Below are 69434 nucleotides of genomic sequence, written 5' to 3' on the forward strand. Positions count from 1 at the left end.
CACAGCACTACTGAGAGCAAGCCAAGCTCCAGCACGGTTTCAGCAGTCTGTTTGCAAAAGCAGACGGTCATCATTACTAAATATTGACATGGTGCTGAAACAGAGAAAGCTTAATAAAACCACGGAGATCATTAGCAGAGGGATAGCAATGTAATGCAGCGCATTGCCTTTCTTCCTGAGTAACTCAGTCCAGCTCTGGACCCAGTTTAGGGCCTGAAGCTGTGTCTTGGCAGGGGCAGAGGCAGTCCCTGGCCAGGGGTGCAGGCTGGGGCAAGGCAGGCACGCTCAGCCCAACAGGCCTGCTGGGGGGGATCCTCATTCACAGCTTGACTGCTGTAAACTCTGGGTCTTCCGCAAAGAGGTGTCCGTGCAAATAAACGGGAAGTGTCAGACTTCTCACATCTGCTTTAGCCAAGGACCTTGTTTATTTGCTTTAGGCTGAAGCCAGTGTGCTGACAGAGGGGCTCTTCTGTTGAAAGAAGTAAGTGGTGAATTTAACCATTGCTGAGTTATAGAAGAGGAATATGGACATTTTTACAGCAAGGCGTAACGCTACAATACTTTAATTTCAGGAATGACCGTTTGGGTGTTTCATTGCCATACTCTACTACGTTTAGTTGTGTGTGATAGACTGTCAGGATTGAGAACCATCGTATCTGCAACTTTTTTGTCTCAGTAGAGTGGCTACTCTTGCAGTTCTTCAACATGCACGCAGGCATCTGATAATACTGCAGCACATTTCAAGGGCTGAGTTATGTACGTGCTTTTGCTGGAAATAAGGGCTAGTTCTTTCACCAGTTTCAAAACTACAGATGTAGGCAGCTTATATCAAATGTACGTATAATCACTGTTCATGTTTTGCAGAAAAAGGTTTTCCTCATTTCCTAATTTTAAACCTAACCATTTTTGACAAGGGAAGGTTTGCAGTAGTCAAATAATGGCCCTGGGACTAGATGCTTTAGCATTTCCTGAATTTCCATTCACGTTTTTTAGGAGCATTTGTTTTCAAGCCAGAGACCAAGCTTTTCCTTTTAGAAAAGTTCCCTTTTAGAGAAAGAGGGGAGAAAACCCACCGGGAGCATCTACTGAAATGTACAGTTTTATAATGTAATATACGGAGTTTAAAGTCCTATGCAGTAATTGTTTTATGCGTGTCACTTTAATTGGTATTCCATGTCATAATTGTTTCTTACAGGTTGATGTTTAGAACTTTTCATGCATAGTCTAGGTGAAAAAAATAGCAGCTGTTGCTGTGGTTATTTAGGGCTTACAGTTAAGTACATGATTTTCTGCTTTGTGCCAATGCTGGTGCACTTAAGATTTGTATGGATTGTTTTCCTCATGAAATAATTGCTGGAAAATGCATCTCTGCCTCAGTTGAAAATACATATATTTTGTTATTTGTTTTTAATTTGGAAGCTTCAGCATGCTGCAAAACCAAATGAGTTAAGTAAGAACTTTTGGCATGCTGACAACAATGCGAGAAGGAACTGTCTTTTGATATTGCAGCATATTTTGTATTTGGGTTTCTCATTTTGAAATAGCTGTTCATTGATTGCTTGGTTTATTTTTTTATTTGTTGCCCATGATCCATTTTCTCATCATTATATTCTGCCTATAATTATGTAAAAACAAACCAACAAACATGTACGTTGTTAAAAAACCCACTCTGGACTGTCATCTCTTAGATTACTTAGGAGAGTGCTATAGAGCTATCTTTTCAACTATATGCTTGCAAAATCACAGTGGATTTACTTTCTAGAAACACTGGTTTTCCAGGTGCATATAGGTACTCATTAAAGATCTCCTACTATGGATAATTCTTTTGAGGTGCATTACTGTTGGGTTTTTGGGTTTCTTTATGTTCGTTTGCAGTGCTCTGTTCCTATTACAGAATCCCTAACAACAACGTTCTGTCGCATTTCTTTTGTGCAGGAGGTCGTAACGAAGTTGTCATCACTGAAAATAACAACAGCATAACTGAACAAATCACTGACGTTGTCAAACAGCCTGCCTTTATAGCTGGCATCGGTGGTGCCTGTTGGGTAATTCTGATGGGGTTCAGCATCTGGCTGTACTGGCGCAGAAAGAAGAGGAAGGGGCTCAGCAATTACGCTGGTAAGAACAGTAGCTGTTTATTGCCATCTCATCAGGTTCTATCGTGAACAAGACAGGTGCTGTTAAACCTACTTTAAAAAACATGTTGAACTCACTTAAAGGTGGCCTGGGTGAATTTTGAATGCTTGTTTTAAATGTATGCTGTGAAAATGCTGGTGTATGAGAAGCTTTAAATGCATTGCTCGGTACCACATTTCATCATTATCATAAGACAGTCTTTATTTTTACATCTCCAGCACATCTCCTCTGCAAAGAGGATTAACTGTTCCTCTTGCTTCCTGCTCAGAAGGCACTCTGTTAGCAGTCTGGCTCCATTTATGTGCTCAAATGTGAATTAGACTAGACCCTCGTAAGTAAGGTTAGAAAGCGTATTTGGCCGTCTTCTTCATTCCCATGCATTTCCATGTCTTTGAAGCTATGTGCATGGGAAAATAATGGAGGTACTTAATTAGTGACTCCATACGTATACCTGGAGGAGAAGAGAGTGATGAATTAGACAGAGAAGTGTGGTCAAAATTTACCTATGGCAGAAGCTTTAAAAAGTGTTGTCTTGGAGGTAGAACACCTCGGAATGCCCTCACGGTGTGATCCCTCTTGGACCAAATGTGCTGTTCCAGCTACAAATTAGTTTTTGAAAACCATGTATTTATGGGTTTGATTTATGAATAAATATTTCATATTTATTTATGAAAACTATATATTTTAAAAATAAATACATTTGACAATTGAAAGTATTTTCTTCTTCCCCAGCCTGTTTTTGTGTATTATTCTGTGCTTCGAGAGTCTTACAGATTTTTTAGGAAGTCAGGTGAATTCCTGTAAAATGGGTAACTCTGAACCCTAATTTAACACCACAAAGCTGTTCTTCAAATATCGGGGTTGGTTCTCTTGTAGAGAAATTTCCTTTTTAAGCAAGATTAGCACAGTTGAGGGCACAGTGTATTTAATGTTGACATGTATCACACTCAAGTTACACAAGTACTCTTCTATTTACAAGTTATCACATGCAAAACCAAGGACTCAGGTTCCCTAAGTGGATGAGCACCTGTAACAACTTGCCAAAACCCCAAAGTTCATTCCCTCCTCTCAGCCAAACAGTCCTATGCCTACTTAGCTTTAGCCATCATCAGCCTTATTGATGTCCAGACTAGGCTCACTAAACCAAATAGAAACTCTTCTATGCTCTTTTTCAATCCTTCCCACTGGATTAGTCTTCCCTTGGCTTAGTGAAACAAGGCAGCCCAAGAAGAAATCAGATGAGCAGTGGAAGCAGAGGGAGAAGAGACCCTTTCAGTGGCTCTTGGGCTGACTTTGATTTTGTGGAACCTCACCTTGCATCGCCATGTGGCCTGTGTCATTTGTAGGTTATGCTTTTTGCTGAGGCGTTTTCTGATTTCCTTTAGCAGCGATGACTTTTACTGTCTGAGAGGTGGGGTGCTCTTAATTGAGAAACTAATATATATCACAGCCACCCACCCATGTGTTTCTATGAAGTATCAGTCTAGATCCCGAGGTATTTCATATGGAGAGATAGCTATACTGTTACTGCTCTTAGGGAACAGTCCCATGGATAAACTGTGGACACAAACTAAGACTACTCTGTCTTTTTTTTTAAAGCAGGATTATTAGCCCATTGTGTGGGTTGGCATGGTGGGAGGTGGGAGGGCACAGAGATTGAGAGCAAAGTCTTGTATACTTTAAAATGCAGAGCTGTAAATAATTATAATAGTCATTATAAACAGTGTGTCTCCTGCGACTCATTGCTTCTCGTAGTGTTTGCTGCATCTAAGTGTGATGTGACCATTGCATCATGCCATGGAATTCTCATCGTTACAATTATGAAATAGTGTATGCTTTCAGCAAGGGAAGTTGATAACAGATCATGCTTCAGAATTCATCCTAATGTTTACAATTTGGAGAACAGCATGGCCACACATAAAATCTTCAAATATGACTGTCAAAATTCACCCCTCACTTTTCCAACCATCATTTCTCATTGGCTGTTGGCTGGTTAGTGCTTTAAGCTCAACTGTTATGTCCTGCTTATGATATTCAGTCACATCTGAGTAAATTCCAGAGGAAACTCGTGCCCTGCTATTAGCGCTTATTATCAGGGTGTGTAACTCACAATGTGTTTGCTTTCTTGTTTTGCAGTTCAGTCCTTCACCTTCACCCCTGCAGGTACTGTCCATTAGTCTGTCTCTTACCTCACCAACACGTCATCGCAAACATTAACGATGTGTTCACAAACATGTGAGAGATGCAGAATTAAAACCAGATACAAGGAGAAATACTTGTGCTGCCTATCCACGATAAGAATGTAGCATTCATTCTCCTAGTGATTCCAGGGGAACATAAACTCTATCACCATTAATGTCTCTGTCGTTATAATTCTGCATACTGCTTACTCATCTAACTCCTCAAAATAATGCAGTTTTGAAAGTAATTTGCAGGACAGGATGCGTGAATTAACATAAAAAGCATTAGTTGTATATAACTGAATTTTTATTTTAAAGCTTAAAAAGATTATCTCAAACATTTTTGAAGATCAAACTGGAGAAATGGAACTTTCTCTCCCCTTCAGCTGTTAGTTGTGCATAAGCTGACCTTACTGTGAGGTGTTAAAATCTTCAATCAGTCTAATGATTAACCTATGCACGCCTTGCTTTTACAGTGTTTTTGAAATGGAAGCATTTGCTTTTTTTCTGCCCATCCAATTCAGATTGCTGATATCCTAGTTTTCATATCTTTAATAAATGTGGCATATGGTAGACCATTATCATAAGCATGATTAAAGATATGTGAAGAATAAACGAAATGTGGCTGAAACAGCAGGTTGCAAACATCTTAGTCAACATACGGATAGCCAAGAAAAATAACGTGTACAATTAATAGTAATAATTAATGCAAATAATTAAGCTTCTGCTCTCATACCTAAGCTCAAGATTGAAAACTCAAAAATAATTACATCTCAGTGTAAAAGGCTGATAAATCTCAGCATTGCCCAGCAGAAGTCTGTAAAGTTTTTTGCATATAGCTTGGCCACTTGGTGGCATTTACCAAAGCTGTTTCTTCTGTCCCCTCTGCCACCCATGGGATAGAGGCCAGTCTTCCTACTGCACTCCTGAACCAGCCTTCCTGCTCAGCTGGCTGCATTCTCGCTCTTGCTTGTATCTTCAGCCACAGCCTGAGTGTTTAGCTGAGCAGGAAAGAGCAGATGACTGTCGAGGCAGATAAGTCAAGGTGGTGGTGTCTGCTCCAGGGGCCTGTGACATCGTGAGGGAGAAGTGTCCTCATGGAGAAGCTCTGGGGTCTCAGGAGTTGCTACTCTAGCTTCCAGGCAGGTTTGTTCAAGTTAGTCTAAGCTGTGGTGCAGCACATCCTACCCTAAACAGTTTACTTGCTTTTCTCTGAGACACAACATGGGATTTTTTTCCAAAATGAAGTAATGCATCTTTGCATTTGGTTCCTTTGATCATGCTGAGGTCAGTTGTCAGTAACTGTGGTGAGGTTTTTCTTGGTGACATACCTTGGCATGACATGGGCTTGTGCTGGAGCCACAGTGACTGTGCATGATTCAGTGCACTTGATCCACATGTGCTGGGCAACTAGAATATGTCAGAGACACTGCCAAAAATGTGCTTTATAGAATTGTAAGAGCACATAGGTCTGTTTCCTGGCCTGTAACCATTTCTGGAGGCACCGAGAACCTGAGCCACCCAGGAGGCAAGTCCAGAAAAATATCAGTAATCTAAAAAACCAGTTGGTCTTATGGAAGAACATAGTCTGTAGTTTTTACCTTGACATTCAGAGTTCCCTAAGAAACGTTGCTAGTTCTCTAATATTTGAACTTTCCATTGGTAATATCATTTAGACCAGTATGTCTATGCTTGTGGAGGTTTGACAGTCCTCACGAGTGTATGTTGTTCCCTGTGAAGTTATGATTCATAAACAGTTCGGTTTCAGATCCAAATATTTATAGGCAGTGGTATGTAGCTTTCAGACTCTCATCAGAGACAGCTGTCAGTAAAGTTTTACTAAATATGTATTTATCCTAATATACTCCAATTTTAGAAGGTGCACAGTTTTTGTTCAGACATCTGCTTCCTTCAGAAAGTTGCAGAACGTGCAGATTTGACTCTGTAATAGAGAGAATCAAATGTATTAGTGTAACATTCATATACTTCCTATTTCAGGCACAAAACAAAAACTTGTGTTTTTTTCAGTTATTTCTGATGTAAATGGTTTTTGTTGTTTTTCTTCAGTTATATTTGCATATATGTAGAACTTAAAACACTAAAAATAGTTGTTTTAAAGTCTGGGTTTTGCAGTTGCGTAATTACTTGCAAAACATGTTCTTTTGGGTCATTTTCAGATTACGGGTGATTCACTGGGACTATTTTATTATTTCTGTTCTGTTATTAGGCTCCTAAGAGGTGTGACTGAAGTACTTTAACACACTCTGTAGGAGAAGAGCAAACAGCAAATACCACACAATTGGTAAAGATTTATGCCAGAGAAGAGTGAATTTAAATTCATTAAAGCTTTCTGTCTTTGGGAACATTTTCATAAGCACTGATCAGTTGCTCAGATGGTCACAAATAAAGTGACATTGAAAATCGTAGCTTCTTACTCATTTTCAGTAGTTACTGAGCCACAATTCTGCACAACACTATTTCTCCACTTCCCTTTCCCCCACCATGACTCACCAGGCACTGCTGGCAATTCCAGTACTACAAAACATATCATTTTTGACAATGTCTGTTAGATTACTGCTGGTAAGTAGTAGTGTCATGTGCAGCTCTGCAAGGAGTGTACATTTTCAGGACCATGATGTATTATCATCAAAACCAAATCTGGCACAGACACAATGAATATAACCGTTAGCCCTTTTCAGTTGTCTGAAAAGTGATAGCCGACCAATTCTCATGTAATAGGTTAATTATTTTGTTCCTGTAGTACAGTGATGGAACAGAATTTGTTCATTTTGTACTGGAAGTTGCAATTCTCTTTTCACAATTTGGTGTAAGGACTTGTACAACGAAGGCATGGAATCCATCGGTAGAAACAAGAGCAATTTCATTTATCTGCTTATCTTGCCTGCGCCCTCACACTCATTGTTGTGCCAGTACCCACTCACTTGAATACTCGGGTGTTTCAAGTGTTTAGCCCCTGAGTCATGCAAGGAAAGTAAAGACATATTTTCACTTTGAGTAGGCAAGCTTACATAGTGACTGGTGCTCCTTGGGATTAAAGATTCCATGAGACTGAGTAAACAAAGCCAAATTAAAAATAGAGAATTATGGAATGCTACACATCTTGTGTGCTGCTCCTGGAACTGTTAAAGAAGGATAAATTGTTTGACAGAATCATCCAAAACTAGACAGAAGATTTGATGGAATTTTTATATGCTGATTATCTGTTCTGAGCTAATGCGTATTAAAAGAGGATTAATCTACATTCGTATTTGAGGAACAGCTTATCAGAAAAAGGAACGAGGCTTGGCAGGCACCATTAAAGTTTTCATTTGCAGTAGGAAAATGTGGCCTACTGGAGATAGGCATGCAGAAAGCTTTCTAAAGCTTTCGAAAGCTTTCTTGCCTCAGAATGTCAACTTACTATATATTCGTATTTTTCCAGTTCTACCAGGCATGAGGATTAAGTTCACCCTTGTCAGATAATATTAGTAAATGGTTTGGGTACCTCCTTATATATTTAATAAAAAGCATGTGAAAAGCTCCTTAACGTATGCTGTTCTTCAGACAAACATATACAATATAATTTCCTTAAATATTTATGCATTTAAAATGCACTTTGGATTATATTTCTGCATTTTTACAGTCCTTGAAGTATAAGCTGGTGGGGATTCCTTCAAAATCTCTCTATGCAGAGGCTATTTTTTCATCTTCTTTTGAAAACCAATCTCATCCCTGCAGGTCTTCAGCCTTTCTAAGAACATATATCAGATGCAAAGACTGCTGAAAGAGCTTTTTTGCTTCCTCGGTGATAAAAAGCCAGGGAGATGGGTGGGTCAGGGATAGGGACATCCTTCCCTTCCTTCTCTTGCATTGCCCCTTGAAATTGCTCTTCTTTTTGAAGTGGAGACAGGATGAATAAAGCCAGCTGTCTGTGTGTTTTATTTTTGCAGTGACATCTACAAGCCTGCATTGCATTAAGCATGCTCCTATTCAGGCATTTAGACTTGTTTTGTAATTGCAGAAATCAAACTGCAGGCAAAACTCCTGACAAAACGTACGGCAGGAATGATAAACATAGTGCTTTTGTTGGCAGCCTGACCATATCTTCTGTTGTTAGCTGTCGTTCCTTTCACAATATTGATTCTAAAGGAAAGGCATCTTCTCTATCCTGCCTCAGGTAGCCCATTTATGGATGGCATCAGGAATATGATTTTTTTTTCTTTACCATCCTGCTATGCCCGCATTTCAAGAGGAATTTTGCCTAGTTTAGTTGATATTCTGGAGCCTTTTCCACCATGAATAGTAACTAAAATACTTTCTTGTTTATTTTCTCATGAAGATTATAACCACCCGTGCACTGGTACACAGGGTGGAGTGCAAGCAAAAGAGCCTGTATTCCTTCCCAGTTCCAGGCACATCATATAAGCCAAGCACAGGCTTATGCAGGAAAAACAATGTCACTGCAAGACAAGTTCTTTTTTTAATAAATTAAATTGAATCTTTCTTCTAGAAAGAGTGCTTATGTTGGGAGGGTGTAAGGTTATTTTATGTAGGAAAAAGCCAGGAAACAGTTACTACAACCAGTATACGCAGAAGTAAATGGTGTGATACCTATCTCATCTCAACATACTCATATGCCACAGCCAATCTGCAGCAATTACAGCTCTAGCAAAGAGGTTTCGATGACATGTCTTCCTGATATGTTTCTCTCAGCATACCTTGCAGTTTTTTCCATACCTCACTACACTGCAAATAAAAAGTGCCTGGCAAACACTGCTGCAATCTCATACTAGCTCCCCCATTTCAGCTTTATTTATAAAGGTACACAAGGGATATAAATATTTTGAAGGCCCACAAGTATTGATTTTTTTTCCCCCCATGGCATTAAATTCTCACACACCTGTATGTGCTATACAAGTAGTGACAATATTACTTTACTGTTATTTCTGGTAGATGATAGTTTAAACAACAGCATTAATCCCAAGAAGTTTTCAGGAAATACATTTTACTAGAACTCCCTTAAATCTGTAAACTTCATTTGTAAGGGTTGTTAGCAAATATACCTTTGTTTCTCACTTTCCCTATTTCTTGTCACTTTGACAAATGCAGAAAGCTGGAGAAATGGAGTGCTAAATTTGAAGGGGAGGAGGAGAAAGGAAGCAGCATCTAATGTGCTTTGACCAACACACTTTTAAACATAGCCAGACAGTACCCACCTCTTTGCATATTCACACGTGATATCCACAGCACCTCAGATTATTCATTTTTAAGCAACGAGAGGTACAGTCATTTGACAGCCTATTAGAAACAATGTGAGTGAAAGTAGCATCAGCTCTAAGATTAATTAGCTGCAATGTTTTACCATGTCTTGTTTTTCAAAGCAGACTTTTATTTAATACTTCCCATACTTTGCATTTTGATTTTCTTTTCATTAATTGGTTTGATTACATCCTTTCAAAATTCAGCTATTAACCATTTTGATGTGACATATGACTGCAGTGATTTTCTGATATTGATATTAGTCTGTTCTGCAGTGAAGGGTAATTAATCACCCTACCCAAGCAGTCTTCCAGCAGTGCTTCCACTGGGGCCAGTTTTGTCCCCTTTGCTTAATGTGAAATTATCCTAGGAGTTAATCAAGTGACAGGGATTCTATAGGGTATCAGAAGGATTATCCCAGTGGATTTATGTCGTTGCTAATTTTTTTAATGATCACAGCATTTCTATTGGCTGTAGTAATTTTGTCTGATTAGGATGGCGTATAATGCAAAACCTGATCTCGAATCAGTGTAGTTTGTTTGGTCTAATATTTGGAAAACCTTGCAAATACTCTGGGAGCTATAATTTAATGATTGGAATGTCTGTATGTTACAAAGGCAAATAGTATTTCCTAACCGAAGCCAATTTGAAATTAAACTGGCCATGGACACTTCCATTCCTCTCTGAAATTCAAACCCTCATCTTGTCAGTGGCCTGTAAGGCTGCAGGTATCCAGAACACTGATATAATTTAATAGTCTGCCTTATCTATGCCTGACAATAAATAATGGGATATTGCCACTGAGAATGAGAGTAGTCTGTTGGCCTTGATTCAAAATATTTGCCAGTGCTTCAAAAAGGAGCATCCAGTGTTGTCAATTAGCATCTCGCCAGTAATGTGGGTTTACCTATATTGCCCCGAAATGTAATCCTGTTAATATGAAAGATAAGGGATAGGCTGGTTTTTGTCAAACACCGTGAATGGGGCCATAAAAACAATTGTCTCCCTCTGAATATGTCCTTGGCAAGACTGGAACCACATTTTGTTCCCAGTGATACTGGCGTGTATGCATTTATGTGTGGATGCTGGTTCTTATACTGTACTTCTAATGGAAACAGTGCAGCTCTGTGCTTTTTCTCACCCCTTCAGCTCCAATAGAGCTGCCACCTCTTTGTATTTGTCCTGGGAAATGGCATATTTGTGTGGTGACATTATATTACTGCATTACGACACGATATTAACTCGGTGGTGCAATGTCATTATGTACTGAAGAAAAGCATGCCAAGAAAACAATTTCATCACATGGCTCAGTCTTGCAAAGCAAAGTCATATGAAGGGGCCTGTGGTAAATTCAGGCCTTTTGCCCAGGCGACAGGTTTGCCTTGCAGGCTACAGAGCAAATTGATGTTAATCAATAACGTGCAGTGAAATCCAAAACAAATTGTAACCCTCATGTGTTTGATGCTTTTCTCACCATTTCTGTACTGTATTATGTGAGGATGCCAAGAGGCCTCTGATCTTGGACGCTGAGCAGTTTGAATTGTTACTTTTAATTATTACTAATTAATTTTTCCCTGTCTTATATGTGTGTGCGTGTGTGTGTGTACGTTTGTTTGTTTTGTGTTTCCAACCAAAACACAGTCACTTTCCAAAGAGGAGATGGAGGACTAATGAGCAATGGAAGGTATGTTGCTTTGTATAAGGGTTTTTCCATCGTGTTAATTGTTAAAATTAGGCATCTGAAAAATGCTATAGGTGATGCACTTGGGTCATAACCCATTGGGAAGACTGACAACGCTAGGAGGAGTTCAGTAGCTTACCACAGGGTTTAATGACCTGTCTGCTGTGCACTTTGGAGGAATCAAGCCCAGATGTTTCATATCTCCCTGATGCCCTGGAAGCAATGAGTAGTAAATATCAGAAGGAATGTGTTCATTTGTTACTGGGATGTTTATTGCATTAATTAGACATTAGCAGATGAAGTTGCTGTTGTTTAAGACTCCTTATTGGCTCCCCTTAAATTGCTGTGAGTGAACAATTACACTTAATCGATCACAAAATAAATGATTCATGGATGATGAATAGGCTGTAGATTGATAGGACTGGATTCCACAACTTTGGCTACTCAATTGAAATTGATAAAAGCTGATAACAGGCCCATATATCCTCATCTATTTTCCCTTTGCCAATATGGAGATTGTAATTAGGCCCTGGTAATAACTTCCAATCTCCCATTTAATCAATATTTTAGCAAAAAGAGATTAGGCCTAATGAGAGCGAGTAGATGTGGCAAGAAGGCGGATGGGTCGTCTTATTGCCGTTGCCATAGAAACCGATGTTTCTCTTAGGGATCATACCAGGCAGGGGTCTATAACGTACAATGATCAGAGATGTTGCTCCGACTTCATGAGTGCATTAATAACCTGGAAAAGCTGCAGAAGTGTGGACGGGGTTTGTTTTCATTTAGGGGAAGGGGATATCTGCAGGAAACGATTTGTTTTCCGTGTTAAATACAAATACAAACACTCCACCTGCCCTGCTAAATTTCTGGCTGTTTATCCTGGAGTGAGCAGGACATGGTGCCTTATGGCCCAAGTCTCTTTCAACATACTCGCTGTTTAATACTGCTCTCAAAGCTGGGAATTACAGGGATATAAATGCCGTGCAGTAGTGGCACTTAAAGAGAGCTGTGGATTTTCCATTTATCCTACTCAAACCTGCTTGCCTCTAAACTACCCAAGAGTGCTCAAAGAAACAGTTGCCAGCCTGTAGATGACAGGCATGCATTTGGGATGCAAGGGAAGGAAGAAATAGTAGCCCAAAGTCCTGGAAATGGCTGATATGGAGCAATCAGTTTGAGTGATGGCTCCCTTGAGGTGATAATTTATCATGCAGCCCTGGTGTAGGATCCCATGATGGTGCTGCCTAACCCCTGTTTCACATAGACAACTGAGTTCATTTGGATTCTGGCAGAATCACAACGGATGCCTAGTCCCACTTCTGCTGACAAAGTTGATTTGTATATAACCTTAATTAACTGCTCAAGGTCTTTAAATCATCAAAGGCTGCACAATTTTAATTTGAAAGAAATGAAAGTCTCCTAAACTGTTTGTTACCCACAGTGTTAGGAGAACAGTGATACAGCCTCTTCTATCACTAGTTGTCTCATAGATATTTTAATTTTGTAAGTGTATCTGTATATATCTGTATGTATATCTTTTTTTCTGTTCTGCTTCAGTCGACCAGGTCTGTTGAATGCAAGTGACCCCAGTTATCCTTGGCTTGCAGACTCTTGGCCTGCCACAAGTCTGCCAGTAAACAACAGCACTAGTGGACCCAATGATCTTGGCAATTTCGGTCGTGGAGGTAGGTTTCCTTTTATTAATTCACTGTATACTACACAATAGAATCATAGGATGGTTTGGGTTGAAGGGACCCTAAAGACCATCTAGTGCCAACCCCCCTGCCATGAGCAGGGACACCACACACTAAACTTTTTCCACTAGACCAGGTTGCTCCAAGCCCCTGTCCAACCCTTGAACACTTCTAGGGATGAGGCAGCCACAACTTCTCAGGACAGCCTGTTCCAATGTCTCACTACCCTCACAGTGAAGAATTCCTTCTTAATATCTAATAAAAATCTATCCTCTTTCAGCTTAAAGCCATTCCCCCTTGTCCTGTCACTACACGCCCTTGTAAAAAGTCCCTCTCCAGGTTTCTTGCACGCCTCCTTAAGGTATCAGAAGGCTCCTGGAGCCTTCTCTTCTCCTTCTGTTAGTTAACACCTATGGTAAACACTGTGTATTATTTTCATTGTTATAGTTATTTCTATGTTTGACTCATGATTTGATGTAAAATTGAGTTTAGAATGCTCATTTTGCTTTGCCTCTTTCTACTTCTTTAAAATGTAGGTCTAGTTTGTAACTTACCCCACAGTGGTGAGGCAGGGTCTCAAGAGAAATATATCTGTTGCTCAAACTCATTACCTCTTACGTGGAGAAGAGCAATCTGCTGTGCAGGGCCATGTAGCCAGGGATAGAGGATGGCCATAACAGCAGAGAACTCAGGGGACGCAGGAAGGATGTTCCTTCAGCAGAAGGACAGAAGAACATTGCTGCTATCAGCTTACCTATCCTCATCCTGAGGGACTACTCTCAATCTCAATCATAGTCCAAGAAGAAGACTTCAAAAGTCTTCAGAATCTTTCCTTCTTGTTGGAGGAAAAATATATAAAGGGGGGAAAACATTTAGATTTTTTAGGGGTTTATTTCCATTTTGAATTGAGAGAGACCCGTCGGGGAGATTGAGGTAGTGATTTATAATTAAGGTGATGAATCTTTAGAGGGGTTATTTTCTTTCCGACATTCTACTTAGATGGGAATTTCAAGATGTGTGATTGGGATTTCTAAAAGTGATAGTAATCTCCACATCTCTCTTACTTCCTTGGTTTCTGTGAGGTTATAGCACAGTTCTCCATAGTGGTATTCACAAGACTTCCTAATGTAAATGAGTGTAGAAGTATTTTTAAGCCATAAATAAGAAAACAAAAATCAAGACAACTTTATATATCAAAAATACATTAAAATGCAAAAAATCTATAAAACCGTCAAGTTGATAAATGTGAAAAGAATTCATGTCTGAAGTGTACCAGAATCTGCTTCTGAAAACCATCCCTCACATTGGTTATATGTTCCCATACAGAACTTCTTGCCTGTGGTTTGACTACCGTGGCTTCAAATTGCAGCAAAACACTCTAGATTTATTTTCCATATAAAAATGTTGTAAAGCTTGTCTTACAAAAGTATTTTAAAGTAAGCAAAACTTTCTAAACTATTGAGAAGGCAACTGAATATCTGCCAGCTTCTTTGTTGTGAATATCTTGAAAAGAAAACCCTTCAGTACTTTTCCATCTTCTCTTAAGCTCACATAATACAGAAATATTACCATTTTTACCATTTTCTTTTAGCATTTGGCTTTATGCATCTGAATTGGAAGCATGTCTTAAAGCTTTTGGCTTCAATGTGGATGAGGCATAGATCCAAATTTGTCCAAGTGATGCAACAGTTATATTTTGAAGTTCAGCAGCTTAATTCCACCCATGATCTTTACAGTTGAGCTCATACTTTTATTCTGGCTGGTTTGGGACCACTTATCCCTCTCTGTTTCAGCAGCTGAGTTTGGACACTTCTTTAAAGATGGATTACAAGTCAGATGTCATGTTAAACATGAATTAACTGCATAGGTAGAACTTGGGCCTTTTACTGATTAAAAGGTCTGTGAGAATATAAAAGGTCTCTAAGAATTTTGAAAACAGTAAGGTGGCAACCAGTCACTCTGGAGACTCAGAAACTGAGGCAGGCACTTCTAACATCGCCTTTAAGAGTGAAATATGTTGTGTCCTAGATAGGCGTTTGAGAGCAACACTGTGAGTAGGACGCATAGTTTAGGTTTGGAGATGCACATGGCCACAAAATGGTACTACATCTCCTGAGGGGGGAGGAAAGACCTTCCCCAAGGAGTCCTTCAGCATTATTTCATTTATTTCAAGAGTTACAAAACAAGGTGGATTTTGGAGAGTTTTTGGGAAAGCATCCAGTGGGAAATGTGCCTTCATCTTTGGTCTGAAATGTTCCGTGTGGGGTTTTTTGCTATGATGACATGGTGGGCAAATCACACTTGATTTTTACTAAGTGATTATGGCACTCTGTAAAATGGCACTTTAATAGTTCTTTGAGTGCTTAGTGTACACATCTCCTTGTGGTCAAAAAGGTAATCTGTGGTTGCACTGGAAATTCCCAGAAGGTCTGGAGGACCTCATCTTATTAGTAAGAATGACTGAAAATTCTTGCCTGGTGGGAAGCTATGCAACTTCCCTTTCAAGTGTTTGTACATGTATAGTTCTCCATTTTAAAATGACTCTGTAGAGATGGTACTTCTTCAGTTGCCTGGAATGTGCTCTAAAGATAGACCTATGTCTGAGTACTTGAGAGATGGGACATTTTGCTAATTTTCTCTTCTGTGAGTCTGCAAAGCCAACACAGACAGCTTGAGCTGGACTTTCTTCATTTTATACATCAAACAGAATTTATTTACTAAACTTCAATCCACTTTACTTTGACAAAACCAGTTGTGGAAAGTAAAACATTCCTTGTTTTGAATGAAATGCAGGGAAGATAGGACTGCACTTGTTTCTCACATCTCATGCTGTATTTGCACGTAGATGTTTCTCTGATTGTGTACTGCCCCTAGAAAGCACATTGGATGTGTGCAGATAGATAGTAATAACCCGATGAAATATGGCCTGTAGTTTGCATTCACTGTAATTATTATTTTATTTTTCACTTACATTTTATCTGCAGATAGAAGTTAATACTATTAAGGCATTTTAAATACTTGATTGTGTCCATTTCCCTGTTGTTGTTGTTGTCTGCAAAAACAGATCATAATGATAGACCCAAATTTAATATCTGTTTCTGTAGCCTCTCTACTGAGCACTTGTTATTGCCATATTTATTGTTAATATTATGTTGTTGCCCTGGGACTGCAGATGTTACTAGGATCCGTATTAAAATGTTTGTTATTGCACACATGAATGCAGTAGAAAATAGTACCAAGTTCTAAATGGTCATCCCAGGGAAAAACAAAACAACCCAAATCCCCTAAAAAACAGTGTGAGGGAGGCATGGTATCATATCTCATTGCTGGACAAGTCTTGAAACTGAGAGAAAAACTGTATTCTGTAACGTATAAAACTCATATCTGAGTCTGGAACTGAACCTAAACTCTTGTCTAGGTGCAAAAATCATCTTTTTCTCTCTGGAGCTTAAGGTATGTAAAATGCCTGTGATGCCTGGAATGGTATCTGAGCATCCTTGCTATAGGAGTACACATTTTCTCAAGTGTGATCTAAGAGCTGGAATCTGTATCTGCCATTCAGCAAGCAAATGGCATATAAATGATGTGTTTTTCTAATAAGTGAATTCCAAAATGGATTTAACTTTTCGGAGTTTAGATAAGTTGTAAGAATTGATCCATTTGATGTATTGACCTCAGAGACAGCAAGAAAAGGGTTATCTGCTGAGCTGTGGTTCTCCTTGGGACATCACGCCAGTCATCATTAGATTCTTCACACTTCACTAATCTCAGCTTCTAAATCTAGTATTCCACCAGCAAAGGTCACTACAATGTTTAGTAAGGAGAGAGATTGCCAATCTAACTGATTAAAGGTACAAATTGCAGTGTGTGATAGGATTCAAAAGATGTAGGAAAGTCAACAGATACTTAGTTAAATATGCTGTACTATTTTTCAGGTAAATGTACTGGAGTACTTGAGCAAGCTGTTCTCCATTATCGACACTGCTTTGCCATTTAAAGAGACTAATCACTTAAATCCCTTCAAAATAACAGATTTTCTTACACGTAATGGGAACAACTTGGCTTTGTCAGGTTTTTCTTCTGTGGAAAAGGAGAAACATACTAGCTAATGTCAAAAAGAAAATGAGATAAACTGGTGCATAAAACTTCAAGGAAGTCAAGGTGATGGCCTTAAAAAATCACTTTGAGAGCTTTGGCATCCATTTAACAGTTTTGCTACATATTTACTGGGAGAGTTTTCTCCGTAGTTTGTAGATTCACTCCTTTCATCATTTTCCTGAAGCCCAGACAGTTTCATTGCTTCTGACATAGAGTGAACAATTGAAAACATTCTTCAGTAGAGAAATATTCCAAACTTCCTTTCCACAGTTGAAGGTATGGAAAAAGAAAGAAAAAGATGGTTTTAGGCAGTGAGACGTGAAGGACAAGTGGTAGGCTTGTCACAGATGCTGATAGTTTGGCGATGGTTGTACATCATCTTCCCTTCGTTGGCTCATGGACCTGTCTCAGCTGAAATGCAAACGTGCAAAATGACACATTTATTTTTCATCCTAAACCTTGATACTTTCAGGCTTCCTGTGCCTCAGTGATTTGTTTTGTTCCCCTATGTTCACCACAGATGTGCTGCCACCAGTGCCAGGGCAAGGAGATAAAACCGCTACTATGCTTTCTGATGGAGCCATTTACAGCAGCATTGACTTCACCACGAAAACTAGTTACAACAGTTCCAGCCAAATAACGCAAGCTACGCCATATGCCACCACCCAGATACTGCATTCCAACAGCATTCATGAGCTGGCTGTCGACTTACCTGATCCTCAGTGGAAGAGCTCAATTCAGCAAAAAAATGACCTGATGGGATTCGGTTACTCTCTCCCAGAGCAAGGCAAAGGCAACAATGGTAATTACAGCTCATGTTTTCCAGAGCCCTTATAGATGCATCTATGCATGAATTAGAAAGTTCTTTTTAGTATGTGAGATGCTGTTCATATTTACCATAACTAATGCTTACATGCCTTGCATGCGTGCTGAACCTCACCACCATCACAAAGTATATCGTTCTGTGCTTTTAACTCTCTCTGTCCTGTGCTAATCACCAAGCCATCTGCCTTCCAGTAGGCTAGGACAGGTATACACTTAAAAGAAAATGAATTAAAACTTGCTGCCCCGCCGCATCTGACTTGCTAACTGCATGTGTTGCATGTGCTTGTGCTGTCAACTAATCACACGATGCCACTGTGACCTTTGCTGTTTAACCCTTAGCCTTGCTTTACATCCCTGACTACCGCGTGGCTGAGGGATTGGCTAATAGATTGCCACACAACCAGTCACAGGATTTCAGCACCACCAGCTCCCACAACAGCTCTGAAAGGAGTGGCAGCCTCTCAGGTTGGTTCCACCACCATGGGTGGGTGAGGGACGGAGGGGTCTCGGTCAGCAGCTCGCCAGGGAGGTGGAAAACCTCTCACGTGCGCTTTGCGGATAGGAGCGAGGGCAGCCGCCCACCGGAACATCACCAAGTGGTGTCACGTTGGCCTCTACGGAAAAAGAAAGCCTTTTGCAAAACCTATTTGGAGATAATTGGAGAATCCTCACACCCACTGCTTGTTTGTGCAGCTGCATTCCTTGCCTTGTCACATCCCTTCCCTGACAGTACAGTTCACGGAGCAACTCTATTTCCACATCAATCCTCACTTTATAGATCTCTCCACACTGAACTGCATAAGGAGACGAATATTTTTGTTGAGTTGTTAACAGATTCCCCACTCCCACGAGCTGTTTCTAAAATGCTGGTTTTCAGCGAAGCAGCTCAGAAATAAATGTAGGGCCCTGCAAGATGAGTGGGGTTTCAAAAATTGTGCCAAGTCTGCATAGAAACCAAGTGTAAATTTTATGTGTGTGCCGCGTGTTGCATTGGAAACGTGACACATTCTCATTAGATGAAAATGATTGTGATACACGTGGTTTTGTATTATATTTAGACACACCTTTTTCTTCCTTTCTTTGGTTTTGCTTACTTCTTGCTTATGTATAACTATGTCAAATTTTGTTTTCAAGACAAAACCTGAAAAGCCAGCACTAAAAATGCAAGTCTGCTATTTCATTTAAGTGAAATATGAGATTGCTGAAGTGACTTAAATTTCAAATTCATACTATACCTGTAGCCCTCTGAATTTCCACTCTAAGTTGGAGCAATCCTAACCGTAACAGATCAGCCCTAGAAATGGCTTCTTTATGTCAATTTAAATGACTGTTCAAATTGAACGTTGAGATTAGAGGCCTATAATCATTGACCCATAACTCAAATAGCCAAATGTGTTTGCAGGTCTTGTGTTCTCATAGGGAATATTAGCTGATTTGAGTGAGATCAAAAAATAGGTTTGTGGCATTGACGGAGAGGTATCTGGGAGCTCAGTTCCTATAGTTTTTCAAGGAAGGTTCTTGTTCCTTGTATGTGAGATGTATTGGCAAGTAGCTTAGGAAATTGGCTTGCTCCTCTGACTGCATGGATATGCAAAAATTGATATGCTGAGGTACGTATGTACCAGTTATCAGAGGGCAGTATCACACTTTAGATGTGTTGACAGCTACAGCTGCCTAAGAATTTTCCCAGAAAATACAGAGTTTCGTTGGAAAATATCAGTTGATCAAAAGCTGGACTTTGAACCAGTACTTCAAGGGAAACATAATATTTTGTGTAGTGTTTTCAGTTTGAAGTAAATTTTCTGACAACACATGGAAACTTCAGGTTAGCCAGTCTTTCTATGGCCAGGGCGCTCCTGTTGTGATCAAAGCAGCTCACATCTGGATGCCCCAATGCTCAGATGAGTGTCAGCCTATTGAACTGCAGAGTCAGTATTTTGCTCTCCCTTGCCCGCTAATTATGTCTTTAATACAGGCTAATTATGTCTGTAATATGTGAGAAACTGGGGGAGAGCTTCAAGTGTTCTGACAACTAGAGCATCACTGGAGTCAGAGACCAGCTTTGATTATGTAGTCCCCATCAGGGTGAAGGGATTGTTCTCTCTCTTCCTTTGTTAGTACCTTAAGTACTACTTATTATGCCGACTAAGTTTCTCTCTCTCTCTCAAATGAATATAATGAGAAATCCTATCCCACTGTGGAATGGAAAATAGCTAAAAAATCAACTGCTTTGTGAGGCAGGGAAATTTTGTGGCTGTACTTTGCACAGCTCCCAGCTTATGTCAGTGCTATGATCTTCAGCCCGACTGGCAGATTCTTTTTCCAGGACCTGATTCATCTAGAGATTTAAAGAACATAATTGAATTTCAGTGTGAGGAGACATTGAAACATCAAGCATCATTGCTATGGGGAGACGGAGACATTGAAACATCAAGCATCATTGCTATGGGGAGACGGAGACATTGAAACATCAAGCATCATTGCTATGGGGAGACGAAGACATTGAAACATCAAGCATCATTGCTGTGGGGAGACAGAGGCATTGAAACATCAAGCTTCATTGCTGTGGGGAGACAGAGGCATTGAAACATCAAGCTTCATTGCTGTGGGGAGACAGGGCTTCGGTGCAAGTTTTCAAACACACATCAGGCTTTATGTATTAGGTTCCACTAGTCTGGCAGTGGAGTAGCTTTGCCCATGGCACAGAAGAGAAATCTCCTGCCCAAGCGTACCGTGTAGGCTGCTTTCTCTATCAGTAATGACCTTGGAGTTCCTTTCTTTTATCTCTTCATCTAAACAGTTCCTCAGCTCCCTCTTTCACTCTTTCTGATAGCTCTGTTGTCTTTGACCTTTCCCTCCAAAACCTCCCAAATCCAAGTGTCTGCATACTAGTTCTCCACACATCCAAGCTCCGTTTGACCCATCTCCTGAGATTACCAAGACACTACACTGCCAAAATCTTCCTCTGCACCTCAACTGACCTCTGCATTTCTCGTGAGTTTTCCTAGTTTAAATGCCCCTGCGACACACGTGCACACACTCTTATGCACGTGCTTTCCTCCCAAAGCAGCCCTACCTGCCTTACCTCTTGCTGTCTCTTACTCTTGCTGGCGGGTCGGTGGGAGTGTGATATAGTCAACCTGCCAGGCCTCCCCATACTTGTACTTCAGCCATCGTCCTCCATACCAGAGAGGCTTTAACCACTTGGCTTTCTTAATTGCAGCACGTTTCACATTCATGAATAACCTGGGCAATAGTGTCCATTGTTAAGTCCACCCCTCGATCACGAGCCCATCTATATGTTACATCTCTGCCCTGATGGCCTGAGGTGTCATGGGCCCACCGAGCTAGAAATAATTCACCCTTATGTTGCCAATCTAAGTCCATCTGAGCCACCTCAATCTTAGCAGCTCTATCCACTTGTTGGTTGTTCTGGTGTTCCTCAGTGGCGCGACTCTTGGGAACATGCACATCTATGTGGCGTACCTTTACTGCCAGGTTCTGCATCCGGGCAGCAATATCTTGCCACAGTGCAGCAGCCCAGATGGGTTTGCCTCTGCGTTGCCAGTTGCTCTGCTTCCATTGCTGCAACCACCCCCACAGGGCATTTGCCACCATCCATGAGTCAGTAGAGAGATATCATTCCTTATTCCATGGACCAATCCCTGTAAAGTTGCTGAATTCATCCAGTCCATGATGACTTCTAGAATTCCTGGACGACTGGGATTTCCTGTTTGAGTTTGTTGTGTAATTTTACAAAATTCCTCTATATCCTGCAAATTACACTTAGCATACTCCCTTTGTACTGTTCTGTGACCCAGTTTCTAACTCTGCTTTCTGCCATACCTGTGCTTTGAAAGCTTCGTTTTCCCTCCAGAAGGTTAATTCATTTATTATTTATTTATTATTCACAGCCACCATTGCTGGGGTTCCTTTTCTGTTGATGAAAATGTTCTTTCCCTTCTCAAGAATGCTTCCCTTTCTGCCAGGCTACAAAAAGGAGAAAAGAACCAGTCTTGCATCCTAATAGGTGCAATATCAGCTCAGTTCACACATTGTGAATGACAGGATCTTGGCTGGACTTAACTCTGAATACTCCAAGACAAGGAAGGAAGAGCTCTGGTCTAGAATTGTGTAGTAGAAAGCAAAGTCTTGTTTGCAGTGTGCTGCCAGCCAGGCTGATTAGAAACCTTGCTGGACTCATTGTATGTCCATAGCAGCCAGAACAGGGGGTGATAAGAGAAGACTTGGTTACTTCTGAATCACAGAATCACCTTGTTCTTCCCTCTCTGTTCCAATTTTGGTCCAGCTGACATCTGGAGATAACAGAAGAAAGCCACTGTCTCTCAGATGAAAAGTACTGTGACACGATTCTATCTGCTGCTGGAATTGCACCTCCTTTTGTATGTCTCTGTGGCATGGCTAGAGCCATGGCACAAGGTGTGCTGCCTGCCAATGCACACCGTGTCACCCTGCTTGTTAAGTCAGTTGTGGCTTTTTTGATTCATTGCTGTTGAGAACTTTTTGCATAGGTTTTTTGGGCCGATCCTTATAAATCAGCAAGAGATGTTAGTGGGTAAGATGGATTAGACTGTGCTTTCTGCAACAGGCAAGTGATGAGTGACTGCCAGCTGGGTACCCCACTGAAAAAGCATATGACAGACCATTCTTCCAGCTGAAAATACAGAGGCTTTAAAACCACAACAAAATGGCAGTAAAGCCAAGGGATTCAAAATCTTGTGCCATTCTTTCTCCTAATGAATTCCTGACAAGGAAAAGGAGTCAGGGCAAAATGAAAGAACTGAAACAGGTGGGATGAGAGCTTTCTCTGTAAGATCACTTTCCCACAAATGGAAGTGTCTCAACGGGAGAAGTGGGTACAAGGATGCTAAGAGACGAGAAGAGGGCTTAAGCAAAATGCATTGCTCACTTCATTTCTACTAGCCTTCTCCATTAAAGCCTTCTCCATTCTGATGTACGTATCAGAACTAATACCTCTTCTCCATAGTGGCAGGAGATACTTGAATCCTGTGAAAGACAGTCCTAAAACATTGCAGATGACTTCCTGATGTTTTTAAGAATGGAACTTAGTATCCTACCAGCAAAACGCTGCTTTCCTTTGTTTTGACAACTTACACTTGGCATTCTGGCTGAAAGGTATTGACCCTAATGACAAATTCTTTAAAATGGTGCCCTTAACCTCTGTGTTTTCCACGGTAAGAGACGATGTGAAACAATGTCAGAAGCACATTGAATTCTGACATTTGAAGTAATTTCCTATCGTCTACTGTATTTTAGTCCAATAGTGAATGAAAGAAGTCATAAAGCGGACATGAATAAATCAGTAAATACGTTTCTGATACAGCAAAACATGTGTTTTCTTAGTTGTGCACTACTGTGGTGCAAATGGATGGAGTTTTAAAAAGAAGAAGAGATCTTCAGCAATTATTCAGGATAATTTTCCATTCCACTGTTATTATTTATAACCTTGTAGCAGCATTAGCACGCTGATGCTGATTCTGCTGAGATATAAATACATCTTCCTGTTTTGGGGCATGCCATCTGGAATCAGGATTCTCTAAAAGAAATGTAAGTAGCTAGCGTTATTCCCCACTTTATATCGCTAACATTTTACTTTTCTTTTTGGATTTGCAGGTGGCAAAGGAGGGAAAAAGAAGAAAAACAAAAATACTGCCAAGCCCCAGAAAAGTAATGGTTCAAACTGGGCCAGTGTTCCCCTCCCACCCCCTCCCGTGCAGCCGCTTCCAGGCACAGAACTGGAGCACTATGGGGTGGATCAGCAAGAAGCAGGGTAATTTTTTTTTCTTTTTCTTTAGAAGAAAAATCTGTGGTTTGCAGAGATGAGGCTTTTTTTTTTAGTTCTTCAACTTTTCCTAAGTGACAATAGTGACAATGTTATTCTGGTTTGTTTAACAAAAGAGAAAGAGCGCCTTATCCTAAAGTCCTATAGACTTTATTCAAGGCTACGGAGGTTGAATGTTTGAATAGCTTCTCTTGAAGATGGAAATAAAAGTGACCTTGCTTCATCATCACGTAGGGCTTCTCTGCTTACTCATGCTGAGAAGTATCTCACCTCACATGTAGCTCAATTGTATTCTGTTGGGACTGCTTGTTCTATGGTGGGACTGGCGCGGGTAAGGATGACATAATCTGGTTCCTTGTATTTTTTGACTACTTTGATGTCTAAAAATATTAAAGCCAATAGAACAACCTCCCCACACATACACCCCTACAAAATTGGTTTAATTTTGGAAGATCAACCAGTGGATAATGATTTTCTCATTGGCTTTTAGAAGAAACTTCACAGTTGAGGAAGGCATGCTATTTATAAGCCTTTAAACAACTCTTGAGTTTCTGGAACCTTTCACTTACTTCTTGATAGCTTAAACTTGTTCTTAAGGACACAAAATCACACAAAAAGCACTAAATGAGAGGAAAGAGACATTTCCTGCACAGAGAACAATGATGGAATGCTTTTTATGAAGTGAAATTATGACATACCTGGGTATCAAACTCTGGAGGAGAATCAGAGTATGTAGAAGAATAGTTTACTGTGGTCAGCTCTGTTGGAACCTTTAAGAATCATTGTTCTGTCAGGGACAAATTTCTGCCTGTTTAAATACATGGATTAATCAATATTTCCTAAGGATGAAACATATGTTTTAAAAGTCATTGTAATAGCTTTACTGAGTAAAAATATTTCAAGTGTTATCTCTTCTGGAAGCATGAATTGATCATCATTATTTTTATAATGAAACTTAGAAGAATTAAATATTAATTATACCAAGTCCTTCAGCTCTCAATATGAATAATAACTGTGTAAGTTGAAATGAAAGTAAAATGAAGCTCCATTCATGCTGTATCAGAGTTAGAATTTTAAGCAAATATAAGGGAAAATGAATAACCTTACTGATTGTAAGTGTTGTTTAAATCTCAAGTCAAAAAGTGCATGTAATCATTGTGTTCTGTATACTGTTACAAAAAGCCAAAATAAATTTAAGATTATTTCCCCTTACAATATTTGTCTTTATCACTTAAAACACATTTGCAGCCCTTTCACTAAAACAGTTATGCTGTAGAAGGCAAACAACTTGGATTTCCTTTCAGGACAATGAAATAGCATAAAAGGCAAATGCAAATACCTTCTAACGAGATGCCTTGTGACTCAGGGCTTGACTCCTCTGTTGCATAAAATATCTGTTATTTGGCTGGAAGCATTGATGTTGGTCACCAAGATAACACTGTTTATTTAAGGATAAAGGTAATCGCCAGTCTTAAGGTTCCCAGCAATTCAGACTTAGTTTTTCCTATGATTATCTTTGGATTACTCTTCTCAGGGGTTTTGTTTTGTAACATCTCATTAATAGTGGTTGTAACAAGGCCTTCTAATGTGCATTTTACCAGACATAAAAAAGAACCATTGAAGGTTAGACAGTATCAGTCTTGAGCTACAGTAATTTGCAACCAGCTTTGCTGAACCCAATGAGTCTGCCATGCCCCTGGTTCCTGAGGAGGCATCCAACAGGAGTGGTCATTTGGTACTCAGGGGTTGATTTTGTTTCTGTGGTTTTCAACGTACTAAAATCAACTGAAACATAGACTGCTTTCCTTATGTTGTCTTTTTGACACAGTGGGTAAAAAAAAGAAGCTAGCAAATTTTGTAAACTGTTTTGGTTTTCCTTATTTGCTTTGAGGCATACTATGTATGACAAGTTCAATGTGTTTTGATTTAAGAATTAATCACATGCAGATGTAATTATATTGAGGATTACAATTGAAAAATGAGCTTCCAGTCAGAAAAACTGAAGGCTTTAATAAAGTTCTCACAATGTGATATGAAAGGTGAACTTTTAGAACAATAATCCAAGGAAGTTGGCATCTAAACATCTTTTTCTGTGCTCTTGAATTCACGTGAGTTTCATTAGCATGAGTATCCCAAATAAACTAAACAATCCTGACACCTTATTTTGCTTACTAGAAAATAAATCCCCAACAGCAGCAAGTTCAAAAAAAAAGTCCCCTAACTTAAGCATAAGCAAGGAAGAAAAAAAAAATACGCTTAGTTCTCTCTACCGTCTTCTCCCCAGAAGAACTGATGTTTGCATTCTCCTCCATTTTAACATGAACTGCAACACACATAAGGAAAAGTGAACATGTTAGTCCAAGCAGCCACTTTATTTAATATGGTAGCTTTTAGGATGTCTTAAATTCCTAGTTTAAAAAGTCTGTTCTTCTGCAGAAAGTCTGTTTATACTGTTGTTTTCCTGGCAAGCTCTTCCCCTTTTTTGTGGTCTTCTAGAAACTCTGTGCTTGTTCCTTGTTATTTTCCCTAATTTTCTATTGTATATATTGCAGTCTTTGAAGTTTCTCTTTTCCTCTAGTAGCTCCCAACCAAGGATGTTCCTTTTCTCTCCCTTTTCAGAAAAGATGCTTTTGCTTGGTTTTATCTAATAAGCTTGACAATAAGGAAATACCTATTATTTATTCATTATCACCTATTTATATTTTTTCACTGATAATACGTATGAGCTTGAGCCAGCTCCAGTAAAGGCAGTCCTCATACTGTTATCATTGGTTATTTTTATTTCTTTCTGTTGATTACACCTTAAAAAGGAATGTTGGCTGCTGGATGTCCAGAAAAAGTAAAGAAGATAATACCTTTTATTTTAAAAAATCCTTTCTGGCAAGGCCTAGAGAGGGAAGCTTTCTTTGTGTAATGAAACACAATCGTTTCAGAATGTGCCCCTTATCTATCAATCACCCCTGGTTTTTATTTTGAAGAAAAACAGTTATCAATGTAACAAACCAAGCTTTTTAATAGCAAAATATTACTACAGAATAAAAGTGCTGAGAATAGAATAAAAATTGTTAGAAACATAGAGCGTTATGTTTGTTAATTAGAACTTATTAGGGACTTAATTATAATGAAATTACAAGCAGAGGTCCCTAGTGAAGTTAAGGTGCTTTGATTTTAATGGGAAGTACTTGAAAAAGGTTATATTTTCACCAAGTTTCTATATGCAGAAAACCAAAAAGAACATGGATGTGACTGATATTCACTATGCTGATTCCAGAAGTTTCAATAACTGTATCGTTTATATGAGGTGTAGTTACTGCTTTTTCTGCAGGTATCTTTTTGTATTTTGTAAAATGTAGGTTAGAACTGGTGGCTTTTCAGGCATCTTACATTATAAAGACAAAGGTTCTTGTACCTGAAATCTGCAATCTCCATGTCCTGAACTTCAGGCTTAGGCTCTTCAGCATTTCAAATAAAATCTAGGTAAAGGTACGATACTTGTGCAGAATCTTTGTACTAAGAAATCTTTTTCCTAAGAAATCCTTTTACTATCAAGCTGAACATTTGGGGATTTGAAGCAAGTAGGGTCAAAAGGTGAGCACATCCAAAGTTCTTTTATGCATTACTGAAAAGTCACTGGGGAGTATCTTTCTGCCCTGTCCCTTTTAAAGAAGAAACCATTATACCAGAGCATGAGGTTGAGAGAGTAAAAGTAAGTGACAGAACTGTTGCACTGTACATTTTTAGCAGCATGAGTTAGGATGGTCCCTTCAACCTTGGCTGGCAATGTCATGAGTTAATATTGCAAGGAAAGACAAATTAGAGCTATTCATAGCTTAATTGTCTCCTAAGGAATCGGATATGTACCATATAACATTTTCTTAAATCTCTGTTATGAAAATGATAACCATCAATCACTCAAAAGCTCCTAAATGCCAAGTGTTAAGATGCAGTATTTGTTTGCACCTCTGTATATAGACGTATGTTTGTGTACCTATATATGGTTATATCTAGATATAAAGTGATATGAGCTGTAATTACAACATGTCTTCTGCAGACTTTTGGATGATTAAGCCAGGTTGGTTTAGCTATTCTGAATCTGTGCTTTTAAATACAGACTACAGACCTCTGAATAAGGAAAAAGTAGTTTAGTTAATTTTAGAAATCTTTGGGTTTTGCTTAAAGTGAACGTTCTGTTCATAGTATGGGTTTTAAAACTTCTCTGTCTCAGTGTTCCCAGCCTTTTGTAACCCAGCTTCGCGCCTAATAAAATCGGCAGTGATTCATTTTTCTCTGGGAAACTGGTAATTCCATCTTTCCAAATCAGAAGCATTAAAGGAGTGTTTTTGAACTGGTTTGGGAAATTACCTGTATAATGCAATGCATTACTTGCGGCACTGCAGAAAAAAGGGTTGTACCTTGTCAGCAGTCCTTGAAGGTGGAAAGAAGATAAAGTGACTTAGACAATGCTTGGGGGAATGGCTTTTGGAGGGCAAGATGGTTTGACAGTGAAAGAACTGTGAGAGCTTTTGCTTGTCTGTTTGCCTTTTGAAAAGAGCTGTCTATCTTGAGGTATTTTGGAATACACTGGGAGTTAAGAAATGTGTGAAGGTGCTCAGGGGACTGCAGGCTGGATGTTTGGAAGATGGGAAGAATAGTGTTGCGATCTTAGTGGTGTGATCATCAGCAGAGCTGTGTACAACTGAAGCCGTGTTCAGACTAGGGAATTACTCTGGGGAGATGATGCACAGGGAACAACCACGGTCACCACGGCCTAGGCATCTTGAGTGATGCTGGTGCCTCTAAGGGACAGTGTCCTGGGATGATACTGTAACACAGCACTGACCTGAAAGGTCCTGTGATGAGTACAGACACAGAAAAGGGATGAATTGCTGGCAAATCTTGCATAAGAAGTGGTAATAGAATATAAAGCTGCTCTTTCTAGCCCTGATCAGATGTAGCATCACCTCTTACACCTTTGGTATTGGACTAAGAAGCACAAAAACCTACCAGAACATCTCTTACATGCGAAGAGAGAATTTGGTATTAAAGAATATTGGTAGTTTTTATTTTTTTATTTACTTTGGGCAGGCGTGTTGGAAGCATTGAGACACGTAGCACTTCCTAGGTAAGTCCCTGTAAAGATTGGTTAGCAGGTGGGGCGCTGGCAGAGCTGCCAACATGTGTGCTAATGCTGTGACATAGCATATGCTTAGGGTCAGTGCTGCTGCAACATGAATGTGTTACACATCATAGTACGTATCTATGTGCAGTGTGGAAAGAACAGAATTTATGTGGAAAGTGCAGCTTTATAGTGAAGCTACAAAATAAAAACAACTGGTAAATTTATAGACAAATAAAGGGGAGGATAGGAGTGAGGATGTTCCTAAGTGCACCTACATAAAGCTCGATCTGCCTTTTAAGAGCGCTGCTGTTTTCACGTTTAGGTCAATCTTCACACGTTCTCCTAGGTTAATGATCCAGGAAGTGAGTTAGTTCATTTTTGTTGTTGATTGTGGTGTAGCATTATCTAATCACCATTAGCAACTGTTATAATGGATCAGTAATTTTTTTGTTGCACAGCTTGTTCAAGTTGCTTAACTTAAGTTGTGGGAAAAATTAAGCAGACTCGGTAAAGAGAATTTAAGCAATTATGACCCTATTTTCAATAAATGTTAAAGCTCACACTGCATGCGAGGGTTCAAACTGTAGCAGAAATCCTGTATACTCTCTACTGCATGGCAGAGATGAGATTTGATATATACTGTGCTTACTTGTTTTTTCATTTTAGATATGACAGTGATGGTTGGTGTCCGCCTTTGCCAGTTCAGACCTACCTACATCAGGGCATGGAGGATGAGCTTGAAGAAGATGATGATCGTGTCCCCACGCCTCCTGTGCGAGGAGTAGCTTCATCACCTGCCATCTCCTTTGGGCAACAGTCAACTGCAACCCTCACGCCTTCTCCACGAGAGGAGATGCAGCCAATGCTTCAAGCCCACCTTGATGAATTAACTAGGGCTTACCAGTTTGATATAGCAAAGCAGACATGGTAAATGTTTGACGGGGGAACCTTGGGAAATGAATAAGCATAATAATAATTTATTCCTTGATGGCATAAACATTGACTGTGTTCAACAACATTTCAGTAATGTTTCCAAAGCAGTAAAATGAAAGAAGTAGCAAAACTACAGTGTGAAGGCCTTAAACATTAGTTAGTCCTTTTTAAACAGTAATGCTTGATTATATGTTAAATCTTGGCTAAAAGCTCATGAAAATAATACTCCTCTGGTTTTAACATATGTTCAACTAAATAGTTAACATCAACCTACTGAAAACCTTCATGCAGCTGAGAGTAGTCTCTTTTCAGGCTAGCAAAATGTATGAATTTCTTAGGATTTTCAAAAAACATTGAGGTTCTAAATTCCTGATTAAAAATAATGCTAGCACTGGAAATAGCAACGTAGCAGCTTTTTACCTTGTGACACATGGGAACGAAGCATTTGCATCTCTGACTGTAGTTTGAAATACCATGAATATTTCTGATTCATAGGGAAGAACCCAGAAGTAGCAGGAAGGAAGTTGTTAGTATTTACGAAATGGACCTAGCGTTTTAGAGTGCTTTATGCCTATTTAAAGGAAGAGCAAGCAAATACCACACTAACATTTCCCCTGCAAAACAAACAGAAGCAATGTCTTCAGGGACTGAAAAAGAACTTGTCATCTGCACCAGGCTGGGGATATGGTGAAGGTCAGTTGCTTTCTGCGTGTTCCCTGAGCAGCAGTTGTCCTTTTACAACTTTTCTACCCAGACAAAGCCTGTGAATCTCAGAGGAGAGGAGCAGAGCTAGTTACCGAATGGCATGCTGCCAGCAGAGGAGCAGCCTTTCTTCGCTGGTAAATAAAGCCACAAAGTTATTCAGCTTGAGCTACCATAAATAGATCAGGCAGGTAGGCAGGCAGTGCCAAATCAAAGCCAGCTGTTTTCCCTGGACACCCTCGAAGCCTCAAGGCTTGTCTGCAATCTGTACTCAATCAACAGGGTACTTTGGTCCTGCTGCAGTGCCATGCTGCCAAGCACGGACCCCGGCCTGCCTGTGGGACAGACCCAAATCCCAGGCAGCAGCTAGACCTGGCCTATTAAAGGTAGCTGACTTCTGAGCCAGCACACAGATGCATACCCTATCTATGCAGTCATCGCTGCTGTATTTTGCAGCTGTTACCCTTTCAAACTTTGTTTGTTTGTTGCCCTGCAAACTGTGGGTATCAGTCTGGGAGTGAATAACAGCAAGACTCTGAAACAAAGCCTCTTCCAGCTGACAGGATAGGTCTTGCTCTCTTTCTGGAGAAAGAAAAGTTGTTTGGGAACTTTCACAATGTGCTGAGGAATATACAGATTTTAACATCGCTTTTGTGTAAGGTCACAGTAATTGAGCCTGAAATGCTGAAAAGAATATCCAAGAGACAACCTTTTTTTCATACTAGGACCTTATAGCAGATACCGAGATGAATATTGAGGCTTGCAAATACAAGTGATTTTTGTAGTAGCTGGGACATGGAATTGTTTAATGCTTGGATGTTGTTTGGCTGGACACGTATCATGCTGTTCAGCAAATGCTGTTCAGATTCAGTGGAAGGTCCTCCATTGTCTGAAGTGGGAAGGAAGAGTTCTTTACACAGTTAACCTGTCCATTGTAGCGGGAAACAGAACAAGAAGATGTCTTACTTACTGTCAGATAGCTTACTTCAGGAGTAACAGAAGAGGAATACAGAGACCAGCCAACTAGAAATTTAAGAAAGAGCACATTGGAGATTACTGGAAAAGTACATAATCATTATGGCCTTAATCCAGCAAATCACTTAAGTAAATGCTTAACTACAAGTACATGAGAAATTGACTTCAATTGTTCTATCGCATGCATAAGGCTAAGCATGTACTTAAGTATTTTTCTTGATTGGGAGCTAATCACACTGTTTATTGAGGGTTAGTTAGATGGTAGTGCCCTTTAGCCTAGTGTTTTGAACGCTGCATAGCTAAGAACCGGGTGTCCAGGCAGGAAAGTATTCAAGAACTGCTCATCAGAAGGGGGTTGTATATCAGAAGGGAGGCATTTGCTCTGCAAGGAAGCTTCAGAATGAGCAATGAGTTAAAAGCTACAGCAAGGTGGAGAGAGATTCCAGTGGTACATAACATTTACCGAGACATTCTCAGATCCAATGGATTTGTGTTATGGAAAAAACCTACTCTTTGAATAAAGAAAATGATTGCATTCATCAAGTGCAGGCAATAATGCTGCACAGTTTCCATCAAAAACGTGTTAGAGCCGGGAATATAAACAGGTGACAGCTGGAATTTTTTCTGTTATGCTGATGTCCAAGCAAGAGACCAGCAGAATGCTGGATCCCATCCAGAGCGCTGCTGATTCGAGTCAGGTCACTCCACCTCACGTACAGCCGCCCAAGGATTCCCAAATGCCTAAGTGAGCAATTCCAAGCATGGCACATGCTCTTTCGCAAGGCCAGTGGCGCCTGGGTCCCCTGGCGCAGCTTGCTGTGTACCTGTAGTGCTGTGGAGAATGCTGCATTCAAAACTGATGATTCTTTTCCTTTCTAGCCTCTCACAGATCATGGGAATGAAGCTCCAAGTCCCATCCCATGCTTGCCTTTGGCCATTTAGCTATCCTGTGGTTGTTCTCTATCTTTGTTTTATTTATTAATTGTGATTGCTGCATGCAGTAATTTCACACATGCGTGCCCTAACACTGCTGCAATTAAATCAAGTAAATTACTTGGAACAGAGCAAAAACAAAGAAGGCCTCACTGATAACGGGTTCACTGGATTTGTCATTTTTTGCTTTTCTATTGGTCATTTCCTCCTCTTTAGGGTGACTTCTACTTAAGGGAACTGAGTCTGTTTAAGCAGAAGTAGTGACATTTAATTTTGGCTCAATGTGTGATTTGCAAGGTGGAATATTGGGTGAGAAACTTACATGCTAGGTTGGGATTCAGATTTGTGCTTTTCCTTGGACTTCCCACCTGATTTCTATAGCCTCCACACATGTCATTTGTCATCTGTGAAAGGACAATTTTGACCTTCCCCATCCTACTGGAGGACAAGAATATTTAAGACTGGAAAGTGTGCAGGTACACTGGTATAGGAAGCTATGGTGAATAACTGAGCTCACTTATCTTGAGTTTGACCTAATAAGCATGTTTTGTAAATGTACTTCAGGACTTAATGAAAGGCTTATCTTCTGTTGACCACGGGGTAGAGAGTCTCATCTGTTCTGATGACATTTTCCTGTTTGTTTGTGTAGGCACATCCAAAGCAATACACAACCTCCTCAGGCTCCAATTCCCCCCCTAGGATATGTATCTGGAAACCTTATTTCAGATTTGGAAACGGATGTTCCGGATGATGATGATGATGATGATGATGATATTGAAGAAGAAACTGTAGAAATCAGCAGGCCGCTAAGAGGTCTAGAGCATACTCCAGGCTCCAGTATGGACAATCTAGACAGCTCTGTGACAGGTAATCAAACACAGTTAACAGTGACACCAACTTGTTCCTTACAGTCAAACACTTTCTAAGTGAAAATTTATTCCACTCTATTTCTGTAACATTTGAAATGTGCTAATATTAAACAGTAAAGGTAAAGAAGGATTTGAAAATACTTTGCTTTGCTGCAAAATGATAAGAAAATTCATGAATTTTAAAAAGCTTTAAAAACTTGAAAGAAAACTCAATTATATCCTAGCTTTCATGAAAAGTTCACTCTACTGGAGAAGCAAGCCAGCTACATAAAATGGAGGGGGAAGACCTCATCTTAGGAATATATATTTCATAGATCAGGAGCAGCATAAAAATGTTACCTTAAAGCACTTTTAGATATTTTGCTGGGTAAATGCTTTCACAGATGAACACAGGGAAGTTAAAAGACGTCAGAATAAGTGTAGTTAGACCAGCACAACATTTATTTGTAGAGTAAATACAACATTTGTGTAGGAAAATGTGTATTTTGAGCCTACTTTGTATTGCTGAATTTAGGAGTTGTTCTCTGTCAGTGGATATATTTAATTATCCTGACACTCCTTCCTTCACTTCTTCTCGCCCTTTGCATGCCTTGGAAAGTTACCACAGGGATCATCAGAGAGGACCTAGAAAGGCATGCTAAGCTAATGCACAGAATCTGAGTGAATAGAATTGCTGGTGATGAAACATAGGCAGCAAAAGACATTTTTTGAAAACTAAAGATTTCATATGGAAATAATGTACTTTTTCTAAGTATTGGTATATTTCCCTTTAGGTTGAACTTGGGTATCTATATACCATATCCATAATGTACAGCTGTAGTGGGGACCCAAAAATACATAGTGTACGTAGCCCATAAAAGCTAGTGGGTGCTTCTTCAGTCTTTGATCTCAGCAGAAGAACACTGGTTGTCAGTTGTCCATTAAGGGACACTTGCTCAGTACAACTTACTTACTAGCAGAGCACCACTGAATTTCATCCCTTTCTGGATGAAATTCTGGACCTTTGAAATTCCAAGGATTTTGCACCCTCACTTAAACAGTGCTGTTCTGAAAACACTGCAGGAAGATGACAGTGATGGAGCATCAATAGCTATAATTTTCTTCATTTTCCCTTGTTGAATTATATAGTGTGCAGCTTAATCCCACTTTCCAGGTTTTCTTTCACCCTAGGGCCAGACTGCTTGCCAATCTAATTAAGATTTAAGTATTGTATCTCTGCTGCTGTGATTTGAAATCCAGATTCCACTGAAGGCCATAGAGTTAAAGTTTAAATCCCTGAATTGAGAAGGTTAACTTATTAGTGCATGAGTATGTTAAGTCACTTTGCTTGAATTTCTAGTGTAATCTCCTTCAGGCTATAATTCTGCATATTTTTGCATATCTCACTACTGGCTTAGAAGCCTTCCCATTAGGAATGCAGTAAGATGCTTGCACTTGTAATACAGCAATAAATAAAAAAAACTAGGTTGCTATGTGTTTTCCATTTGGTGTGTATTAATATGCCAAAGTTGATATATCTGTAAATCAGAAAATTAATGTTTTTCACATTTGCATCTTCACCTAATATTTCGGACCACCCTGGCTTGTGCAAAGCAAGGAATGGCTGCATTGCCATTCCAATTTGTAGACTTCTGTGCTTATTACAATTTATCCTTTTATGTATAACATTCAAGCTTGTTATAATGGTTATAAATCATGTTTAATTATGGAGTATTAAAAACTTCCTGGTGTATTTTTTAAGAAATTGGGCAGAAGCTGGTAATGCAGATCAGGAGTGTACTTAAGGTGGTCTAAACGCATTCCCACTCATCTCCACCACTATCTTGATGTGACCTCATCCAGCTGAAAATTAAGGTTTTTCTTTTTCTTTCGCTTGTGTAATTACTGTCTGGGTCTGTTCCTTGATCTGGTTCACACTGCATGGCAAGGTGTTTGCTGGCACTCCAGGAAGGGAACGTGCAGCTGGAAGGGAAGCAAAATGATAGACCACCCTTAAAGCATAAAGCCAACACTCACATTGACTTAAAACAATTACAGAACTATAGCCTTATGAAAATACATCTGAAGTGTTCGTCTAAATGATCTGTAAAATGGCAAACTCTCTAAATAACAAAACTATTTCTGGTTTCCTCCGTTTCTATATGGGTAAAACCTCAATTTTCTGAAGGCTTGTTTTGGGATTGTTTTTTTTCTAGGGGTGGATTATACTTGGGTGAATTGTTCCAAAAGAGTGTTTTAATTTGTGTGTTTCCTCTTCTGTTACCTCTTCCAGGCTGCATTTACTGGTGTTAAGGAGGGTATATAACAAATTACATTCATGGTTTCTAAGCTGCTTCCCCTTCTTTAATTTGATTGCTTTTAGAATACTGTAAAACAACTAACTTGTTCTTTCTTGCACTGGCAATATATAAGGTACTTCTTTTCACAGGGCTTTTGGTGACTTAAGCAGCATTTTCCTAGGAATTGTTATGCAATGTTTTCGCTGCCTTAAACATTATATTAAATAATGGAGGCAAATGGCAACAGCTGACCCAGATGAAGCAATCTTAATGTTCGTTTTCAAGCACACCTTGTGAGTTCCATGTTTGTGAGAATTCTAAATTGACATGCCTTAGTCCAGACTTCCTCCAAATAGAGATGCTGTATGGTCAACAGGGCGAGCTTCCTCATCCTGTACTGTTAGCATGCCTCAGCAATGACTTGAAGATGCCCACTCTTGAAGTGAAATGGTACTCAGTTCGTTATGGCTGAACTGGGACTGAGGTTTTCATCCAATGCCAAATGTGGGATTCTCTGAGGGGAAGCACTGGTGCTGGGTGAGCCAAGCTCAAACTGTTAAATTCTTCTGAAAACAGAGTGTTGCTCATTTAAACTGTTTGAAAGTCAGGTTGTCTTCCAGGTCCTTGATTTTTAGTTACAGCTAACTGGAAATTCAGACAAGCATTTAATCTGTGCTGTTAAGCTTTTCTCTTTGCAGGTGGCAGAGACATAATGTTGACATGTATAATAAAGTGAAAAGAAAGAAGTGCACAGTAACTATATCTTAACATTTTCCAGATATTGCAAAGGAAGCTCAAGGAGGGAGGTTTAGAATTGAATGTTTGTGGGATGGAATATGAAATTGAAGCCAAAGTTTTCCTTCGTTCCCAGCATGGTTTGTTAAGATACTGAGTTACTGATTCTGATTTATAAAAAACCAAACTGAAAAGCAGCTGTAAAGCATCTGCCCACGTGACCACTTGACTTTCAATTTACAATTATTTAGGGTTGGTTTTGCTTTTGGAGACACACTGAAATATGTGGGTTTTTTTCTTTTGCTTATGTTTGATGTTTGCCTTTGTAATGAATTGCAGGGCAGAGTTATGGCATGAATGGTCACCAAGATTCTGTTATATTTAATAGACTTAATTAATTGCATATGATGACTGTAAAAGAAATCAGTTTGCTTCTTAGTGAAATCACTTCGAAAAACACTGGGTTTTGTCAGATCACAGTATTATGATGTGGGGGTTTTCTTTGCCCTTTCCTCATCTTCTCCCCCACCCCAGCACCACCAGTGAAGATGGTAGAGAGAGCTGCTCTATCTTCAGTCCTTCCTTTTGACTGAGGGGAGAGAGTCACCCATTAGCTAGCATGGAAATTAGAACAAGCCCTTTTCTACCTAACTGGTACAAACTGCTATAAGCAGAGAGATATTCTTGTAAACGGTACCACTGCAAATGGATAACAATTTTTTTTTCAATAGAATTATATAGATCTGAAATGATAAAGACCTCCATAGGCTGTATAACTCGGCAAGGAGGAAAACCCCTTATTTGGCATGTGTTGGTCTTGATTAAAAGAATCACTGATCACTGTCTGTATGATAAAAGTTGTTCATTCGTTGTGTCTGAGTACAAATGGAATAATTCTTGAAAATTGTACAAAATCATTTTCATGAGCCATATTTTACCATTGCAGAGTTCAATATTTATATTGATTTGCTTAGGGATACCTATTGCAAAAAATTCTGGTTTATAAGCAGTTAGACAGATTGCATTTAATAGGAAGAATGTGTTTCATGGATTAAATATGTGCTCAGAAAATAGGAAACTGCTACTTTTTGTATCTCATAAAAATGGTAATGCAACAATTAGCAGGGTCATATTATAAAGCACAGACTTTACTCTAGCTTAATGGATCTAGGGATATGCATTCATCAGCAACGATAGATTTAGCATAAAATGACATGTAAATGAATTGATGACTGATCATAAATTAATTTTAGTGCTGAAGAAGTAATAGAGACACAGCAAGATGCCACTTTATCATAGTATTTTACTGCTCAGCAACATTTGAGCAACTACTTAATGTTCTGTGTGCATTTCTTCTCTAACAGCTTGAATAAATTCTAGAAATTTTTGTGCCTTTCAGCAATATGGAAACCAAAAAAATTTAGAAAGATTGAAAATGCAAACACCAATAAATTTGGCTAAGTGACATAAATTCGGTTTTCATTGAATGTTTATGAAGGGCATTAATTATGGTTGGACCTGTGAAGTGCTAAATAGGTATGTATGGTTTTTACCTCCCTTTGTTTAGTGTTTCCTGCCCCAAAGTACAATTTTTAAAACCAAAGCGTTATTTCAGGTGTATACATTTAAATATTCAGGCATTTATGTTGAGTATAATGTAAAGTATAAGACCAGATCTAATTTTTGAAGTGTGATCATATTTATATTGTGCATTCAGCCCCTTCAATTATTCTTTCATATATTAATGGTACAATGACTTTTGCCTCTTTTAGTCCGTCATTTCCACCAGAATCAGCAGACATTCATTCTTTGTAATCACAACAGCAGTCAGAGATATCCAGAATAGGATGATGTCTTCCTCCCATTCAAAGGCTAAAGGAATTCTGTAAATGATTTCATCTGAAGTCACATCAGCCCCTATGGACTTCATCCGCACTTCACAAACCTCAGCAGTCTAGCCCTGTTCCAGCAAAAGAACCTGCAGAGGAGCAGGGGCTTAATGTTATCTTGGTCTTGTGAAGAAACGCACATAAGCATACACATACAAGTCCCCGGTGACATCACTTGTTAATTTTAAGCATGCACATAAGGTTTGTTACAGAGAAGTACCTAATGGAATTTTCCAAAGTGTTAGGGTTGCAGTGAGCAGCTTTTACTTCACAAGTGATCTTTTAATTTTTTAAGTAAACTGAGAGTACACTTTTCCAAGGAAAAATAGCATTTTTATTGCCTGCAAAATGCCACTAAAAGCGGTAGTATTCAGTCCACAAGAAGCTAGCACCTCTCTTCCCTTCACCTTTCCCTGAGAGCAAAGCAACTTTCTGTTTGCGTTAGAACCAAGAGATATTTTATGGAGCAAGAAAGCCGAGTTCAACTTTCACAGAGTTGATTTTGTTCTGCATAAAGCATTTACTGCTGCTGTCAGCAAGAGTAAGATTTACAGTTGCCAGAAGGTGTAAAAACTCAAATGTGCTCTTGGAAAACACATAGTGAGCTGCATGTAAAGGAGACACTAAAAGCCTATTTCATTCCATTTCAAAACACACGGTTGATCTGAAAGGGACATCAGCATCTCTGACTCTGCCTTTGTTCAGAGAGAAACAAATGCGCATCTGATTTGGAAAACAGGAGGCCAGTGGATGCCTTTAAACAAGCAGTTTACACGTTAAGGCAGCTGCCTGGTGGCCTCAGGTGCCAGGGCTGGGCTCCAGCATTCCCATGCATTCCAGCCAATGTCCACACCTCTGGAGGGCAAAGCAAGCCAGGGTTTTACTGCTGCAAGTTTTGGTGAGGAAAACATTGAGGAAACTGAATAGCTCAGGAAGCAGTAGAAATAATGTAGAGATTTCACAATTAGCTGCCTGGTCACATTCAGCTTTTGCAGATTCTTAGTATATCTCATACTTAAACATTGATTATTTTTTTTTATTGGATGAATTTTAGTCCAGCTTTTCAAAGAGTAGGTAAAAAGTAGCCACTGTTCTTGGTCATACCCTGAAAACAATCACATCCAAATTATCATGTGTACTGTATGCTGTATAACAGCTGAGTGCCTGGTTAGCAAACAGACAGAGGAACGTGAGCAAATGGCAATTCACACCTAAGTTCCTCTAAAACACCCATAGTCTTGTGCCTGTGATACTGAAAACCTGTTCTGTACACTAGTTGTTTTTATATGTCTCTGTGTAGTCACAGAAGTCATAGAATAGTTTGGGTTGGAAAGGACCTTCACATCATCTAGTTCCAACCCCCCTGCCATGGGCAGGGACTCCTCACACTAGACCTTGTCACCCAAGGCTCTGGCCAACCTGGCCTTGAACACTGCCAGGGTTGGAGCATTCACAACTTCCTTGGGCAACCTATTCCAGTGCCTCAGCACCCTCACTGTGAAGAACTTCTTCCTTATATCTACCCTAAACTTCCCCTGTTTAAGTTTAACCCCATCCCCCCTTGTCCTACCACTAGAGTCCCTAACGAAGAGTCCCTCCCCAGCATCCTTGTAGGCCCCCTTCAGATACTAGAAGGCTGCTCTGAGGTCTCCACGCAGCTTCTCTTCTCCAGGCTGAACAGCCCCAACTTTCTCAGCCTGTCTTCATCCGGGAGGTGCTCCAGCCCTCTTATCATCCTTGTGGCCTCCTCTGGACTTACTCCAACAGCTCCGTGTCCTTTTTATGTTGAGGACACCAGAACTGGACACAGTACTCCAAGTGAGGTCTCACAAGAGCAGAGCAGAGGGGCAGGATCACCTCCTTTGACCTGCTGGTCACACTTCTTTTGATGCAGCCCAGGATACGGTTGGGTTCTTGGCTCAAGCACACCCTGAAGCTGGCTCATGTTTGGTTTCTCATCCACCACCACCCCCAAGTCCTTCTCTGCAGGGCTGCTCTGAATCTCTTCTCCGCCCAGCCTGTAGCTGTAGAGAGTAGAATGTACCGTTCAAAACCTTTGGGCCCTGAGACTAGGAAGATGCACATTAAATTTTTAGCACCAGAGTACCCTCCTTTGATATCTGTAGGTCTAGTTATGGTTTTACATTTCAGCTTGTGCTTACATATTTTGCAGAATATGTTGATAAGCAATTGTTTGAAAGTCCTCAGCTACAGCATTTCACTTTCTTACATCTTCATGAAGTGTTTTATCTGTTGTATCTCTTTTCATACATCATCAGTAACTGTTACTAAGCCTTTTTACTCTCCATTCTCTGTGAAGTCCTATCGCACTTTGATTGTTAGTTCAGAAACTGTGTTCTGAGAGGAAATTCAGTTTTAGCCTTCCCTTCCTGTTATCTAGGCTTCCTTACATCTGTTTGCATCAAGTCGAGTCTGTTTGGAAAATAACAATTTTCTGCATGCTTTTGGCAAGCAGAATCAAACTCTGTCACTCCTTGTTGCACTTAACACACTTTCTGCCTGTCAGACCTCCACAGACCTCTTCGGTTTCTTTTCTTGTAACTTAGGAGTGCATGGACTTCTGTTATTATAGCCTGTCACTTTGCTGACATTAAAAGGTTTGGTCACTGCAGCATCACAAAATAAGCCCTTGTTCTTGGGCTTGCTGTTGCAGCATGCTACTGACTAAATTCCAGTGTTAATTTATTGCACTCATGACTTGTTTTTGCAGGATATTTTAATATTTGACACCACCAATAGTTAATCAGCCTATCTGTATGGTACTGAAAAGCAAGTCAGTATAGATTTACTAGTTCGTAATTTTTAACACAATAGTACTTTCTCGGACATGGATTAAAAAAAGGCTACTGTACTGCTACACATCTCACAAACATCTGCATAAATTCAGTTGGTCAAGTCAGGGCCATGATGTGTCTCTCCAGATGTGTCTTCGTATCTCTGGATATCAGTTCTTTGCAGGTTCACATGGGTTCACTGGTCTTTTTCAACATATGCACGCCACTGTTGTTAAAAATCAAGTCAGGTATTTCAGGATAGGTGCTTGTGCTGCTTCAGAACAATACTCTATGTCTACACAATGCAATGTCATGCAGCAGCTCCGCTCCCAAAAGCAGCCTGGTAGCTCTGCACTTCAGCTGGACTTGATAAATAATCAGCCTCGCTGCCCTCTTCCTGTAGCAGAGCTGGGTACTTGGTGCTAGCAAAGTTTTCCTTGCCTCCTGCTCCACTTCACAGTGTAGAGCTATCCTGTGACATTTAACCATGATTTTTAGAACAGAACAGAACACCATCAACTCCATCTGGAACCACAAAAGAAGCAGAATTTCAGTACTTTAAAATGGACTTGAACTGAGCCATAGTTTTTGCAAGTATGTTGTACTGACACACTGGGCAGCGTGTTGATGCTTCGTGCCTTGGAAAACATAAAAGAAAATATAAATTAAGAACAAATAAGAGGAATCCTTCCTTCACTGTTTTGCTCTTTACATTCCAGTTACATCAAGGTTTCTATATTTCTTTCATGTGTTTTTTCCAGTATCTGGTTTTCTGACTGTACTTTTATGATATTATCACTTTCCTCTCCTGTAGTGGTGGTAATCCATAGCTAGAAGGTACCATGAGGCCAGCACTGGCTTAGTGACTGTCTCAGTATTGAATCTAAATATACATAGCTCCATTCTTGAATGTTAATTGTTTCTAACCTTTTAAGAAAGTAACTTTAATCCATAGAGTGAACCGCTTTAGGTCAGATTTCTTCAGGCCATTAAAATTGCTCATCTATTTTAAGGTTTTGCTGGAGAAAATGACATAATGCCAGTCTTGTTCAGGATAGCTCTTGAAGCCCATATGTGACTTCAGCTATACCTACTGAGACTTACACTTGTGCTGTCCTAAATTAAGACTTTGTTTTGCAAATATCAAACTAGATATTGATTTATAATAATTCAAATAAAAAAAATAATCACATTCATTTCAATCCCAGGGGAAAACTGCTACCTTTCAAACGAATTTATTATGGAGCCTTTGCAATTGTAGAGAATATGTATCATTTTGTTTACAGGATCAAAGCAACATGGGGCAAGCTATGCATGAAATCCCACTTAGCTTTGATAGTGCTTTTTTATACCAAGCTCTGTCAGATAAACTTCGGGTTTCCTGTTGTGAAAGGACGTATTATGTGGGTCTTCAAGGTTTAGTTGAATGCTGCTCTTTTGTACCAAGCTCTGTCAAATGAATTTTGGGTTTCCTGTTGAGCAAGGACATGTTAAATGGGTCTTTTAAGCTTTAGATGATCAAACAAATATCAAATGTGCACAACTCACTAGACCCCTACATTTGTTTTTAGGTTCAATGGTAAATGGATGGGGTTCTGCGTCTGATGAGGACCGTAACTTTTCTAGTCATAGATCTAGTGTAGGTAGCTCCTCAGATGACTCGATCTTTACCAGCGGCAGTTTTGCACAAGCACTGGTTGCAGCAGCAGATAAAGCTGGTTTTAGGCTGGATGGAACCAGTCTGACAAGAACAGGTTTGTAGATTCAAAGTTGATGCTTTCTTGCATGAAGGGTGTCTCTGCCTATTCTTCTCTTCTCAGTGAACCTGCGTCTCACACCTGTCTAACATGCATGGAATAAGGTGGATGGAGATACTTTGATCAGTATATTTTAAACGAAACCTTGCGTTAGGTTTTGGTTTTAGTGATTTGAAGTAGTGAATAGCATAAGCTTTTAATCTGCACTTTCAATCTGCTGCAGTTTCCCTCTGTGCTGACTCTGCTATAGATTTACTGACATATGCTCGGTTTACTAATTTGATGAAGAGATCACTAATAATTCTCCCGTGCAGTCTTTTGATGATTTTGGTTCTTGCAAAATCTCTGGTGATGAACAACGTATTTAAACTATTATCTCCATCCCTGCTCTTCAGTTGCATCTCTTCCTGCAAAAGTGTATTTTTCTGTGAAGTTTTTCTAAGCATGGGGTGGATTGTTGTGCTTTTATTGTTAACAATACAAACTGTTTAAAAGCCTTTTTAATAGCTGATTTAAAGGCAGTTAATTCAATAAGTTAATATATTTTGATAAAATTTAATTTAAATTATGCCAACTGAATCTGCCAAGATAAGTGCAACAAAGGTAAAGTGATTACTGCTTTTGAAAACAGCCAGTCTTCTAAAATGAATTACTGAAAAGTAAGCATAAATTAGTTCATGTTATTAAAGCTCCATAAGTTTTATTTCTGTAAAAAAAAAAGTAAGTTATTTTTAAATATTCTATAAAAAATTAATGTATTTGCATTTGCTTTGTCTTATCAAAATAGCAGAAGTAACTAATTATTTAAATCCACAAATCTAATAGCAAAGGATGAACCTGGGTCATGTTTTTGTTATGCCATCTCAGCCCATTCCTGCCCTTAGGTCCCATAATGTTCCTATTATTTAAAATTTCTTACTGTTAGTCTGGTGTGAAGTATGTCCTTCAGTAAAATTTGTGAGAAATGTCTCCACATGGTAGAGCTGAAACACAGGCTTTCTACATACTATGACTTCATGGCAAACACTGCCTTATAGGAACATTAGGAATGAAGAACAGAATCAATGGCAAAGTCCTGTTTGGCTAACAAAGTACAGGGTGGACAGACACAGCTTTTCTCAAATCACTGGGAATTTTGCCATTGACTGTGATCACCCTTAAAAGTTATTTCATCGTTAAAAGTAGTGAAAACTCTCACTTGCTTCTTACAGTAGTGGGAAATAGAATAAATCTGTCTCATCATTTGGAAAAAGCAAAGCAAAACAAACCAAAAATGGCTGTAGACCTTCATTCATCTACTATGATGGCCAAACTGTAATTTATAATACAGTTTTGCTTGAAGAGTCTCCTAAAGTCTTGAATGAAAGGAGCAAATCCTTCCCAACTGTATTTTGGTGGTGGTTTTGACCTCAGTAAAAGCTAATATGCAGATTCACCCAAAGTTAATTTGGCTTTTATCACAGACACACACGTAGCAAAAGTAAATGGGCACACAAACACATGTTTTTAAGTAAATATAATTTCTTATTGTAGCTACGTAAATGGAAAGTACAAGGAAAGGAGGAGAGCCCTCCTGTCACTTATTTTTCCTACCTTAGTTAGGTCACAAATGCACTTAAACTAAGTACTTGCATGTAATGCCTCAGACAGACTGCTAAAGTTTAGGGTATCCAAAATATCCAACGTTCGTGGTAGAGATTTTTGATTATTACCTTCTTAATCCTTAGTGATCCAGCAGGCAAAACGGAAACAAAATAAACCCCACGTGTAAACAGATAGCCCTCCCCTCCTTTCCTCACAGAAACCTCGGCAGATGGGAATAACTCCCCAGTGCTTACAGGGTAGCATGGGTCATCAGACATGCCTGTTATGGACCTGCTGCACCACAATAAACCCCGCACTGTGCAAAATGGTGTCTTGTAGTGGAGAAGCAGCAGTATTATTTCTGAAGGTCCTGATTCTCTATTCCTTTGCAGTCTGGACAGTTATTTTCAGCCTTTCAAAACAGCTGTGAGATATCGTCATTGATATGAAGGGAGAAGTCCAACTTGATAGTCTCACATGAGTGTGTTTGATTGCCAAGCATAAGAGGCACTGGTAAATCTAGGTGCATGGTGTCTCTCCTGCCAGACGTTCTGAATCCAGTTTCCAGAAGCCATTGTGTGATTTGCCGTGAAGTTCAGACAGCTTTCCTTTCCTTAATTGGGAAATTAAACCAAGAATTAGTAGATTCATTCTTCTTTTCACTTACACACGAAATCTATCAGAGAGTGTGACATGCTCAGCAGTTCTTACTGGAAGGGCTGCATACGAATACAAGAAACTGTAATCAGTTATTAGGTGCACTGAAAAATGTGTTTAGGGAGCCTGCACATCATTTGTGTTTGCCCCATGTCTGACTTAGGTCAGTGCTATTTATTTTTCCTTGTTTTCATGGGGGTATAAAAGAGAGAATGTTCGGTGCCTATTTCTTTTTCAAACCAACATTCTGAATGAATAAGCACATTTCTTTAGTCAAGAGAATCAGTGTGAAGACTCTTCGTCCTGCACTCACTAGTTGCACTTGCATGCCGCAAGTTTATTTTAGCAAAACATCTGTGCAGTGTGCTGTGAGCTAGGGTGGGATTTCAGGCTCACGTCTGAAGTTCTTTGCATTAGTGTTCTTTTTTTAACTGAAATTTTGATATTTTGTCTATATCTATTTTGCTGTTCTGTCCTTATCTATGAAACAAGGGCTTGGTGACTTGTCTTTGTCTGGCTGCAGCTGTGCCAGCTATAGAGGTTAATGTTTCCAGCCTTTCCCCAAATGATTATTACTGCTCCAGAATTAGCTACTTGGGTGAGTGTTCTGTAACCCATTTCAGTTAAAATGAGCCAGGTTCACAAAGTCATACCTTCTGTTTAAGTTCAATTGGACATAGGGAACATCCACATGAGGGATTCAAACGTGGCAACCTCCGATAGCTGGCAGTGACATGCCGCTGGGAGACAAGCCTGCCTAAGAGCAGTGTCCTCCTCAGGCTGCACATCAGTTAGAAGGTTTTACTGGAAGACAAAACTCACGGCAGGGTAGATCCTGTTCCAAGTTAACCAGAAGATAAATGAACTCCTTACTATTTTGGGGTCAGTTGCCACTTCCCATGAACTTTTACACCGTTTGGGCCTAAACTAGCATTGAAAGGGCAGACCTTCTGGCATTATCCTCAGCAGACAGTATAAAAACATTTAAGAATTTGAAGTATCAGTTCTAAAGTAATTAAAATATACTTGTCAGGAATGACATACAGATGAAAAAAGGAAGGTAAAAGATGGTGATCTTTAGTTTTCATCAGTTATTATTAATCCATAAGCATAGTTAACTGAATAAAAACATCAAATAAGAGGAAGTGAATGTTGTAAGTAAACTGTGCTCCAGCTGTTCCTGCATGATGCTTTTAATGATCTGCTCCATAGAACAGCATCAAGGATTATTTTTTTAAGAGAAATCATGCAGCTTGATTAGTATATATATACACAGATACATATATAAAGATATGAGGAATAAACTTAGTATACATTTTTTTTTTGACATATAAACCCACTGAAAATCAACGTGAACATTTTAGCATTTAAATATACCTCCATTTTTATTCCTTGAGAAAAGAGGCCTCTTAAGCATTCAAACCTACACTGCTACATGGCTTACAAAATCAGTTACGTTTATCTCACTGGAGTTACTCCAGATATACAGTGCATATGGGACCCCCTAAAATGAGAAGCCAGCTCAGCAAACGTGAAGGTGAAAGGCAAGAGGAGATAAATTTGATATGATTGCAGAACTATATTCCTTCCCTTCTCAAGGCTGAGGAGTTGTTATAACACATCTGCTCAGCACACGGAGCAGGTAGGATTTACATGGCATACAGTAGTTTTATCACAACAGATGGAATGAGTTTAATTATAAAAGTTAAAGATAAAAGAATGCCAAGTTTCTCACTTCACTTATTGCAGTGTGTCTTCGAGCAGTTGTCATTAGTGGGTACCTGGAGGGGACACTTGCTCGCCTCTGAGAATTAGACCTGATGTAATGTTTCAGAACAGACATTAGTAGAACAGCCCATTTCAAGGCAATAACATTGCTTTTTTCATCTGGTTTCTCTTTCTCTTTTAGGCAAAGCATATCCTTCCTCTCAGAGACCTCGGCCAAGCAGTCCTTTTTCTACTGACAGCAACACCAGTGCAGCTGTCAATCAGAGTCAGAGGCCGAGGCCCACTAAAAAACACAAGGGAGGACGGTTGGACCAACCCTCCTTGCCTCATCGCAGGGAGGGGATAACAGATGGTAAGTGTTGTGGTGAAGTCCCTGATGAGAACCTGCAACAAGCAGTGGGAGAATATAGAGTAATCTTTTAAAGAATATACATTATGGTACATTTTTTGCTTGGTGAAGTGGGGTTTGCAGGTTCCCATATGAGCAACATGGCAACGCTAGCGCTGTGGAACTTGGTTAAGTGAGTCTTCAAGGAGCCTTTCTTCGTTTCAGCTCTGAACATCTTAGCATCTCTTAGGTTTCCTCAGATCTCAGTGTCTTACCCCAAAATTATACATGAGTTGACATTAAAAAGATGGCCCGTGGTTAATATTACATTATATGAAAGTAGCCACCACAAGCAATAGCAGAATGCCATGAATTCCTAGGGAGAAAGGTAGGGCTAGTCCCAAAATGCATTGTTTGTTTTGTGCTGGTTTTGACAGCTGCCCAACAGTTAAAGTAATACATTCTACACTTCTCTCATGATTCTGCCTCATGCCTTGTCCATGCTGCTTCGTTCCTGACATCCACTGACCTCAGTGGCTTTGTTTCTTTCCTTTACATCTCCTCTTCTCTCAGATCACCACTTCCCATCTGGAAATTTCAGGCATGTTTATTCTGCTCTATTAATGACCAAGATCAGTTCAGTCTTCCATTGTCTTTGTCTGCCTCTTCTTGAGTTTGGCAAAGGATGCAATTGCTGCCTGTAACTGTTGGAGGAGGTCTGGTTAGAAAGGTGGCTGGCTGGCTACCTCCCCTTCATTTCTTCTGATCTCTGTCGTGGCCCCTGTAGGTGTTTAAGTGATCAGAGGGAGAAGCCAGCAAATGGAAAAACAGTGTTAAAGGCACCACTAAGGATATCTGTAATGCCACGCAGATGGAGACGTGATCACTTTCCTCATGCTTTCAGTGTTTAAAGTGGTGCAGTTCTGAGAACTAGACTGTCCCACCTGCCTCAGTGGCTCTCATAACGCTGTCTGGACCATGGTAGTGGGTGTGATGCCATTGAGTCTATCTCCTCAGTACACCTTGACAAATCTTCCTGTGAATGGGGAAGGTAAAATTAAGAAAAAAAAAAATTACTTTAGATTTTAGTATAAACATCTCCCTTATGCTAGTAACATTTACTTGAGAGTTGTAGTCGCTGATCCATAGGGATCATCAAGTCCAACTCCATTATCTTCTTTCGACAGGTAATAAAGAGATTCGGTGGAGAGTATGTTTAGTTTTATTTATAATGTGCTATTTGTCACTCTAGGTGCATGTATAAAATGTATTAAGAGCTTGCAAGGTGGACTGTGGCCACTAAAACCACCAGAGCTCTCCTCTCACTAATGTCATCAGGGGTACAGATAAGGTTCTGCAGTATGCTCTGCCAGATTCCTTGTTTGTCAGACCATGACCCTAGAGAACAGGTTCCAGAAGTGAAAGTCCACCGAAGGGTTACACGTCATGCCCTGGGACTCATTCTCACTACCATATTATTTGGGGAAGCCACTTAAAGTAGCTTAGACTCCGCTCGTATGGATCTGAATTGGTTTAAACATTAATGCCCTACCCTTGTGGATATATTCCAGAGGCCTCCCTGCTGCACAGATCTATTAAATAGATATGTCTGTAAGAATAGTAACTGGAAATTATGGGTGTTGCTTGTGGTGCTGGCAATAATCTTTCATTCAGTTAACCCTTCTGTGTGACACATCCTCTCACCATGAACTGTGGGCCTTTTGGGCCACAAATTCGGTGTACATGTGAGTTTGTGGTACACTCAGTATGGTGGGACCTTAATACTTCTGCTTTGGAGTACTATTGCTATAGAAATATTTAACAATAAGGTGGGTAGCAGAAAATTAATGGGATTCCAGTTCAGGTGATGAGACAGGTGGAAGTGTGACTCCTCAGGCAGTGACTCCATCGTAAAATCTGGCCTTGTTTTATATTAGTGAAAGAGGTCAGGTTTGGAGATTTATTTTAAAAGAGGAATCTCCTATTGTCTTTTATTTATTCTTTATAAAATATTGATCTTACTGGAGTTTGTTTCATATATTTGTGTCAGAATACCAGTTATATACTACTTCCTTCAGCAATCCAGCTCTTAGACAGAGAGTAACCGTAACAGCTTATGGACACTTTTGGCTTAGAACTGTCTGTTACAAACTAGCTAAAGTGCTTACTGTATGTTCCAAAGATTTATAATGTAAATAATAATGGAGTAATAAGAGGACCCTTTCTCATCCAGTCTTACCACAGGAACAAACAAACACAAATGGTACAGCTTTTCCACTTCAATTCTTACTGAATTTGGTCATTAAAACGTAACAGCAAGTCTGAGTCACAGCTAAATTTGCAAAAGAACATTTGCCAGCTAAGGAAGCTAAAGATTGCTGCTGCCACCCGTGTGTTTGTAAACAGAATGAATTTAGGAACCTCTAGTATACACTGCATGCTTTGTGTGGAATACTGCAGTGAACTTGACAGAGACGATACCACTGTGCTTAAGCTACAGTAAAGAAAAAGGAAGTAGGAGAACCTGAGGTAGATCCAGCAATTCTGGATCTAATCTAGGACACGTCATTTGGCCCTGGGCTGTCCCAGTTTCAGTGGGAAGCATCACTATTTATTTATTTTCTCCTGGCTTTGAGATGTCTCGAATCCATTCACTTACAACTGCTTCCTCTTGGATTCATCACGAGAACGTACTTGGTTTGTCTTCAAACTCCCAAGCTGGCTGGGTCCTAGCATCCTGGGTTTAAGTGTCATCACATACTGGGAATCTGTTGTCTTAAATTTTCATTGACCAGGTAAGCTCCAGCCATGTCTTTTCTCTGCCCTTTCCCATACACATCCTGAACACTTCCTCCTTGTTAACTGTACCCATGTGGGGACAGTGGAAAAGGCCTAAGGAGCTGTATTGCTTAGCACATAGCACAGATTCCAGACTGTGTAAGCATATGAGGGTACAACTTCATGCTTACTTTTGACAGCGATCCACACAAATCCCCTAAAAGCCTGATTGTTCATTTTCTCTGGTCGCAGGTCAGAATCCTCTAGAGACTGACTCTAGATTGAGTCTCCATATTTGTCTTGCTGTGCAACTTGGTTTTTAACTTCTGCATCCTAAAAGACCCCAGAGACACAGCAAATCCACAGAGGAGGAATACTTTATGAATCCCTCAGATGAGGAAAACCTTTATTCAAAACACACACTGCACCATAAAAAGCAAATTGGAGGGTTTTTTCTTCTAGTGCTCAAGGAATATTTTTTTTCCCCTTGAAACGATGTATTCACAAATTGCAGAACAGTGGAATCTGTCATATAGGTTGTGGCACAGTAACTGCATGACTAAAGTTAAAAGCTCTTCCTCAGCGGAGCACGATGTTCAAATAAAAACCAAAGAGGAGACAGAAGGGAAGTATGGTAAGGGGTTAAAAAGGAGAACTGGAACTTAAGACTTCTATTAGCTTTGCCACTGACTTGCTATTCCGTATTACAAATCAATCTTTGCTAAGGTGGATCACCGTAGAGAAGATGCTTATCTTCTGATGCTAGAAAGTGGTTCAGAGGCTTATTAAATGTTGCAGTAATTATCACCCCTAGGAAAACAAATCACTGGCACAGGTAGAAAGAAATGTCCTTATACTTGTAAGTTCTGTAACTTGCTGCTTTTTCCAGTTAATAATGAGAGTCTGTGCCAAAGCTTGACTGGTGTCTGAATCATTTGGCCAATGTTCTGCCTTCTAAAGAAGAGCTGGAGTAATCCCAGGGTGAACATCCATCTGTTTCTTATCAGGCACTCTGATGTCCTACAGCTTCTCAATCACAATCCCTCCATTACTAAATCAATAAGACCATCACCTCCTCACCAAAGCACTTACAAATTGCCTTGCAAGTTTGATCATCCTGCCATTAGAGGCTGCAAGTGGTAGTCTGGATGACATCCCACTGGCCTTGTAAGTTACCAGCTCAGTGAGGGTTTTGTCTGGCACCTGGAAGATAAATGTCATTTAGGTGGAACTACAGTGATAATCAGTGAGAACATTCTGGATATCTTCACTGAAAATGCTGCTGAATCCACAAATTTCTTGTTTCAGAACTTCTCTGAAGTGCTAGACATGATGGAAAGAGTTGGCTTGCCTGTATGTGGCAGTAAGTCTGCCCATTAGGGACTGAGATTACTAGCTTGTCCGATATCTGTTACTCCTTTATTAGCAGTTGAAATGCCAACTATTAACCATCATGTATGTGCATGCTTGCAAGCGTGTGTGGAGACACGTGCATAGTCATGTGTGGACATGTTTGGCTGAGGAGAGGAAAGGAAAGGCAAGACCGTTCTCTGAGGAACTGCAGGAAGAAACTCATGACTCCAAATACACGGGGTCTTTATATATGCCCAGGCAAGATAACAGAGCATATTTAGTAATTTACCAAAGGCAGAAGATTTGCACTGCAGGATTTAAGCTGTAGAGCAAATAAAAAGCCACATTTCCAAATGAAGTTCTCTTCCAGCTTCTTTAATTAAAAAGGAAAGGTAGGTGTTACTTTGACCATCAACCTGAGTGAGGTTGAAGGTGAAAAAGCAAACTATTTAGTCAGTTGTCTAGTTCTTACAGATCTTCTCAGACATGTCTGACATAGTTCAGCCTTTCTGTACGCAGGCTGGAGCCAGCTTGCATTAATTCCGTAGTACCTGTAACTCTTCTAGAATTGTGTGAAGCTTCATTAAAAGATAAGTTTTATTTTTAGTTTCAACTTACCCACAGGTCTGAAACACTCAAAGAACTTTACAGACACAGTCTTTCATTTCGCTTCTATGCATAAAGCAATTGTTACACCCGTTTTGTGACTGGACGAAAGCAAGAACTGTGTTAACAGTAGGTCAGCAGCATAAATCTACAATAATTTGAGGAGTTGCAGCTAGCTCTACCACATGCAGTATGGTTTATGTACAAACCTTCTTTCATTCTCAGTATCTAATTAATAGCAACTATTAGATAGCAATTTCCAGAGAAGGGTGTTGTATGTTAAGAAGTTTAATACTGCACTAATTTTAATTTTTTTCTTCCTTTCTTTTCTTTCTTCTTTTTTTTGCTATGATGCTACTTAAAAACTTTGTTTCTATTGAAGGGTAAATATTCTATCTTGCAAAATTGCAATATCAGATGTCATGTTATGACTGTGTTTATTCGATTCAATGCATTTCCATAAAGTGCTTATAAATCACAACTTCAGTAATCTCTATTTCAGATTGCATAAGCAGATGCCAGTGTTGTGATTCTCCACATTAACTGGTTATGATCGCAGTGAAATAAATTATAAGAAATGCCATTTTGGAAGCCAACGCTATAAAGCAATTTTAACATTGGCAAGCTCCCATACCCTCCCGCTTCCATCTACAGTAACTCATGTATAGCCATTGTCATGAAAGGTCACATCTATATTCATAACTAAAAATTTCTCAAATAAATTAGTGCTGAACATAAAGCATACACCAAGCTCACTGGCAGATTATTATAAGGCTGTTCTAGCCACAAGGCAGTTATCTTAATCCAGGATATAGCACTTCAGCTGTGAGCAAAAGTATGGGAGCAACATCCAATACAACTTCTTTCCCTTATAGACACAAATAACCAACACGTCCTCATTTGTCTGTGAGACAGTGTTGATGGAATGACATCTCAGCCGCTTTGGAAGCATTTCTGCCCTATATATGGGGTATGAGGTATGTCCACCTCTAACAGGAAGGACGTGACAAAAAGTCTGCGTAGCGTTTTATAAAGCCAGAATACAGACTTTGAAATGAATTCCCTCCAAAGGCCTCCTCACTGATTTCTAAAATGAACTGCAGTTTCACTAGCTATAAACATCAGACTTTCCTGCAGGCAAAGCAGAGGTTTACATTGCCATGTCTATTGTTGAGCCAAGTTCAATCCCCTGATAAACCTCCACAATGCTGTAAGATAAAAGACTCAAAAGCAGGACAGATCCACATCTAGTGTAAACTGACCTAGATATAGTGAAGTTGGTGGGGCTGCACAGATTTACTTGGGCTACGAATTGCCCCGAACCATAATTATCAACAAGTGTTCTACATATATATCTATCCAGTATGAGAGATTTTTCATTACAATACTAAAGTTGCTTCTCTTTTCTGTTTATTTTTATTTTGGTTTGATTGGTTTGTTTCTTAATAATCTGAGGCTTTTCTATACTATCAAATAAGTTTAAGTGAAAATCTTACATTTGGAATTATAGTTATCCAGGTTCTATAATTACCTTGGGTCAAGGACTAATAAACAAAATGTACTTTTGCCTCCACAAATGTGGTTAGAAGCTTGATCTTCAATTCTGCAAGCATCTTCGTAGCCTAAGTGTTAAACTTGAAAAGCACAGGAGTTATTAGAGACCAGGCAAGTGCTTTTCAGTGTTCAGCTGAAATTGTATTTGATCCGTTATATTTGCAGGACTGCTAAACTTGAGTGGCCATTATCTTGTCTGTGAAGACTCCAGCTCTTGGCTGACCTTTCAAACAGTACTTGAATAAAATGCTCACCCATTGTTTGGTGGTTCCATTTCAACATGCATTTTTCTCAGATGTATTGAGGCTTTTCCAATGACAGTAGTTTTGTGAATGATTTTTCTCCAAATTTTTTGTGGCATTTCATTGATTTTGTTAAAGTAGACTTGGATTTTGAGTTTAAACCTCGAGCTGAAGGTGAAGCTCAAAAGTGGGCATGATGAAGCAATCCCCAGTATGATGGGGGGAAATAGTCAGCTGGCACAGATCAGTTTTCCATAGCCCTACTTGCTTGCTGTTACTGAAAGAGCCAGCTGGAGTATACCCCACAGAAAATAAGCCCCGTGCTTAGAAGTGCAAGTCAGGGCTCATAATCTATTGATTTTTATGGAAGTTAGAAAGAGCTAACAGCACAGTAACCTGAACAAAAAACCAGCTAAAGTTAAAAGCACATTTCTGTTTAACGTGGAATTTCCTCCTTTTACAATGACCAAGGGAAGTAACTCATGCCATTTGCAAGGGACTTTTCTTTTCAGCATCAAATACACCTTCTGTTTCAATTGAAAAAATTAGTTCATCTAAATCTTATTCACGTTTTTTAGATCTTCCACCACCACCCGACCCGCCCCCTGGTCAGGGTTTAAGGCAGCAAATAGTCCCTGGCCAGCGTGGAGGCTCAGCAGAGAGGAAAGGAAGCTCTCTTGAGAGGCAGCATGCTCCGAACATAGATGAAACAAAGAGCTCCCTGGACCGGCAAGCTAGGACGTCACTAGAGTGGCAGCGGCAAACCCAGGAGTGGATAAGCTCTACAGACCGCCAAGAGGATTTCAGGAAAGCCCAACACAAACAAGCCTTCGGATCAGGTGTGTGTGTGCTGCACCAGCCGAGGCAATGCAGACGGCTCCTTGACACTGCTCAGCTGAGGGTTTCTGTGCCTGGCAGGAGTCTAGGCTCACCTCCAGCCCCTCCGTGCCAGCACTGGCGAGGCTCAGGCTGCAAAATAAGAAAAGGCAAAGTGAAATGGGAGCTAGCAACACCTAGCAAGGATTTTTCACTCCTGCAACAATGAAATCTCATTAGCACCTGACTCGGTGCGTTCTTTACAGTGTTTTGGCAATTAATAATGTTTTCAAGCAGAGCACTGGAAAAAACGGGAACAGCTTCAGGCAGGCAGGGAAGGAGAAACAGATTTTCAGAGTATTTTTTGTTAGATGCATTTATTTATACATATAGGGACACATTTTCTACTTCTTGCAGCCTGTTTCTAAATTGGCAGCGGTTGCTTTTGCATGCCTGCAAGAAGGCCAGTCCTTCTGAGCTACTGACATTCCTTCCAGCAGTATTTAAAACAGTCTTCCACTTATTCATGGATGACCAAGTAACATTCATCTCTTAGGCTTAGCAAGATGACAGTGGAGGTTTTCACCTTTATACAGGACCTGCTCGCTGCTGAGTGCTGACTTTATTTCCTAAATGGGCTTCAAGTCTCTAAAAATGGGTGCAGGAGGTGATGCTGAGCTGGAATTGGAGTTCTATAATACTTGCAGATTCCTTCTATCAGCCTGACCTCAAGGAAAAGCTGCTGTTTCAGCTTTTACTCTCATAGTAGGGTATTTTCTTTAACCTACTAATCACGCTGTCCCAGTGGTGATTAGTGATACAAGAGGACAATTAAGAAGATTAAAACAAGGAAAAAAAGGATACTAGACGTGGCGATTTTTGTAGGGCTATGCTGTTTCTTCAGATATTCATGTAGCTCCCAAAGTAACACTAGAGGAACTCATATTCATCTTTATCCTACTATTAATGCTCCTTGTTAAGCTAGCACACTGATACCAATGACATCCTAAAAAAATATGCAGGCAAACCTGTCATGGGGGCAGGATTTACTCAATATAGACCTTCTAGGAAGTATTGCTACCCATATTTAAAATGTAAATATTTTAAATACAATTCATATTTTAAAATATAGCAATAATAGTACCACTAAACCCCCAAATACTTCAGCTGCATAAACAAGTGAGTTCATGTTGTGAAATGATGATGTGAAGTCGAGGTTTAAAAATAGCATGTGAAGTTCATGGTACTTGGTGAAATGGCAATTTTAATTACAATGTACAAAACGTACAAACATAGAAAATAGCTCAGATATACTTTATATATCTCATTTCTTTGTAAATAATTATGAAGGTTGCTTCTCTGACCTGGTTAGCAAGAAGTCCCTTCCTTTTCCATTGCTTCATAAGCGTGCAAATGGAAGTTGTCAGTTATTCTGTGATACATTGAGGGTATACAGTAGTAAAATCCCCACCTGCAGGACTTGCATTTATCTGTCCTTAAATAAAAAGAACCTCATCTTGACATTTCCAGTGCATACACAAGCATTGAATTTAGGGCTGAATTGATTACAGGTATCTTGTTCTTGTCAAATTCAGGATGACCAGAGCAATTGCATGTCCTTTGTGCAAGACAAAGGATTTCCCTAGGAGAAATAATGTTTTTACCCATCTGAGGGACTCATAAAACTTGTGCACAGGGTGGCCAGAGTTTCGTATCTGTCTGTCTTCTCATCCCAGCTTCTTGTGCTACAGCTTTCTTGCTCTGTGTTCTTTTCTCTGGTAGATTCAAAAAAGGCTACTTTTGTATGTGGTGCTTGTTTGTATTACTAAATCTGGGGGGTTGAATGGTATAAATTGTGCTGTTTAACGACAAGGATCTCTGGAGATTTATCCTGCCCTACTTTTCAATATGTTGAAACATGACTTTCTCATTTATCAAGCTATCAGCTTCCAGAAAATAGCTATTTGCAGCATAGGGGGCTTCATTCAGACATGACCATGCTGTGAGTGAAATTTTCAAAGCAAGACCTTTGGTTTGCAGTTGAATAGAATAAAAATACCTGATTCTGGGAACCATGTTTCCACTGGTTGCTTTCAGTATAAACAAGATCACTGAGTTCCTGCCAACGGCTTCACTGTGGAACCCCAGTCACAGCACATCAAATATGACATTCACAGCTACCCCTCTAAAGAAAGTAGTGCCTAGATCAAGTTAAAATAGTTTTGATAATGTTAAAAGCCTTTGGCTTATCTTATGGGGTATAGAAACATTGTTACATACACATACCCTGATTTCATAGGGGTTAGAATTGTATCTTCAAATTAGAGGCTCAGTATTTCAAAGAGAAAGGCATTGGCAAAGCCTCCCCATATTCTCTGCAAGGCTTGGGCACGGGGCTCTGTTCTGAGTGTTCAATAAATATGAGACCGTTCTAAGGACTTAAGACAACTACCTTTCATGTGCTAGAATGTTGTGGGAAACTTAGTCTTTATTTAATGTCACAATTGCTTATTTTATGGATTATATTTATTTCTGAGGGCACAACAGATAATGTAACACACCATATGCTCTATAATGATAATGCACTTTGTATTTATTCAAGGTCGTTTTTTCTCAATGTTTCATTGAACCCAAAGGAGGCCTTATCCTGAGTCCACAAACTAGAAAAACAAATCAATTGACCATATATGTCATTTTCAAACTCTTTTGCAATGCTAGTGACTTCTTTCCTCATCCGTTAAAAATGTATCCAGCTTTCTGCTAAACTGATTTATGCTGCTTGCTTTATTGCTGCCTTAATGCAAGCTGTTCCATATTTTAGCCAGCCTTTGGAAACCAGGTTTGCATCTGATTCTATTGCTAGGGCTTGATATATAAAGAACAAGTAACGTAATTTAGGAGGCTATGGCTGTTAAATGACATTTTACTATGTCTTTTAAGTGTTTCTTTATGTTTCAGCAAGAACAGCACACAGTTACAGCACAAAACACTGAAAATGCCCTTACGTCCTGCAGCGCAAATATTCTGGTCCCTTGCCCAGGGCTAGAGGGAGATACTTGGGCTGAGAATGAGAATCAGCAGCCTGCCCTCTTCTGCAACAGCTTTACCTTACAATTGGGTTCTGTTCAATAGCAGATCGCATGAGGAATTCCCATGTCCTGCTCAGCTGTGGCAGTGGGCACAAAGAAGAAAATCCCTTGTGCCTCTGCTGCACCTTTGCAAAGGCTCCACGACTGTGAATAAAAGCATTTTTATCTCCTCTTTATTTCCAGCCATCCCCACCCACTTTTTCTCCTGTGTTCCTGCCCTCTGTCAAAGAAAGTCTGTTTCCCCTCATCAGGCTTTTTAGGAGAGAAGACAATGGGAAAAGCAAAATAAAGAAACCCCTTTCAGTCCAGATTCACTGTACAAATGTAAGATTCAAGCAGGAGATATTCCACTGATTTCAGAAGGGACAATTCCTGTGTCTGAGGTTAAGCACATATATTCATATTCTTTCTTGAATCAAACTATATTTAGCAAGGTCTCTTTCTTCAGCTTCTGAGGAAGAAAAAGTGGATCATACACAGCAAAGAAATAAAACAGTGCTTCTATTTCAGTGTTAAATCAGTGCTGCTGTTTTGCTTCTTAAGTTAGGATTATTTCAACATTATCTCCTGGAAACTCTAATCAGATGTGATGGCTTGATTTACTTCATGCTGTATGAAGGCATACAATCCTTTATTGGTATTAATCCTGCTCTTGTGAGCAGTTCATTATTACAGGTCTTCGCAGAGGAAGAATCCAAGTGAGCAAAAATAAGCCTTTTGCTTCCAATGGAACATGAAACAAGCTTCAGGAAGATTTGCTCACCCCAAATATTACAACTTCTAATGCTATATATAGTATATTTTCCCGTGTAATTCACAACCAGTTAAAAAAATCTTCAGTGTACTTTGCATTGTAAGAAATTACTGAGCTGCTGAAAGCTAATTAAGTTAGCTGATATTGTAGTTCTTTATCCAAATTGACTGAGGTTACCATAATTTAAGCTGAAGAAAAGGAAAAAGCACATTTGTGTCGGCTGAAAGCGAAAATCCAATCATAGCTGCATTGTTTTGGAAATTGTACGTGCATCTATTTTTATTAAAGTAGCTATGATTCATAATCTATTACTTCATAATAAATCTAGACTTTCTATAATTAATACAAACTAACTTAGGAGATTACATGAAAGCAAGATTAAATTCGTACTGATTTCTTTGTATGTGAGATACAATATTGAGTTGTGTATTCTCTTAGGTAAAAGTGCCATGCTATAAAGCAAGACAAGATATCTGAGGGCAGGAATATATGATGTCCATATAAGACTAGTTTGTTTATTCCTGTTTATAGGAATTTATTTTGTTTTCTGTTCTTTTCTAGAAGAGGCACTCGTACCATATAGTAAACCCAACTTCCCATCCCCTGGTGGCCACAGCTCTTCAGGAACAGCTTCTTCTAAAGGATCGACCGGACCTAGAAAAGGTGAAGTCTTGCGAGGAGGTCACCAACGCAATGCCAGTGACCTTCTCGATGTAGGCTATGTGGGATCAAACAGTCAAGGACAGTTTACTGGTGAATTATGTAAGTTTATCTCTAGCTACAGTCCAAACTCGCAAATAGGCAAAAAGAGAATAGTTATAAATCCGTTGTGAAGAGAGGAGGAAGTTGAGTGTGATTATCAGATTCAAATTTACACAGAACTTCTTGAGGTGTTTGTCTGTGGTGACAAACAAATGAAGTTCTTCTGTTCTTGGGTTGGACTATTTCAAATCTGTGTAAGCCATGCCAGCGTTACCTTCCTGGTACACCTTCCAGTGTGTAATGCTAGTGTAACACTGGGAAAATTGAAAAGAAAGCCTAGTAATTGACAATATTCTGGGCAAAGCGTAGTATGCTTTTCTTTGGCAATTTTTCTCAGAGGAGTGAATGAAAAGGGTGTTGAATTTGCTGCGCATGGTGGCAAGCTTGTGATGCTTCCTCGACGGGCAGTATTCTGATCTTTTTAACCTTAGATGAAGGTCCTGTTTTGTCAGCGCTCTAGCCCAGTTTTTTAGTTGTTTATCCCAACTCTTTCTTCAGCTTCCCAGGCCAGGGAGTTGTTTTCCAGACTTTTTTCTATTATCATTCAGTATCTGTTAAACCTTGCATAAAGCCATGTTAATGCTGTGTATGTGATGGTCGCACCAGATGCCATATGTTTGACTCTATTGTTTGAAGTAGCACACCCCCCACACCCCCCCCAGGTAGCTCAGGCATACTGGCATGTTTATTACTAAAAGCAATGTAGCTGGTGGCATGTCTGCTTCTTATTTGCTGAAGTCAAAGCCTCAGTACTTCCTGACAGTTACTGCCCAGTAACTCATAAGAGAGCTGGTGGTGATCCCCAAACCCTGAAAGGTGCTGTCTCAGATATGGCGTTGGTAAGTGCTGAATTTTAGCATCCATCGCTTTTCATCTTAGAAGCAATTAACTCTCTTCTCCCAGCCTAATAAATATTCATCCTGTGCTTCAGTAATATTGCCATAGGCTTTGGCTTTTGTTGTTTTCTTGCTTGGTTTTGGTTTGTTGTTTTTTTTCCTCCTCATTACAACCTCTTTCTTTCTGTTTCTCTCTATAGAGTAGTTGAGAAGACACATTGCAAGCTGCTCTGATGGACCATCAGGTCTGAACTCATGGAAGTGATGACACTAAACAGTGCAATGAACATTTTCTTTATTTATGTACTATTAAAAGAACTGTAAATGCAATGTAAAGACACACAGCCACACATATCCCACAGATATTTTACTTGTGTTCTTCTCTTTAATACACCATCCACCTTAAACTATTCCTTGTCAGGAGTATATAAAAAAAGAAAGGAAAAAAAAATCACCCTCCAGGATGAAAAGAATTTCCTTCTGTATATAATTTCTTTTGTTGCATTGCTATGCAAGCTCACCTTCTTTTTAGCTATGTTCATATTCATGTCTGTTTTTACTGGTCTGTTGTACTATATGTGAATTAATAGGCTGTGGTGCCATATATTAACTTTTAATTGTGTAACTTTTATGTTTAAAGTTTGCACTGCAATTTTATTTGGTGATAAGCACAAAACTCTACTCCTCATGACATGAAGAAAAAAAAAGACTGAATGTGTGAAGAAGGTTTACGTACTGTAAGCTACTTTGGATAATGCTGGATGTAAAGGAGTATGTTAGGTGGGTTTCCATTGGGGTGTAGAAATGAGAAAGTGACAGGCAAAACTGATGTCAGTGGAGACATCAGAGGCAGATTTAAATCTTTTAAAAGCAAGCAACATAGTTGCTCTTCCTATTTAAGAAGGGGTCAGAAGTTGGTAGCGTGAGATTAAAGAGTGAACATGAAAATTAAAGGTAGCATGAGATGGCCTAGACCCTTTCACTAGAATGATGCCCTTAGTATCTGTTTTTAGCCATCCCATGCCACTAAGTAAAACCTTGCTACAAACAAAAGAACTTAAGGTGTTTCACTAAAGCTGTTTTTATATTGCAGTTTTAAAAGAATTAGTACCATTAATTTCTTCAACCCCAAATATAAGACAGAGATTTCCCAGGAGAAACAAACAATATAAACCCAAGGAATACCTAGTAAGTAGTTAAGGATGCAATTTATTATTAAGATGTATTCAGGCTGCTTCCAAAAAAAATTGAAGTGTCAGAGTATCTTATTTCATCTTTCCAATACATGTACAGTACAATAGAGGATAGAGCTGCACCACTGAAATTCATGACATTAATTGTTTTGACGCAGTCTAAACAAACCTTTGTATTCTATTACCTGAAGTCTGCAAAAGCTGAAGCTGGATCCACTAAATTCATCGTAAAATGTTTAGAGTTTAGAAGGAAAGCAATGGTCAAATTATTTTCGGCTTGCATTTGAGTACGTTCCTGGCAATACAATACATCCAAAAAGTTAGATATAAGCAAAGAAAATCTTTGACCTGTGTTTAGTGAGTGGCTTCAAACCCTACTATGGTGAGGAAATAGCGCATGTTTATACGTTTTTTGAATAAACCAGACTCTGTAAGTGGACATTAATGACAGCATCCTGTCTCTTCATTAATTTTCATGACTTTGTCCAAACCTTCTGTACCTCTCAAATCTCAGTGAGTCAATTCTCAAGCTTTTCTTAGAATATTGTATGTGGATAGTCCACTCATTTGATGCTTAATTTAAATATCGCATCCTACAGCTTGTTTCTGTTAGTTATATCTGACCATGAAAACAAGTTGCCATTTGAATACCCTTTTCCTATAACCAGTCTATGTTGTTTTATATATTGCCTTGGAGCTCACCAGTATTAAGAACACTTTTAGTAATGACAGAATTTTAGAAAAGTAAATTACAATGCTAAATATGTGTTGCTTTTCATTTCATTAACTTGTTCCATGATAAGATAAAACACTACAGCCATCAACTGTAACTCAGCACTATTGAATATTAACAAAATGCTAGTTAACTTCCTTAAGGTCAAGACTCTTATTTAGCAGGTTACAAACCAAAAAAGTTGAGAAAAAAATGTATGCATTTATTTATATATGTGACCAACGAATATATGTCGTTTTCCTGCTTGTTAAAACATTATAGTGAAAACCATTACTTAAAAATGTGCAAAAATGTTCTAGCAAGATAAAGAAGGCATCATATTTACATATGTATGGTTTTTTGTTTTGGTATTATCATATGAAGCGAAGACTATTCAGGGTACAATTCAAATTTAATACTCTGGAAAATGTGTAACTCAGTCACTGGTAGATTTCTTTTGCTTTTAATTCGAAAGCTTGTGCTGAGCTTTGGTGGAACACCTTACTCACTATATTCTAGTCGAAATTCAGTATCATTAGACTTCGATAAAGCCATCCCAATTACTTTCAAATACGTGTTTTATCTCTTCCACTGGAAAGTAAATGTGTGTCAGTATTAAAGCTGTGCAGTACCATGATATTCACTAACTTGTCCATCTGCTTCTGTACATTTTTGTTCATTAATAATTTGCTTACAATATTACATAAGGTGGTGTTGTGTATCGCAAAGTGTCTCCATTATCTTACAGGTGATGTCTCTTCTTTTTTTTTCTCTCTCTCTCTTTTCTATACAGTGTACTTCCAATGAACCACAGTACATATTTTTTAAAATATGCCATTTAATTTACTATTTTAAAAGAAGTATTCTTCTTTTTTTAAAAGAATTGAAAACATTTATTGTGAATAATGTGTTTAAAGAGAAGGGATGTTGTGGCAGCACTTAGAATTGGTTTTCAATTTGTTATTTTTAAAAAAACTGTTTATTGGCTACAGTTTGTTCACGAAAAAGTATGACCTCTTAATGTGTTTCATTGGTATTGTTAGTGCAGCGGAGTTTAATTGGCATAAAAAGTTGGTTAATAGTACTGTTGAAGTGTGTATTGTATATTTACTGGGGAAAAAATAAAACATATTCACATTTCAAATCTATGTTAAAAGACCTTGAGTAAGGAGTCAATATGTGAAAACCCAAACTGGGAAAATCAGGCAATAATAACATAGACTGAGCTATAATCATCACTGTCCACTTACAGGTAACAAGGAACATTTTATACGCTGGTTTTTGAACCAAGCTGAGAGCTGTTTTGTAAATAGGCCAGTGGTAAACACTGCCTGTCACAGGCATTTCTGTTTAAGGCCCTGTCTATATTGGGAATAGTTGTATCAGTGTAATTGCATTGATACAGCTATTCTGGTGATACATCCTCTGTTTGGAGACATACTATCTCAATGTATAGCAAGGGCTGCAAGTGCATAGCTTGCTGCACTTAAAGCTCATAAAACAGTGGATGCGTAAAACCTGTCTTCAGCAGGTCTGAACCCTCGGACTTGGGGTTTTGTACTGGTGGAGCTACTGCCAACCCAGTGCAGAATGTCCCCAGAATATACAGACAGGAGCTAGGTCAATTTTTCTCAATCTTTGCATTGGATATATGCTCAATTTGAACTGAAGGAGGGGTGAAGGATGAACAGCGAATTGTTCCATGTGCTTCAGTGGTGTATTGCTGTATGGGCAGCCGTTTCAGTGATGCAAACAACAGACATTTCTTTTTTGTTATTTATTATTTCTCAAGTCCTTATGCAAGTCAGTAAACCCTTTGAATAACTTTTGATTGTCACCCAACAGGGTCTTCTTGGGTGACAGAAAATACAACAGAAACACTGTAAACACAGTTCCGTGGGAAAGGAACAAAAGAAAAGGAGTATGGAGTGGTTTAACGTTGGTTTAACTACATGCCAGTGCAGAAGGGAGACATGGGTCTGCAATAATGATACGCTGGTTCGTGCTTGCTTCAGCCCATGCATTGCCAGCCGGGAGAAAAGGTGTGAGTTAAGGCTGAGGAAGAGTCCTCACAGCTGACAGAGGAAAGGAAAGGTAATTGGGATGGGGGAGATTTTGGCAGGAACTTTTTAACAATAATACAGGTAGCTCCTTTGGCTTTTCTATGGTTTATGCAGTTTGAGGTTCTTATGGTTACTGGCCTTGTGGAAGTTTAGCAGGGGAACTAGAAAGCAAAAAGTCGTCCTTCTTTTGTAAGTATGGGGGGGATGTTTTTCTGCTGAGGGGAGGATTTTTAATTTCATGTTTACTATTTTAGCACGTTTTGTGTTCCATCCATCTGGAACACGTTAGCTAAAAATGAATTACTTTTGAAAATCACATGGGCAGTGATTTAGTTCATTTAGGAAGTACATTTGAATAGCAGGAAAGATGGCAAAGACTAGTACTAAAGAAAGGAACACATACACTGCCTTAGAGTCATCTAAGTCCCCTAGTTTCACATGTAATTCTGAACTGTTGATAATACATATAAGTTTCATTACTTTTAGTTTCCGTACCAAAGTAAATGATCCAAAGTCCATAGGAGGCCTGGATCCTCGGAACACTAAATCTGGTACTTTATTTTGAATGTGTGGTTAATGGTGTATGGTCAGGGCCCATGTATGAGCCCTCAGCCCTGGCTGCTCATGCCCCAGCAGTCTCCACGTGGAAGGACACGTGGCTTCAGGCTCAGCAGGTTTCAGTGGGTCCCTTTCTAGGTTCCTTGTGAGGCTTCAGGTGTGTAGAGGCAGGAGTTTTACACAGAGGATGGAGTTTTACAAGGCAGGGAACATCTCTAGTGAGTTAGGCACTGTCGTGGTTCACACTGGGACCACGTAGGCAGGCAGGTTTCATGTTTTGGGACCACCTTTCCCTGTCCATGTTTCCATGCTGTCCTGCTGTGGTCTGTGTACTCAGTGCTGCTGCTATCCCATGGATTTGGGGTGCCTGGCATGGGACAGGGGTCCAAGAGAGGAAGAGGCACAGTGATGCTGGGGGGCACATAATGCTCTGCATGCTTTGAGTGGCTGAACATATACCCTATTAGTTAAGAGGGGACAAGGGAATACAGTGGAGCAGTGGTCCCAAATACCTGCTTTGCTGTTTCTAGCTCGTTCCCTCCTTTTGTTTCAGGCCCTGCTAACCGCTTCTCCACCCAAAATAACACTTGTGACTTGGAGACATCTCGTAGGACCCAGGAGAGATGTAGGGCCATGCTTACGTGCTGTGACTGGGCATCTGGGGAGAGCTAGCTCTGAGCTCTAGTGGTGACACGAGGACTGGTTTGGGTTTAGCCTTGCCTTTGTTTAACTGTCCAGCTACATGAAGGAAGACCCCAGCAGAAAACAAGTCTGTAGAGCGCACCTCAGCATCGCAGCATCCCTGCTGGCGTACGCGTCCTCGTTCAGTCTGTTGTAGACCACCCTGAGCTCTGCGCCGGCTTCTCACCACATGCTGAGGACTGAAATGGCTTATGCTGACATTTAGGCAGGTGTGGTTGTTCCTCTTTCTGCAGCAGAAGGAAACCCACCAAACCAGCAAACCACCAAAGCCCCGAACCTGTCAAACACAATGCTTTCAAAAGCAATCCTCAAAAATTCTAGAAAACAAAGCATTTCAAATGCACATGTTCAAGGACCTTTTCCCCCCCTTTTTTTGGTGTTTTGTCCTAGTTACCATTGAAATGATCTATTTATTTTTTCAGAGCTGCTGCACTCTCCCCCCCTGCTCCATTCTCTAGTATTTATCTTCCAGCTGCAAAGAAGTTATGGCAGAGAACAATTACATTTGTGTACTTTCCATGTTACAACTTTAAACAATAAGGTGCAGGGTTGCATTCAGTTCAATTGATCAAAGCCAGATGGGGATGAAATGTTTCTGGTTTTGTTTTTTTGGGTTTTGTGTATTTTCTTTTTCTCTAAAAAGGCCTGCTGCTATTTGTGCTGATATGTGTTCCCCGTTTATGCTGATCAGTGCATCTTTTGCCTTCAAGGATGCCATTAGTAATTCTCCTTTGTGTTCAAAAGCAGGAATCCATTGTGCAGCACTTGGAGAGCCACTCGGATGCAGGTAAAGAATATAACAGCTTGAGCAAGTGCTAATTAGAACCAATTAAACTTAATTGACCTCCTTTGGCAGCAAAATGCATAATAGAACTTGCTCTGTCCTTGCAAAATGGAGATCTCGCCTTCAAGCATAAGAGTGAAGCATGGTTTCATGTATCAGGCTGTAGTAATTACGTGGGTATAACAACCAGGAAGCGGCTTGCTCCAATTTGTTCTAATAACTGAGCTCTACTGTATCAGGGCAGTGCAGTAAAAGTGAGATTCCTGGTTCAGCCTAGTTAAAAACCTGATTTTTACAGAGCAAATGAGCATCCCAAGATACCAATACTTATCTCTAGGAATGAGTTGGCAGAAAAATACAAAGTCCCTTTTATAGGTAAGTAACGGTGTGAGCGTGAAAAAATAAAAGCAGTTACATGCCTGCAAGTTGGAAATGTCTCTGGTGCTCAGAGGCTGTGGCTGTCCTGAGTAGTGGGTGTAAGCTCTGGTGTGCCCGGATGGGTGCCTTGTCCGGGTGAATGATTGGCCAAGGCCTTAGGGTGGCTCCCCATTGCACCTTGTGATGAGGATGCCTTTGGCATCCACCCACTTGAGGTTTGCCATTCTGTGAGCTGCACCCCTGCCATGGGCACCAATTTGGGCATAGTCAGAGGTACCCAAATAAAAGGAGAGAGAAAGAGCAAGGGAGAGAATGAAGGGCAGGAAATGTGTAATTGTATGCACTTGGTAGCATCAGTGGTGGGTCTGAACTACACATCCCTGTGCAGAGCTGAAAAGCCATTCTTATTAGGAAAACAGAATTGATCCGGTTTCAATGACGGTGCTTTGTTGACTTTTTCCTTATCAGGAACTGAATGCGACTGATTCTGCTGCTAACTTGGCCTTACTATAAACAGCAATAAAGGTCTTAGTCAGGTAGGGACTTTGATGTGACCAGTAACATCACTCTCCCTTCAGGGAATGTTCCATGTGCTGGCTTGTTAATGAATTTCTTTCCTAATGAGTATCATTAAAAACCCTTTGATTAGCTATTTGTGTGAATGCCCTTCCTTTTTCCTCTGAGCTGCTACTTACACTAGTGGCAGCAGGATTTTGCCCTAGGCAGAAGGCATGCAGCTGTATTCCTTACCTCATGAGTACAAGTCTGAAGCAAATGGCAAAAGGAAAGAGGGGCGGAGGGGAGAATAAAAGACCTCACGGATGAGTTAAAGTTGTTTTCTACACGTGTACAACCCGAGCAGGCACTAGCATTCAGATGAGAATGTCATTAGGGGAAATGAAGAGCAATAGGTAGTGATGGCGAAGCATGTAAGAATAATTTACATACACCTCAAGTGCCAACAGGCGAAGAAACAAATAAAGCTATAACCTGGGGAAAGGGAATGCCAGAGAATAAATGGACCGCAACAAGCAAACAAAAAATGCCATGTCATAAAATGTAGCAAAAAGCCTGGAAAACAGAATTAAAAACAAAACAAGGCATTTCACTTCCCAGGCCCCTTAATGAGATATTGATGGTGTAGAAATTGCCTACTCCGATGCAAGGCAAAAGGAAGACTGAGAAACACAAAAACAATTAGGAAATGAATTTGGCTATCTGAGGTTTAATAGAAAGAGATGTGGCATAGCAGAGCACAATTAATCACCAATTGCCTGAAACACTTTCTTCTCTGAGCTGCTGCAGACCCGTCTCCCCCACGCCCAACCTTAAAGCGTCAGGCACCCGATCCAGTTTGTGTTTAAAACAAACCTCTCTCTGCCGTTCCTTCCCCAGTCCCCCAGCTCTCCTAGAGAATTGCAGATCCTGATAAACAAACCTTTTGCATTTACTCTGGTGTCACAGGCTTCAAACTAGCTTCAGCACACCCACCCCCTTCTCCCTTCTCTTTTCCCATCAGGCATAAGCTTAATCTACATATTTTCTACCTTGTTGTTAGGCATATAATGAGGCTTTTCTATTTTTGTCCCTCTTCGCCCTGAAAGCTGTCTTAGACGTGTCGCACTTGGAGATTTATGCAAGTTCACTTTCACGTTTGATCTATGTGGAATATGAGGTTTAAGTTTAAACTAGGTCACTGGGTGCCTTTAAAGCATTTGTTAGGAAGGGAGAGCCACTGATGAGTCTCGATTTGAGTGTTTCAGCCCTGTGCGCAGAGCCTGAGAATCTCAGGGTGAATGATCTCAGTGGCAGGAGGAGTGTGTACAGCTGTGTGTCAGAACCCGTGTCTGCTGTGACAGACACGTTCTCTGAGCCAGTGTGCACGTATTAACAGCAGCACAGGAATGCACCTTGAAACATCTGAAACAGTGAGTAACTCTGAATAGTGACAACCTGTGAGTAAGCCTTGGCTATGGCGAAACCTGTGGTGAAATTCTAGCCTTTAATCAAGATGAAATACTAGTTTCCAGGGTAATCTCTTTAGAGCAGTAGCAGATTTTAGCCCATCAAAGGACTGCCTTTCTATTCGGGGTACCATACAGCCCTGGGACATTCCAACATATTCTGATGTTCTGTACATGAATGTTTGTGTACGTAAAAACCTGTTTCCAAACATGGGGCTTTGAATTCCCTTCTGTCATAGTCTATATGTGCTTTTGGATCTTTTGGGAGTTACCCAGATCCCAGGTATTTTCGCAGGCACTTACCACTAAGTAAGAATATTCAAAGAACAACCATATTTTCATATTCTTTACAATCTCATGTAGGCCCATGAAAGAGAGCAGGTACCAGTTTCAGCTTTTGGTTGCTGATATGTTACACTTCTGATTTCATTGGGGGATTTAGGTTTTCATAGAAACCGATGTCAATTAGTTAACTGGAAACTAATGGTAGAAGTTCTAGACCGCTGATATCCAGTAAGTACCTTTGTACTTTAGCTGAGGGTGAAACCTTTCAGTACTTGTGCAGCTACTTTTTCTTTAATTAATGGGATCATAGGATTACAGTATTTTGTAATATTCCCAGTAGAGCTGTCTGGATGAGGAAACTTCACTTTAAAACGGAGTTGCTTTGGTCAGAAACTTCTGCTTGGACCAATACACGGACTTTTGTGGGACAAGTAAATCTTAAATGTCTTTCTAGCAGTAGCAGCACTGTTGAAGGGGAAAAAAAGTTAGTAAGACCCGTGTAAACTCAGTGTTCTTTAGTGAGTACTTGAGGTTTCCCCTACTTTGGTCTCAGTTTTGGCATAAGCCAGGAAATGTTTGGTCCAGGAATGTCTTTGTGCCTGCTGACATCCCTGGCATCTCCCGCCTCACTGGTCCACACACAGGAGTGGAGGGCAAGGAGAAGAAAAGGAAAGGGAGGAGACAATAAAAGGACATACAGTAGTTCAACAGTTTTTAAGACATCCTAGTTTTAGCTGGTTTTCTTAATATCCAAAGGGATATTCCATACCAGAGAACCCTGCACTGTGGCTCGAAGGACAAGGAGAGGGACTCAAACTCCAGCAACAAGCATTATGTCTACTGCAATCATATGAATGGCATAGGGACTGTTGTGGTTTAACCTCAGCCTGCAACTGAGCACCACGCAGCTGCTTGCTTACCCCTCACCCCCGGTGGGTTGGGGAGGAGGATTGGACGAAGGTAAAGCCTACAGTTTGAGATAGGAACTAAAGTAAAATATAATAATAATAGTAGTAATAATAATA

At 39.8% G+C, this 69434-nt stretch overlaps 1 protein-coding gene across 1 annotated transcript; it reads left to right on the plus strand.

The window, feature by feature from the left end:
- Nucleotides 1-1935: 1935 nt before the first annotated feature.
- Nucleotides 1936-60201, plus strand: LOC104409925 (roundabout homolog 2-like; the record flags this gene model as incomplete). Its single annotated transcript, XM_010019955.1, has 12 exons — nucleotides 1936-2118; nucleotides 11217-11259; nucleotides 12814-12941; nucleotides 17569-17850; nucleotides 18213-18338; nucleotides 23529-23685; nucleotides 29483-29743; nucleotides 33009-33226; nucleotides 46834-47004; nucleotides 54092-54352; nucleotides 58734-58934; nucleotides 59971-60201. Coding segments are annotated over 12 exons (2033 nt in total), but the record flags the coding sequence as incomplete, so codon positions are not given.
- Between the last annotated feature and the right edge of the window lie 9233 nt (nucleotides 60202-69434).

Source organism: Nestor notabilis, unplaced genomic scaffold (genome assembly GCF_000696875.1).
Source record: "Nestor notabilis isolate BGI_N333 unplaced genomic scaffold, ASM69687v1 scaffold10048, whole genome shotgun sequence".
In the NCBI taxonomy this organism is placed as follows: domain Eukaryota; kingdom Metazoa; phylum Chordata; class Aves; order Psittaciformes; family Psittacidae; genus Nestor; species Nestor notabilis.